Genomic DNA, 72,089 nt, shown 5'->3' with positions numbered 1-72,089 from the left:
GATATTTTATTAAAACTAAAATAATTAGGAACTAAAAGAAAACATAAAAGAAAAATAAGAAAAGGTAAAAGAAGACAAAACAAACAACAAGAGAAAAGAAAAGGAAACCCCCCTCATTGGGCTTCGGCCCAGCAGGTCACCTGGCCGCCTGGCCGGCCCAACTGCCCACCCACTCCCCCCATAACCCCCTCCCCCCGCTAGCCCGAAACCCTAACCGACACCCCACTCCCCCCTCGGTCCACTCCTCCCTCTAACCGACCCCAACACCGCCACCCGTCGCCCCCATCGCTACGCCGTCGGCCGCCGCCATGCTCCGCGCGCCCACCTGCGCTGTCGTCTCACACAGCCACCACCTACACCCCGAGCGCCCGCTGGTGGCCCGCACCCTGCGCTAGACACCGCCGTGTCGTCGTCATTGTCAGTGCATCCACCCGACGCCGCCGACGCCGCTGGACCACGTCGCCATCGCCCGGAACGCCGCCTCGACCTCGTCTCCTCCCCACCGCGTGTCGTCCCCATCCTCCTCCTCGCCGGACTCCATCGTCGACGTCCTCTCTGTCGTCGCCTCGTCCCCGCCGTCCTCCCCACGCCCCACTGCCACGTGCCCTACAACCCCGCTGAGACCCCCGGCCTCTCCTCCTCTCCCCGCACTCATCGTCCACTCCAGCCGCTCGTCCACACGCGCGCACGCGCCGTGCTCGTCTGCACCGCGCCGCAACCCTCCCTAGTTGCCGCTGCTGCTCTTCCTCCTGCTACCGCTCGCTGCTGCTTGCTCCGCCCACTGCCTTCGTGCGCCGCGCTCGGCCACGCCCCGCTCTACCCTGTCGACCGCTCGTCGCCGTCCGCCCGATGTTGCCTCATGGCCGCGGCCTCCTCCCCGCACCGCGCGTGGGCAGTACCCCCCGCTCGCGCCCCCCGTAGCCGCTACCTCGTGCGCTCGACGCGCGCGCCTCGATCTGCGCCCCTCCTGGCCACCCACTGCCGCCGCTCGCTCGTCCTCGCCGGGGTTGCACGCCGCACCGGCGGCGCCGCCCCCTACGCTCGCCCAACCCGCTAAGGCCATAGGGGCCTATGACAGTTGGGCCCCACCCCCTGGGGGCAATGACAAGTAGGGCCCAGCCCCTGGAAAGTTTTTTTATAAAAAGGAATAAAATAATAATAATAATAATAATTAATTAACTTAATTAATCTAGTTTAGTTAAACTTAATTAACCATGCTTAATTAAACCCTAATTAACCTCAATAGTCAATGACATGCGGGACCCACACGTCAGCGACCCAGTCAACATCTCTGTTGACTGCTGACGTCTTGCTGATGCAGTAATGCTATTTTTGAATTAATTTAATAATAATAATCTAGAAATTGATTAAAACTTTGAAAATTAATATAAAATAATCCATAGCTCGGATGGAAGTACTTTGTACATGAAAGTTGCTCAGAACGACGAGACGAATCCGAATACGCAGTCCCTTCGCCCGCCACACGTCCCTAGCATAGCGAACATGCAACATTTCATATCCGGTTCACTGTCCAAAAACGCGAAACACCGGGAATATTTTCCCGGATGTTTCCCCCCTTCGCTGGTATCACCTACTACCGCGTTAGGGCACACCTAGCACTGCGTATTGCCATGTTATGCTTTGTGATGCTTTGATTGCTGTGTTATTTATTATGTTCCCCCTTCGTTGCTTCTTTCTAGTTGACCCCGAGACCGTGGTTGAACCAGTGATGGACTAGTTCACCTTCGAGGGGCCGTTTCTGTCTACAGAGCAACCAGGCAAGCCCCCCCTTGATCAACCTGATATCGCCTATTCCTTCTCTCTACTGCTTGCATTAGAGTAGTGTAGCATGTTACTGCTTTCGGTTAATCCTATTCTGCTGCACAGCCTGTCATTGTTGCTACAGTTGTTACCCTTACCTTCAATCCTAAATGCTTAGTATAGGATGCTAGATTATCATCAGTGGCCCTACATTCTTATCCGTCTTCCATGCTATACTACCGGGCCGTGATCACTCGGGAGCTGATCACGGGTATATACTTACATACATATTATATGATACATGTGGTGACTGAAGTCGGGTCGGCTCGTAGAGTACCCGCAAGTGATTCCGATGTGGGGGCTGAAAGGACAGGTGGTTCCATCCCGGTAGTGGTGGGCCTGGGTTCCCGACGGCCCCCGACTAATACTTTGTGGCGGAGCAACGGGGCAGGTTGAGACCACCTAGGTGAGAGGTGGGCCTGGCCCCTAGTCAGCGTCCCGTCGCGCCGCGAGTGCAGTAGAGATGTCCTCCCGCGTCACGGCAACCTGGGAAAATGTCTCGCGGGCAGGCGAGGACTCTTACAGGCGCATGCATGCGATCGTCCATAGCCAGATGGATCAGATCTCTGGCTAGGCGAGGTTGCAGGACGACATGAAAGCCTCTTTTGAATAGGCTACCGGCGTCATCCGACAACTAAATGAGAGCAATGCCAAGCTCCGGGCCGAGCACGACCTGCTGAGGGCGAAGATCGTCGAAAGTGTGGAGCAGCAGGAGGAGACCACTGCCTTGTTGAAGAGGACCGGCATCATCCTCGAGAAACTTATGGACGAGAATGCCATGCCGCGCATCGAGCGCAGAAGGCTGGTGGAGGAATCCGTGGATGCTCTCAAGCAGCATCTTGAGGACAAGAAAGAGCTCACCGCCATTCGCCGCGGAGACTAGTTCCCGCGGCCTGCAGCAAAGCATTAAGAAAGTAGAGATCAGCGAGCCAGATCGTTGTCTTCCTTCTTCTTTTGCCCTTGTGTATTTTGGGCGTTGCCGCATGTGGCTTTTTTAATTATGTTCCTAAATACGTAAGACAATTATTATCCACTGTCATCATCCTTATATTTATCATGCTTGCTATATGTCGTAGTCGATGCTATATAGGTCCATCGGATCTTACATCAAGATCCTTGCAAAACTTTCTTTTCATATTTTTATTTTTCTCTTAAATCTCACTCCAGTGAGACAAATAGCCATGCCGTAGAACAGGGGCTCGGGTGCCATTAATGGAGATGTTGGGAGGGAGGTAGGCGGGTAGCGGTTAAAGGGCTTTTCTCCCGATGAGCACGCGTAGGGGTCTGATCGCACGCCTCCCGTACTCAAATAGCTCCCCCGCATGTCACCTCCTAGCCAATAAAAAAAGAGGACGCGTGGCGGCACGTAATTGGTAAGTAGAACGCCAACGGTTTCAATAATACTTGTGTTTCCGATTGGTAACGTGAAAGCACTTGTTCCAAAATGACTTTTGTTGATTATTAATGTGTGCGCCTTCGCAAATTGGACAGAAAAATTACCACAGCATGCTGGTGCCTTGTCATGACACCATACCAAGTTTCATGATTTTCAGGCGTGTTTTGGATTTACAGGAATTAAAAAACCAAGTTTCTCGATCTTTTCAGCCGAGCCACAACACCTAGATGTTTGAATTTCATTTCCATTTCTTGCATGGGACCTAGAAATTCACCCAAGGACACACATATGATTTTTCAACCAACTTTAGTGCACTGGAGCATGTGCTTATAGTTCAAATTTGAATTATGCACATTAAGTGGCAAGAAAATCAATTAATGTATAAAAAAGGCCAAATGAACCCAAAATAATTCCAAAATTTAGCACGATACTTCTATTTGGTCTAATCTGCCTGTGTAAAAAAATTAAGGCGGGAGAAGGCAGTGTACGTATGTCGTTTCACACACGGAGGTGTGATGACCCACAAGTATAGGGGATCTATCGTACTCCTTTCGATAAATAAGAGTGTCGAACCCAACAAGGACCAGAAGGAAATGATAAGCGATTTTCAGCAAGGTATTCTCTGCAAGCACTGAAATTATCGGTAACAGATAGTTTTGTGATAAGGTAATTGGTAACGAGTAACAAGTAACAAAAGTAAATAAAGTGCAGCAAGGTGGCCCAATCCTTTTTGTAGCAAAGGACAAGCCTGGACAATTTCTTATATGAAGGAAAACGCTCCCGAGGACACATGGGAATTATCGTCAAGCTAGTTTTCATCACATTCATATGATTCGCGTTCGGTACTTTGATAATTTGATATGTGGATGGACCGGTGCTTGGGTGCTGTCCTTACTTGGACAAGCATCCCACTTATGATTAACCCCTATTGCAAGCATCCGCAACTACAAAAGAAGTATTAAGGTAAACCTAAACCATAGCATGAAACATACGGATCCAAATCAGCCCCTTACGAAGCAACGCATAAACTAGGGTTTAAGCTTCTGTCACTCTAGCAACCGATCATCTACTTATTATTTCCCAATGCCTTCCTCTAGGCCCAAACAATGGTGAAGTGTCATGTAGTCGACATTTACATAACACCACTAGAGGAGAGACAACATACATCTCATGAAAATATCAAACGAATACCAAATTCACATGACTACTAATAGCAAGACTTCTCCCTTGTCCTCAGGAACAAACATAACTACTCACAAAGCATATTAATGTTCATAATCAGACGAGTATTAATATGCATAATGGATCTGAACATATGATCTTCCACCAAGTAAACCAACTAGCATCAACTACAAGGAGTAATCAACACTACTAGCAACCTACATGTACCAATCCCAGACTTAGAGACAAGAATTGGATACAAGAGATGAACTAGGGTTTGAGAGGAGATGGTGCTGGTGAAGATGTTGATGGAGATTGGCCCCCTCCCGATGAGAGGAGCATTGGTGATGACGATGGCGATGATTTCCCCCTCCCGGAGGGAAGTGTCCCGGCAGAACAGCTCCGCCGGAGCCCTAGATTGGTTCCGCCAAGGTTCCGCCTCGTGGCGGCGGAGTCTCATCCCAAAAGCTTCCTTATGATTTTTCTTCAGACGAAAGACTTCATATAGCAGAAGATGGGCACCAGAGGGCCACCAGGGGGCCCACGAGGCAGGGGGCGCGCCCAGGGGGGTAGGGCGCGCCCCCCACCCTCGTGCCTGGTGGGTAGCCCCCCCTCTGGTATTTCTTCCGCTCAATATTTTTATTATTTCCAAAAATAACTTTCATGGAGTTTCAGGACTTTCGGAGTTACGCAGAATAGGCTCTAATATTTGCTCCTTTTCCAGCCCAGAATTCCAGCTGCCGGCATTCTCCCTCTTCATGTAAACCTTGTAAAATAAGAGAGAATAGGCATAAGTATTGTTACATAATGTGTAATAATAGCCCATAATGCAATAAATATCGATATAAAAGCATGATGCAAAATGGACGTATCAACTCCCCCAAGCTTAGACCTCGCTTATCCTCAAGCGGAAGCCGATAACTATAAATATGTCCAGATGTTTAGAGGTAGAGGTGTCAATAACATAAAATACGGACATGAGAGCATCATGATCATTCTCATAACAGCATCATATATGGATATTGTCATATATATGATTTCTTATGCTCAAGTAATAATCTATCCACAATGTCAGGTATGAATCAGAAACTTCATTGAGAACTAACAAACTATAATCTCAGTCATTGAAGCAATTGCAATTTATCATAACATCAGAAAGAGTCTATGTAAGAGCTTTGCAACAAGTCCACATACTCAACTATCATTTTGTCTTTCACAATTGCTAACACTCACGCAATACTTGTGGTTACGGAGTTTTAATCGGACACAGAGAAAGATAGGGGCTTATAGTTTCGCCTCCCAACCTTTTACCTCAAGGGTAATGTCAACAATAATAGTTCATCCTAACTTACATCCAATTAGATATATATATCAGGATCTTTCCAACACACTGTGCTTGCCAAAGGATAAAATGTAAAAAGGAAAGGTGAAGATTACCATGACTCTTGCATAAGGTATAAGATAAAAAATAAAATATAGGCCCTTCGCAAAGGGAAGCAGAGGTTGTCATGCGCTTTCAGGGTTGGATGCACAAAATCTTAATGCGGAAGAACGTCACTTTATATTGCCACTTGTGATATGGACCTTTATTATGCAGTCTGTCGCTTTTATTTCTTCCACATCACAAGATCGTATAAAGCTTATTTTCTCCCACACTAATAAGTCATACATATTTAAAGAGCAATTTTTATTGCTTGCACCGATGACAACTTACTTGAAGGATCTTACTCAATCCATAGGTAGATATGGTGGACTCTTATGGCAAAACTGGTTTCAAGGGTATTTGGAAGCACAAGTAGTATTTCTACTTGGTGCAAAGAATTTGGCTAGCATGAGGGGGAAAGGCAAACTCAACATGTTGGACGATCCATGACAATATACATTTATCTCAGATATAAGAAAACATAACCCATTACTTGTCTTCCTTGTCCAACATCAACTCTTTAGCATGTCATATTTTAATGAGTGCTCACAATCATAAAAGATGTCCAAGATAGTATATTTATATGTGAAACCTCTCTTTCTTTATTACTTCCTATTAATTGCAACGATGACCAAAACTATGTTTGTCAACTCTCAACAACTTTTAATCATCATACTATCTCTATGTGAAGTCATTACTCTCCATAAGATCAATATGATCTATTTTTTTCTTTTTATTCTTTCTCTTTTCTTTTATTCCCCCAATATCATAGCAAGATAATCAAGCCCTTGACTCAACACTAATCTTTATTATATATAGCTCACATACTCGATTACATAGAGGGATCATAAAGCAAAACTCAAAACTAAATCATTCTAAAACTTTATTCTACTAGATCAAGATGTTACTAAAAGGATCGGACTAAGAAAAACGGTAAAGATAGGAGTGTGATGGTGATACGATACCGGGGCACCTCCCCCAAGCTTGGGAGTGCCCATACCAAATACTTAGTTTTCCTTTTTTTGGAGGAGGTGATGATGGAGTTGTTGATGATGACAGTTGTGTCTTTAGCTTCTTCATACTGTAATTGAGAAGAGCAATTTCCTCCTTTAAATCACCGACCTCCGATTCCAGCTTCAAGATCTTGTCACATAAATGTCCTTTGCTTTTCTGCCGAAAACGAGAAGGAATAGATCAGTTGTTAGATATCTTAGCCCTCTTAGGGAGACTAGATTTCTTGAATTTCACGTGCATATCCCCAGGTTGAGATAGAGGGACATCCTCCTCCTCCTCCGAACTTGAATCATTGATCCTCATCAAATGAGCATCCTCCTCCTCATCCGTAGTTCGACCACAAGGAGATAGGTTCCCATAGGTCTTTGGGTCAGCAATGAGGTGTGAGACATAGCTCTCTCCGTCAGAATCCTGAGATGACATCCTGCTCCAAATCTGCGGCAGAAACAGCTCAAAACAAAAACAGAGGATAATTGCGTGATACAGGAGTCAAAACCTTCGGGAGATTATATAATTAATTTTTACCGACCAAAATACGTATCGTGCAATAAAACGGAGTATGGAGAGCGCACGAGGTGCCCATGAGGCAGGGGGCGCGCCCAGGGGTAGGGCGTGCCCTCCACCCTCGTGGAGGCCTCGTGTCCTTCCCGGACTGCTTCTTATTTTTCTATTTTTCTAAATATTCCAAAACGGAGAAAAATTGCCATTAGAAATGTTTTGGAGTCGGTTTACTTACCATACCACATACCTATTCCTTTTCAGAGTCTGAAACGTTCCGGAAAGTGTCCCTTATGTATTCCTCTAGGGTTACGATTTCAATAACATTGGTTTCAACATTTATAGGATTACCTGAGATATAATGTTTGATTCTTTGACCATTCACCACCTTCGGATTTGTGCCTTCGAAGTTGTTGATTTTTATGGCACCGGAACGATAGACCTCCTCGATAACGTAAGGACCTTCCCATTTAGAGAGAAGTTTTCCTGCAAAAAATCTTAAATGAGAGTTGTATAGCAATACATAATCACCTACACTAAACTCACGCTTTTGTATCCTTTCATCATGCCATCTTTTAACTTTTTCTTTAAACAACTTGGCATTCTCATAGGCTTGGGTTCTCCACTCATCAAGTGAGCTAATATCAAATAACCTCTTCTCACTGGCAAGTTTGAAATCATAATGGAGCTCTTTAATAGCCCAATATGCCTTATGTTCTAGTTATAGAGGTAAATGGCATGCTTTTCCATAAACCATTTTATACGGAGACATACCCATAGGATTTTTATATGCGGTTCTATAGGCCCATAATGCATCATCAAGTTTCTTGGACCAATTCTTTCTAGATCTATTAACAGTCTTTTGCAAAATTAATTTAAGTTCCCTATTACTCAATTCTACTTGACCACTAGACTGTGGGTGATATGGAGATGCAATTCTATGATTAACGTCATACTTAGCAAGCATCTTACGAAAAGCACCATGAATGAAATGTGAACCACCATCGGTCATTAAATATGTAGGGACTCCAAACCTTGGAAAAATAACTTCTTTAAGCATCTTAATAGAAGTGTTATGATCAGCACTACTAGTTGGAATAGCTTCTACCCTCTTAGTAACGTAATCAACATCAACTAAGATATGAGTATACCTATTAGAGGCAGGAAACAGTCCCATATAATCAAAGCCCCAAACATCAAATGGTTCAATAACAAGTGAATAATTCATAGGCATTTCCTGACGTCTACTAATATTACCAATTCTTTGACATTCATCACAAGATAAGACAAACTGACGAGCATCTTTGAAGAGAGTAGGCCAATAAAAGCCGGATTGCAATACCTTATGTGCAGTTCTATCTCCAGCGTGGTGCCCTCCATAAGCCTTGGAGTGGCACTTGCATAGGATCTGTTCCTGTTCATGATCAGGTACACAATGCCTAATAACACCATCTACTCCTTCTTTATAAAGATGTGGGTCATACCAAAAGTAATGTCTCAAATCATAGAAAAACTTTTTCTTTTGCTGGTATGTGAAACTAGGTGGTATAAATTTAGCAACAATGTAATTAGCATAATCAGCATACCATGGAGTAGCACGAGAAGCATTTATGACATTTAGTTGTTCATCAGGAAAGCTATCATCAATAGGTAGTGGGTCATCAAGAACATTTTCTAACCTGGACAAGTTGTCTGCAACGGGGTTCTCAGCTCCCTTTGTATCAATAATATGCAAATCAAATTCTTGTAGCAAGAGAACCCATCTAATAAGTCTAGGTATAGCATCTTTGTTTTCCATAAGATATTTAATAGCAGCATGATCAGTGTGAATAGTTACTTTAGAATCAACAATATAAGGTCTGAACTTATCACAAGCAAATACAACTGCTAAAAACTCTTTTTCAGTAGTGGCATAATTTCTCTGGGCATTGTCTAGAGTTTTGCTAGCATATTGAATAACATTTAATTTCTTATCAACTCTTTGCCCTAGAACAGCACCTACAGCATAATTACTAGCATCGCACAAAATTTCAAAGGTAAATTCCAATCAGGTGGCTGAACAATAGGTGCAGAAATCAATGCTTTCTTAAGTATTTCAAATGCTTCTACACAATCATCATCGAAGACAAATGGTATATCTTTTTGTAATAGATTAGTCAGAGACCAAGAAATTTTTGAGAAGTCCTTAATGAACCTCCTATAAAAACCGGCATGACCAAGGAAACCTCTTATACCTTTGATGTCCTTGGGACATGGCATCTTTTCAATAGCATCAACCTTAGCTTTATCAACTTCAATACCTCTTTCAGAAATTTTATGCCCCAAGACAATACCTTCATTAACCATAAAGTGGCACTTCTCCCAATTCAAGACAAGGTTAGTTTCTTCACATCTCTACAAAACTCGATCAAGGTTGCTCAAGCAATCATCAAAAGAGGATCCATAGACGGAGAAATCGTCCATGAAAACCTCACAAATCTTTTCACAAAAATCAGAGAATATAGCCATCATGCATCTTGAAAGGTAGCAGGTGCATTACATAAACCAAAAGGCATACGTCTATAAGCAAAAGTACCGAAAGGGCAAGTAAAAGTGGTCTTTGATTGATCATCAGCTAACACAGGTATTTGAGAGAAACCAGAATAACCATCTAGAAAGCAAAAATGTGTATGTTTGGATAACCTTTCTAGCATTTGATCAATAAAAGGTAAGGGGTAATGATCTTTTTTAGTAGCTTTATTTAATTTGCGGAAATCAATTACCATCCTATAACCTGTAATAATTCTTTGCGGGATCAATTCATCTTTATCATTAGGAACGATAGTAATACCTCCCTTCTTAGGGACACAATGGATAGGGCTTACCCACTGACTATCAGCAACGGGATAGATTATATATACCTGCCTCAAGAAGCTTTAGTATTTCCTTTCTTATCACTTCTTTCATCTTAGGATTCAGCTGTCGTTGATGATCAATAACTGGTTTGGCATCTTTCTCCAAATTTATTTTATGTTGACATAGAGTGGGACTAATGACCTTAAGATCATCAAGAGTATATCCAATAGCAACACGGTGCTTCTTCAGAGTTTTCAATAATTTTTCTTCCTCTTTCTCTGAAAGGTTAGCACTAATAATAACAGGATATATCTTCTTTTTATCAAGATAAGCATATATAAGAGTATCAGGTAACGGTTTAAGCTCAAACATGGGATCACCCTTAGGTGGAGGGGGATCCCCTAGGATTTCAATAGGCAAGTTGTGTTTCAGAATAGGTCCCTGTTTAAAGAACACTTCATCTATTTCCCTTCTTTCATTCATAAACATATCATTTTCATGGTCTAGCAAATATTGTTCTAAAGGATCACTAGGAGGTACGGCAATAGAAGCAAGACCAATAATTTCATCTTTACTAGGCAATTCCTCTTCATGGTGTTGTCTACGGAATTTAGAGAAATTAAAATTCATGAGTCATATCACCTAAACCAATAGTAACAACATCCTTTTCGTAGTCTATCATAGCATTAATAGTGTTCAAGAAGGGTCTACCAAATATAATGGGACAAAAGCTATCTTGTGGGGAACCAAGAACAAGAAAATCAGCAGGATATTTAGTTTTCCCACACAAGACTTCAACATATCTAACAATCCCAATTGGTGAAATAGTATCTCTATTGGCAAGCTTAATGGTGACATCAATTTCTTCTAACTCAGCGGGTGCAATGTCATGCATAATTTATTTGTATAAGTCAATAGGTATTGCACTAGCACTAGCACCCATGTCACATAAGCCATGATAACAACGATCTCCTATTTTAACAGAAATAACAGGCATGCCTACCACAGGTCTATGTTTATCTTTAGCACAAGGTTTAGCAATTCTAGCAGTCTCATTGCAGAAGTAAATAACATGCCCATCAATATTATCAGCCAAGAGATCTTTAATGATAGCAATATTAGGTTCAACTTTAACTTGCTCAGGAGGTGTATAAGTTCTAATATTACTTTTACGAACCACAGTTGAAGCTTTAGCATGATCCTTTATCCTAACAGGGAAAGGTGGTTTCTCAACATAAGCAGTAGGAACAATAGGATCATTATAAGTGATAGTCTTTTCTTCAACTTTAATAGGTGCAACTACTTTTACTTCTATGGGAGGATGGTATTTAAACCACTTCTCCTTAGGGAGATCAATGTGAGCAGCAAAAGATTCAAAAAAGAAGCTACTATCTCAGAGTCAAGTCCATATTTAGTGCTAAATTTACGAAAAACATCGGTATCCATAAAAGATTTAACACAATCAAACTTAGGTGTTATATATGACTCCTTACCTTCATCGAGATCCCAATCTTTAGAGTTGCGTTTAATTCTTTCCAATAAATTCAATTTGAATTCAATAGTCTTCATCATAAAAGAACCGGTACAAGAAGTATCGAGCATGGCGCGATTGTTGTCAGAAAGCCGGGCATAATTTTTTTGAATAATCATTTCTCTTGAGAGCTCATGATTGGGGCATGAATATAACATTGACTTAAGCCTCCCCCAAGCTTGAGCGATGCTTTCTCCTTCGCGAGGCCAAAAATTATATCTATAATTACGATCACGATGAACAAGATGCATAGGATAAAACTTCTGATGAAATTCCAATTTCAATCGCTTGTAGTTCCATGATCCCATATCATCACATAGCCTGTACCAAGTCAATGCATCTCCCTTCAAAGATAAAGGGAAGACCTTCTTCTTGATAACATCATCGGGCATACCTGCAAGCTTAAATAATCCACAAACTTCATCCACATAGATTAGGTGCTCATCAGGATGTAATGTTCCATCTCCTGCAAAAGGATTAGCTAGCAGTTTTTCTATCATACCCGAAGGAATTTCAAAGTAGACATTTTATTTTCAGTAGGTTCAGTAGGTTGAGGAGCAACTCTTTGCTCTACTGGTTGAGGTGAAGATACCCCTAACAAGCCCCTCAGAGGATTACTTTCCATAGTAACAAGTGACAGTAAATTTCAGCACACTATATAAATTTTTCCTTACCAAATTCCACCTACCAAAGGCGCTTCACTCCCCGGCAACGGCGCCAGAAAAGAGTCTTGATGAACCACAAGTATAGGGGCTCTATCGTAGTCCTTTCGATAAGTAAGAGTGTCGAACCCAACGAGGAACAGAAGGAAATGATAAGCGGTTTTCAGCAAGGTATCCTCTGCAAGCACTGAAATTATCGGTAACCGATAGTTTTGTGATAAGGTAATTGGTAACGAGTAACAAGTAACAAAAGTAAATAAAGTGCAGCAAGGTGGCCCAATCCTTTTTGTAGCAAAGGACAAGCCTGGACAATTTCTTATATGAAGGAAAACGCTCCCGAGGACACATGGGAATTATCGTCAAGCTAGTTTTCATCACGTTCATATGATTCGCGTTCGGTACTTTGATAATTTGATATGTGGGTGGACCGGTGCTTGGGTGATGTCCTTACTTTTACAAGCATCCCACTTATGATTAACCCCTATTGCACGCATCCGCAACTACAAAAGAAGTATTAAGGTAAACCTAACCATAGTATGAAACATATGGATCCAAATCAGCCCCTTACGAAGCAACGCATAAACTAGGGTTTAAGCTTCTGTCACTCTAGCAACCGATCATCTACTTATTACTTCCCAATGCCTTCCTCTAGGCCCAAACAATGGTGAAGTGTCATGTAGTCGAGGTTCACATAACACCACTAGAGGAGATACAACATACATCTCATCAAAATATCAAACGAATACCAAATTCACATGACTACTAATAGCAAGACTTCTCCCTTGTCCTCAGGAACAAACGTAACTACTCACAAAGCATATTCATGTTCATAATCAGAGGAGTATTAATATGCATAATGGATCTGAACATATGATCTTCCACCAAGTAAACCAACTAGCATCAACTACAAGGAGTAATCAACACTACAAGCAACCTACAGGTACCAATCCCAGACTTACAGACAAGAATTGGATACAAGAGATAAACTAGGGTTTGAGAGGAGATGGTGCTGGTGAAGATGTTGATGGGGATTGGCCCCCTCCCGATGAGAGGAGTGTTGGTGATGACGATGGCGATGATTTCCCCCTCCCGGAGGGAAGTGTCCCCGGCAGAACAGCTCCGCCGGAGCCCTAGATTGGTTTCGCCAAGGTTCTGCCTCGTGGCGGCAGAGTCTCCTCCCGAAAGCTTGCTTATGATTTTTCTTCAGACGAAAGATTTCATATAGCAGAAGATGGGCACCGGAGGGCCACCAGGGGGCCCACGAGGCAGGGGGTGCGCCCAGGGGGGTAGGGCGCGCCCCCACCCTCATGCCTGGTGGGTGGCCCCCTCTGATATTTCTTCCGCTCAATATTTTTTATTATTTCCAAAAATAACTTCCGTGGAGTTTCAGGACTTTTGGAGTTGCGCAGAATAGGTCTCTAATATTTGCTCCTTTTCCAGCCCAGAATTCCAGCTGCCGGCATTCTCCCTCTTCATGTAAACCTTGTAAAATAAGAGAGAATAGGCATAAGTATTGTTACATAATGTGTAATAACATCCCATAATGCAATAAATATCGATATAAAAGCATGATGCAAAATGGACGTATCAAGGTGACATGTTCCCTCTCGGAACCACGAGCGTTCTTGAGGGAAGCTCCGGTTTGCAAGAAGCTTACACCAAAGCGTGTCCCAATTCGGTCAAAAAAATTACTGCAGCATGTTGGTGCCATGTCATGACACCATGCCAAGTTTCATAATTTTCAGGCATGTTTTGGATTTACAGGAATTAAAAAACCAAATTTCTCAATCTTTTCGGCCGAGCCACGACGCCCACATGTTTTAATTTCATATCATTTCTTGCATGGGACCTATAAATTCAACCAAAGACACGCATGTGATTTTTCAACAAACTTTGGTGCACTGGAACATGTGCTTGTAGTTCAAATTTGAATTATGCACATTAAATGTGTTGAAACTCAATTAATATGTAAAAAGGCCAAACGAACCCGGAATAATTCCAAAATTTAGCACGATACTTCTATTTGGTCTAATCTGCCTGTGTAAAAAAATTAAGGCGGGAGAAGGCAGTGTATGTATGTCGTTACACACATGGAGGTGACATGTTCCCTCTTGGAACCACGAGCCTTCTTGAGGGAACCTCCGGTTTGCAAGAAGCTTACAGCAAAGCTTGTCCCAATTCGGCCAAAAAAATTACCGCAGCATGTTGGTGCCATGTCATGACACCATGCCAAGTTTCATGATTTTCAGGTGTGTTTTGGATTTACAGGAATTAAAAAACCAAGTTTTTCAATATTTCCGGCCAAGCCACACGCCCACATGTTTGAATTTCATTCACATTTCTTGCATGGGACCTATAAATTCACACAAAGACACACATGTGATTTAACAAACTTTGGTGCATTGAAGCATGTGCTTGTAGTTCGAATTTGAATTATGCACATTAAATGCCCAGAAACTCAATTAATGCATAGAAATGCCAAATGAACCCGGAATAATTCCAAATTTAGACACGACACTCATGTACTAGTTGCATGTTCACTATACGTAAATGTTCAATTCAAACACCATCATTTCCCTCCATAACACCATTTTGTCTTTCAAAACATAATGAAAAAATCAGGTATACCACAAACAGTTTACTAGAAAGAATCGTGTGGGATGCGATATAAAATATCTTGGCGCACCGTCTTGCACTAGTAGAAAAAGGGTCAAATGTGAAGAACATTAGTGACGGTTTGTAAAAAAACCGGCACTAATGTGATCAATAGTACCGGTTCGTGGCGGCGATCAATAGTACCGGTTCATAATGAACCTTTAGTACCGGTTCGTGGCACGAACCGGTACTAAAGGGGTGGTGACAGGCTGCCGTCAGGCCAGGGCCCCACGAGCCCCTTTAGTGACAGTTTGTGACACAAATCGATACTATAGGTCTAACCTATAGAACCGGCACTAAAGAGTCTTAACCTATAGTCCTGGTTGAAGACACAAACCGACACTATAGGGCAATTTTCAAACTCTACCCGCCCCCCCCCCCATGTATCGCCATTTCAGTTTCGAAAAAATCAAAAGAAAATGATAAAAACTTCAAAAAATAAAATCCTTCGAGAGGTAGTTATATTACTACATCTACTAGTTAGGAAAATTTGAAATCTTAAATTTGGACATGTTTTGCAAAAAGTGTAGGGAAAATGTAAAACGGCTATAACTTTTGCATACGATGTCGGAAAAAACGTATAATATATCAAAAAATTCAGCACGAAAATCCGCATCCGATGGAAACGGCCTATGGCCTATTTGGAATTTTTTTAGAATCCACAAATTCCAAAAGGAAAAAAAGATATGGTCAAATTTTAGTTTTTTTAAAAAAATTGGTTAAATCTGGTCAAACTACTTATTCAAGAAGTATTGATGTTACTACATAATTATTCAAGAATATTAGTGTCACTAAATAATTATTTCAATTTTTTGAATTTTGGTGAAATCTGGTCAAACTATGGTCAAACTTATTCAAGAAATATTAGTGTTACTAAATAATTACTGTTTTTTAGAGTAATAGTTTCAAACTCAAACGGTGAAACGTGTGACCTAATGCTCAAGCTAAACTGCTGAGGGTTAATAGGATTGACAACTTACATTTGTCAGGAAAACAACAAGTGCAGACTTGGAATGTAGGGGGAATAGAACTCCGAAGTTAAGCGTGCTCAGGCTGGGGGAGTGAGAGGATGGGTGACCGGCCGGGAAGTTAGGCGATTTGGAATGAGTGATCCACACTTGAGCAGTTAAGAGAGGTGATTAGAGACTAAATCATCAAATAATTCAGAAAAATTAAAAGTAAAAAAAATCAAAAAAAATTCCAAAAAATTCAAAAAAAAATCTTTAGTACTAGTTGGTAACACCAACCGGTACTAAAGGTCCGCCATACCAGGGCGCAAGCTCACGCCACGTGGTGGCACTTTAGCGCCGGTTCGTGCCGAACCGGTACTAAAGGGGGGGCCCTTTAGTGCCCACCCTTTAGTGCCGGTTATGGAACTGGCACTAAAGGCACTTACGAACCGGTTTTAAAGCTCCGTTTTCTACTAGTGTTGTATGGCTTACACAGGAAGCTTCGTCGACTACAGTCCACCGCGCCCTCTTGAACCACACTTGCGAGCCAGTTTCTCGCGGCACCAAGCAAAAAAAATTTGCCATCGCGGAAATATCTATCTCCCCTCCCCCTCCCTCCCACCAAAAGCCACATTTCCACTGTTCCTCCTTGCTTTCCAAGTTCAAACCTTCACTGCTGCTTTACTGGCAGCTCAGCCTCCTCACCGACGATCCTTCTTCTTGCAGCGCTGCCTCCTTGCCGGCTACCCTTCTTCTTGCAGCGCCGCCTCCTCGCTGGCGACCCTTCTTATTGTCGCACGGCCTCCTTGCTGCCGACCCTTCTTCTTGCTGCGTGGCCTTGTCGATATGGTCAGGTAATCCACACCCCACCCACACCATCCTCCTCCTTTCCCGTCCCACATGCCCTGACCGACGGCGCGACACCTTTCCACCGAAAACACTGCCCCCTCCTCCAATTAAGCGCCACCCACAGCCATTTTGCAGGCAGTATAACATGGAGCTTAGTAGCATGCGGCCGCACGCGCGCACAACGTCGCTATGGCACTATTTGCCATTTGCATCTCGTTTTCCTCTCCCCGTTTGCTTTTTGTTTGCTTGTGTGCTAGTTTGGTTTCTTGCCGTCATGTCCGAATTTGGGGAGGTTATCATTGAAAAGGATAGGAAAAATCTTGGGGGAAAGTTTGATGATTTTGTTAATAATGATCCTCATGAACAACCCACTATCATGCATACTAAAAACCTCCGTGTGGGTAGCGGTACATTTCAGACCCAGAGAATATGCATACAAGTAGAGGTAGACGACAGTGTCGACGCATCCAGAATGATATGGATGAATCTGAAGTGGGAGGCGCCACTATGCAATGCATTTTATGCAATGAATTTGGTCATAGGGACACTAATTGTCCCACTTTCATCACTGCGTGGTACTAGGCGTGGATGAGGCAACCGGGGATGAGGAGAAAGAGGAGGAAGAGGAGGAAGAGGAGGAAGAGGGAGAGGAAGAAGCTAGGCTGCATGGCATTGTGTTTTAAATTTGTATTAAATGTGGCACTAAGTTCTAAATTTGTATTAAGTGTGGCACTATGTTTGAAATTTGTATTAAGTGTGGCACTAAGTTCTAAAGTTGTATTAAGTGTGGCACCATGTTTGAAATTTGTATTAAGTGTGGCACTAGGTTCTAAATTTGTTTTAAGTGTGGCACTATGTTTGAAATTTGTATTAAGTGTGGCACTATGTTTGAAATTTGCATTAAGTGTGGCACTGTGTTTAAAATTTGTATGTGCAAGAATGGCGGGAATGTGGTTGCTTAGTCCTGACATTGAAAGAAAGCATCATGCTGCGATAGGTTCTGAGCGCAAAGCTTGAGGCGCTGGCCACTCGCACTCAAACGGAAGACTGGAAGATACACGAGGGATGGGTTGAGCGGTACCTATGTATGTATGCAAGACACATTCTACCTATGTATGTGTATGACTTATATCTAGCTATGTATGTATGCGAGAGACATATTCTACCTATGTATGTGTGTGACTTATATCTAGCTATGTATGTATGCGATAGACATATTCTACCTATGTATGCAAGAGATATATTTCTATTCATTCGCATTGTTAATCGAGTTACATTTCCGAAGATACTGCTACAGATAATTAAGATACAAGTACATCAGAATTAAATGGTACGACTGAGCTTAAATAATACAACATACAAACTACATGAAGACATCATCGTCATCCTCCGTCGATGCAACACTCTTGCCCTTCGACGATGAGGCACTCTTGCCCTTCGACGATGCGGGTGTCTTGGCATTGGTGCTCGGCATGAAGATATCGTCTTTGTCTTCGCTGTCGGCAGTCCATAAATAAGTATGTTCTGCTGCAATCCTTAGGAAAGTTGCACTCTTATGTTTTTGCTTCTTCCCCCTTCGATGCAACCTGAGAAGTTCTTTCCATATATCCTCAAAGGTCCTTGCAGGCCACCTGCACCTACTCAATGCATGACCCAACTCATTCAGTATGGTGTCATTACTGATGAGTTCGTCCCATGGAACTATCCTATTGTCTCTCTTGAAATTGCTGGCTAACCTCAGAAGACGTTTCGACATACTCGGGTGGAAACTATGATTGAAAGGATAATCGGACATCTTGACGAGACTACAATGCACTGCTTACCAACCTTTGTGTATGGGGGGGGTTATAGGTTGAGAAGAGAAAGATGGCGGGAAAGAAGAAGGCGGGAACAGAAGGGTTGGCGGGAAAGAAGATGGTGGGAATGGAAGGGTTGGGGGGAAAGAAGATCAGGGAAAGGGTTGGCGGGAAAGAAGTTGGCAGGAAAGGAAGGGTTGGCGGGAAAGAAGATGGTGGGAAAGGGTTGCTGGGAACATATTATGAAAAAGTGTTGCGAAAAATTAGGCCAGGCTCGAGCGAGGGTGGTAGGATATTATGGTCCGAAATATAGTTCCATTAGCTCATAAATTTGGTGACATGTAGCTGCTATCTTAGCCTAAGTCGATTGTAACTAATTGGCCACGGGTAAGACGATTAGTTCCATTCGTCTTACGGGAGGCCGACTAGAGGGTAATCAGCTTACCCGAGGCCGACTAGAGGCAATGCTTAAGCCGACTGGTCAGTCGGCCTAAACCGACTGGACCCTAATCGGCTACGTGTAGATCCAGTCGGCTTACCCCAAGTCGACGCCGTATTATTTGTGTAATATATCAAAACCGTGTATTGTGTTTCAATTTTTTTAAATAGTCTTTTCAGCCAGTTGCATGTCCACCAACAGAGTTGTAACCGCAAGTGTTGCAACCTAAGTGCAACTGCATGCCCCCAACGGGACTACAATCGGGCCCGGTAGTGTTTTTCCTCGCTAATTGCATGTCCACCACTAGAAGTTGTAACCGCAAGCGTTGTATCCAAATGCAACTGCATAGGTCAGCTACGCGACTGCAAGCATTGCCACCCTAACTACAACTTCAATGACCCCCAATCGATTGCAACTAGCGGCTAATCTTCTTCTTCTTCTTTAAAAAATCATGGTCATTTAAATTTGGTGATTCTTTCCAGATGTGCAAACATTCTTTAGTCTGAGCATACTTTTTTCAAATTCATGAACATTTTTTGCACATGCAGTACTACCAACCCAGCAGACAACAACCCAAAACAAAAGCTTTCTTTTGTCTCGCATATGAGGTAGAAGAACAATGCAGTGAAGGAAATGAATTTTTTTGTCATCTAGGGCACCTTTAGTAGCTGCTTTTGTTGGATTCCTCTTTTTTGGCACTATTCTTCTACAACATCAAAGTGGCGGACCGGGGAACAAGCCAGTGTAAGCATTGTAACTAGTAATCTGCACCTTCCATCCAGCGACTCGTCTGATTAATCGCTAAGTGTTGGCTAGTGTTCTTGTACAACATCAAAGACGTGATTCATGCACACGATGTAAAAAGGGGGAAAGGGAACTATGCCCAAATTACAAACTACGAGCCAACAAATAAAAAGCTCAAAATTGGCAACCACAACAGACAATAACCCAGTCAACCATGGGGAATCGGGATGGTGATTGTCCACACAATAATGGGTTGGGAAAGAAAATGAGGTGATTTCAGCTAAATAAGACCAAAGTATATCTCATCTAGATGTGTTTATAGAGTAAAAAAATCTAGATGAGTTCTAGGCACTTTTTTTACATTTTTTAGACAAAGTAGTCTTTTTTACTTCCCTCCTATTTTCAAGTTTTTCTAGAGTGGCCATGAGCCCGTGAAGCCAAGGCAGTCGTCAGGTGCGTCTATACATCGTTTGATGTAACGGGGGCCCATATGTCTCACTTATAATGAGACGTATGGAAGCCTCACGTCAGAGGAGAGACCGATAGACCGGCCCAGGCACGCGGGAGGCCACGGCCTCGTTTCTTTCTATTCATGTTTTTGATTGATTTATATCGTTTATACTTCCCAATATTGTAAATAAATATATTACAAAAACAATTTACATAAACACTTAAAAATATGTTAACCAAGCACTTGAAAAATATTAAATGTATATTGAATTTTTTTTTCTCATGGATACAAAAAATGTATACAAAAATGTACAATCTGTGTGAAATTTTCTTATCATGTATGTAAAAAATGTTAGGTAAGCATTATAAAAAATGTTAAATAATTAATTAAAAATATTATTCAAGCATTTGAAAATTTTAAAATGTGTACAGGAGAAAGCTTACCATGTATTAGAAAAGGTTAATCTTGTATTTATTCAGAAAACATTAAAATTTTATATGAAAATGATAATCAAGAATTTCAAAATTGTTAAATGTACAAAAAAAAGGTTGAACATGTATTAAAAAATATTGGTACTGCATTTGCGAAAATGTTAATCGAGCATTTGAAAAATGTTACATGTGTATAGAAAAATTGTTGGCCATGTATGAAATACATGTTAATCTTGTATTTCAAATATGTTCATCAAGAATTTTAAAATATTAAAATTATGTATGGAAAATGTGTTGACCATATATTAAAATAATGTTAAACTTGTATGTTATGAATGTTAATCGTGTATTGGAAAAATGTTCATGACATATATAAAACACGTAGAATGATAACCAAAAGAAACAAAGAAAAACAAAAAATGATGAAAACCAAGAAAGAAACAAAGTAAACTAAGAAAGAACAAAAAGAAAAAAACAATGAAAACCGAGAAGGAAACAAAATAAAATGGAGAAAAACCCATAAAAACAGTGAAAACGAGGAAAGAATTGAATAAAACCCGAGAAAAACATACAGAAAAGGAAAAGCAGAAAACAGTCAAAACTGAGAAACAAACAAAGAAAAGCGGTGAGAAAACAACGGAAAACATAAGGTGAAAACCAACGGAAACCAATGAAAACCAAGGAAGAAATGAATAAAAACGGTGAAAAACAAAGAAAAAAGGAAAACAAGGAAAATAAGTGAAGAAATGGAAGAAAAAAAACTAGCGAAGGAAACTAAAGAGAGAAAAGAAGACGAAGATAGGCCAGTTTAGTAACTATAGGTAACTTTCAATACGACGTATGTTAGTCGCACTATAAGCGAGAGATAAATCTGTCTCAGGCCGTCGAGGAGGAGCCGGCCCATGTGGGTATGAGGCAAGTTCGTTTTTCCTCCTGTTCTTCCTTTGTTGTTTTTTTAATTGTATTATGTATGTATGTATGTATGTATATATAAATGTTAACATAATGTAAAACAATTGTTAGCTTAATTCAGAAAATGTTGATAACATAGTAAAGAAGTACTGGGTAATTTTTAAAATGTTCACATGTTTTAAAAATGTATGTGACATAGAAAAAGTTAATAATATATTTAGAAAAAGGTTAAACATATACAAAACAAAAGTTTCAGATGTATATGAAAAATGTTGATAGCATATTAAAAAATATGGTCACATTATAAAAATGTTAAGGTTTTTCAAAAATATACATTTGACATTAGGAAAAATGACTTAGTGTTTGGCCAATGAGTTTGTATCCTGTGTGGAGATGTTGTGGTACACTACAGGCCCGTCGATGGGGCAGGCCAAATTGGCCGACCGCACAGGGCCCCAAATCAGTAGGTGTTGGGTAGACTGCATTATAATCTGAAAAAGAAAATGCACGGTAGCCTTTCTCAAAAAAATGCACGGTAGCCAAACCAGGAGCCCAGTGAAACAAGCAGGTTGCCCGATCACCTGTCGCCTGAATCATCGTCTCCCAGTATCGCACTCGTAGTCGCCTCTCCCCATCACCCGTTTCGCCCAGAACCTGATACTGTCTGTCGATCTGACCGCTCGTCCTGCTCGCCCTCCCGTTGTCGCCCTCGTCCAGTTCTCCCGCGATCCACAGATGGATTGTGCATGGTAGTTGGCTGGTTCCCCAACCTAAACTATCCCCACGTGAGTGCTCTAGGCCTATTTGTTGCAGGTTGGATTCGATTTGCTTCAGATAATAGACTTCTGAATTTTGAATTTTGGTATAGAAAACAGAAACATATCTGCTTCTACGGATCCTGAAAATAAAGGTGCACCTCCTTCAGTCCTGCTAACAATACCATACATACGCAGATATGCTCTCCATTTTCTAAATTTTGGTACATAAACTAATCACATTGATAATTAATAAGACAGCATTAGCCATTGTAGCCATTGTAGTTTGGCCCGGTTGATAAATAATAAATTGTTTTATACGCTTTACAGTCAAAAGTTTAAATTCCACATAGATTTCTACAACTGTTTTTGGAGATAGTTTTTTTTGCACAATGCAAGGCAGATGTGAAGGAAATATGCCCTAGAGGCAATAATAAAGTTATTATTTATTTCCTTATATCATGATAAATTTTTATTATTCATGCTAGAATTGTATTAACCTGAAACATAATACTTGTGTGAATACATAGACAAACAGAGTGTCACTAGTACGCCTCTACTTGACTAGCTCGTTGATCAAAGATGGTTATGTTTCCTAACCATAGACATGAGTTGTCATTTGATTAACGGGATCACATCATTAGGATAATGATGTGATTGACTTACCCATTCCGTTAGCTTAGCACTTGATCGTTTAGTATATTAATATTGCTTTCTTCATGACTTATACATGTTCCTATGACTATGAGATTATGCAACTCCCGTTTACCGGAGGAACACTTCGTGTGCTACCAAACCTCACAACGTAACTGGGTGATTATAAAGGAGCTCTATAGGTGTCTCCGAAGGTACATGTTGAGTTGGCGTATTTCGAGATTAGGATTTGTCACTCCGATTGTTGGAGAGGTATCTCTGGGCCCTCTCGGTAATGCACATCACTTAAGCCTTGCAAGCAATGCAACTAATGAGTTAGTTGCGAGATGATGTATTACGTAACGAGTAAAGAGACTTGCCGGTAACGAGATTGAACTAGGTATTGAGATACCGACGATCGAATCTCGGGCAAGTAACATACCGATGACAAAGGGAACAACGTATGTTGTTATGCGGTCTGACCGATAAAGATCTTCGTAGAATATGTGGGGGCCAATATGAGCATCCAGGTTCCGCTATTGATTATTGACTGGAGATGTGTCTCGGTCATGTCTACATTGTTCTCGAACCCGTAGGGTCCGCACGCTTAACGTTACGATGACAGTTTCATTATGAGTTTATATATTTTGATGTACCGAAGGTTGTTCGGAGTCCCTGATGTGATCACGGACATGACGAGGAGTCTCGAAATGGTCGAGACATAAAGATTGATATATTGGAAGCCTATATTTGGATATCGGAATCGTTCCGGGTGAAATTGGGATTTTACCGGAGTACCGAGGGGTTACCGGAACCCCCCCCGGGGGTTAACGGGCCTAAATGGGCCCTAAGGGAGAAGAGGAGGGCCGGCCAGGGCAGGCCGCGCACCCCCTCCCCCCCTAGTCCGAATAGGACAAGGAAGGGGGGCGGTACCCCCCTTTCATCTTTCCCCCTTTCCCTTTCCTTCTCCAATAAGGCAAGAGGGGGGAGTCCTACTCCCGGGGGGAGTAGGACTCCTCCAGGCGCACCCCTAGGGGCCGGCCGCACCTCCCCCCTCCCTCCTTTATATATGGGGGCAAGGGGGCACCCCATGATACACAAGTTGATCTTCGTGATCGTTCCTTAGTCGTGTGCGGTGCCCCCTTCCACCATATTCCACCTCGGTCATATCGTAGCGGTGCTTAGGCGAAGCCCTGCGACGGTAGAACATCAAGATCGTCACCACGCCGTCGTGATGACAGAACTCTTCCCCGACACTTTGGATCAGAGTCCGGGGATCATCATCGAGCTGAACGTGTGCTAGAACTCGGAGGTGTCGTAGTTTCGGTGCTTGATCGGTCGGGCCGTGAAGATGTACGACTACATCAACCGTGTTGTCATAACGCTTCCGCTTTCGGCCTACGAGGGTACGTGGACAACACTCTCCCCTCTCGTTGCTATGCATCACCATGATCTTGCGTGTGCGTTGGAATTTTTTTGAAATTAGTACGTTCCCCAAACAGTGGCATCCGAGCCAGGTTTTATGCGTAGATGTCATATGCACGAGTAGAACACAAGTGAGTTGTGGGCGATATAAGTCATACTGCTTACCAGCATGTCATACTTTGGTTCGGCGGTATTGTTGGATGAAGCGGCCCGGATTGACATTACGCGTACGCTTACGCGAGACTGGTTCTACCGACCTGCTTTGCACACAGGTGGCTGGCGGGTGTGAAAGTGCAACTATCCCTAGGTGGTTTTGGTAATTCATAACAACATATAGCTCATTGAGCTAATGCTATTCCAAGATGATTATTTCAGGAAAGCTCAATGATTGGCATGGCATGGATGTGAAAGTGGAACCCTCAAAATGCTAAGGACAAAGGATTGGCTCAAGCTCAAAAGCTCAAGACTCTTCATTTTATATTTTAGTGATCCAAGATCACATTGAGTCTTTAGGAAAAGCGAATACTATCAAGGAGGGATGAGGTGTTGCTTAATGAGCCTCTTGCTTCATGTGCTTAGTGATATGCTCCAAAACCCTCAACTACTTTCCCATATCCACATATGACCTAAACCCTAAGCCAAACTCGGTCCTACCGATTCTTCCTATCCTGCGCCATCGAGTTTCACTTGTCATTAGCCACTGCCAAACCCTAGCAATTCGGTCCTACCGATAGGGATCTCGGTCTCACCGAGATGGGGTTGCAAACTCTCTGTTTCCCTTCCGTAACTTTTCGGTCTCACCGAAAGAGCGAATCGGTCCCACCGAGATTGCAATGTAAACTCAGTGTTCCCCCTTTGTAACTTTTCGGTCTCACCGAGTTCCACTCGGTCTCACCGAAAGAGCAAATCGGTCCCACCGAGTTTGCCTAACCAACTCTCTGGTTAGCTAATTACCAAATTCGGTCTCACCGAGTTTGTGTAATCGGTCTCACCGAGATTATGTTATGCCCAAACCCTAACCATATCGGTCCTACCGAGTTGCATATCAGTCCCACCGAAAATCTCTAACGGTCACTAGGTTTACATTTTCGGTCCGACCGAGTTTATTGATTCGGTCCCACCGAGATTGGAAAACTGTGTAACGGTTGGATTTTGTGTGGAGGCTATATATACCCCTCCACCTTCTTCTCATTCGAGGAGAGAGCCATCAGAACACACACACCATTCCAACTCATATGTTCTGAGAGAGAACCACCTACTCATGTGTTGAGACCAAGACATTCCATTCCTACCATATGAATCTTTATCTCTAGCCTTCCCAAGTTGCTTTCCACTCAAATCTTCTTTCCACCAAATCCAAATCCTATAAGAGAGAGTTGAGTGTTGGGGAGACTATCATTTGAAGCACAAGAGCAAGGAGTTCATTACCTACACACCATTTGTTACTTCTTGGAGAGTGGTGTCTCCTAGATTGGCTAGGTGTCACTTGGGAGCCTCCGACAAGATTGTGGAGTTGAACCAAGGAGTTTGTAAGGGCAAGGAGATCGCCTACTTCGTGAAGATCTACCACTAGTGAGGCAAGTCCTGTGTGGGCGATGGCCATGGTGGGATAGACAAGGTTGCTTCTTCGTGGACCCTTTGTGGGTGGTTGCTTCTTCGTGGACCCTTCGTGGGTGGAGCCCTGTGTGGACTCGCGCAACCGTTACCCTTGGGTGGAGCCCTGTGTGGACTCGCGCAACCGTTACCCTTCGTGGGTTGAAGTCTCCATCAACATGGATGTAGGATAGCACCACCTATCCGAACCACGGGAAAAACATCCGTATCTCCAAATGCGTTTGAATTCTCCAAACCCTTCCCTTTACATTCTTGCAAGTTGCATGCTTTACTTTCCGCTGCCTATATACTCTTTGCATGCTTGCTTGAATTGTGTGATGATTGCTTGACTTGTCCAAAATTAGCTAAAATTTGCCAAGAACTAAAATTGGGAAAAGGTTAAGTTTTTATTTGGTCAAGTAGTCTAATCACCCCCCTCTAGACATACTTTCGATCCTTCAGGGTGTCAGTTTCTCCAACTTTAGTTGAACCGAGTGTGGCTACGCCCGGTCCTTGCGAAGGTTAAAACAGCACCAACTTGACAAACTATCGTTGTGGTTTTGATGCGTAGGTAAGAACGGTTCTTGCTAAGCCTGTAGCAGCTACGTAAAACTTGCAACAACAAAGTAGAGAACGTCTAACTTGTTTTTGCAGGGCATGTTGTGATGTGATATGGTCAAGACGTGATGCTATATTTATTGTATGAGATGATCATGTTTTGTAACCGAGTTATCAGCAACTGGCAGGAGCCATATGGTTGTCGCTTTATTGTATGCAATGCAATCGCCCTGTAATGCTTTACTTTATCACTAAGCGGTAGCGATAGTCATAGAAGCATAAGATTGGCGAGACGACAATGATGCTACGATGGAGATCAAGGTGTCGCGCCGGTGACAATGGTGATCATGACGGTGCTTCGGAGATGGAGAGCACAAGCACAAGATGATGATGGCCATATCATATCACTTATATTGATTGCATGTGATGTTTATCTTTTATGCATCTTATCTTGCTTTGATTGACGGTAGCATTATAAGATGATCCCTCACTAAATTATCATAGTAAAAGTGTTCTCCCTGAGTATGCACCGTTGCGAAAGTTATTCATGCTGAGAAACCATGTGATGATCGGGTGTGATAGGCTCTACGTTCAAATACAATGGGTGCAAAACAGTTGCACACGCGGAATACTCAGGTTAAACTTGACGAGCCTAGCATATAACAGATATGGCCTCGGAACACGAAGACCGAAAGGTCAAGCGTGAATCATATAGTAGATATGATCAACATATTGATGTTCACCGTTGAAACTACTCCATCTCACGTGATGATCGGACATGGTGTAGTTGATATGGATCACGTAATCACTTAGAGGATTAGAGGGATGTCTATCTAAGTGGGAGTTCTTTAGTAATATGATTAATTGAAGTTAAATTTATCATGAACTTAGTACCTGATAGTATCTTGCTTGTTTATGTTTGATTGTAGATAGATGGCCCGTGTTATTGTTCCGTTGAATTTTAATGCGTTCCTTGAGAAAGCAAAGTTGAAAGATGATGGTAGCAATTACACGGACTGGGTCCGTAACTTGAGGATTATCCTCATTGATGCACAGAAGAATTACGTCCTAGAAGCACCGCTGGGTGCCAGGCCTGCTGCTGGAGCAACACCAGATGTTATGAACGTCTGGCAGAGCAAAGCTAATGACTACTCGATAGTTCAGTGTGCCATGCTTTACGGCTTAGAATCGGGACTTCAACGACGTTTTGAACGTCATGGAGCATATGAGATGTTCCAGGAGTTGAAGTTAATATTTCAAGCAAATGCCCGGATTGAGAGATATGAAGTCTCCAATAAGTTCTATAGCTGCAAGATGGAGGAGAACAGTTCTGTCAGTGAGCATATACTCAAAATGTCTGGGTATAATAATCACTTGATTCAGATGGGAGTTAATCTTCCAGATGATTGCGTCATTGACAGAATTCTCCAATCACTGCCACCAAGCTACAAGAGCTTCGTGATGAACTATAATATGCAAGGGATGAACAAGACTATTTCCGAGCTCTTCGCAATGCTGAAAGCTGCGGAGGTAGAAATAAAAAAGGAGCATCAAGTGTTGATGGTCAACAAGACCACTAGTTTCAAGAAAAAGGGCAAAGGGAAGAAGAAGGGGAACTTCAAGAAGAACGGCAAGCAAGTTGTTGCTCAAGAGAAGAAACCCAAGTCTGGACCTAAGCCTGAAACTGAGTGCTTCTACTGCAAGCAGACTGGTCACTGGAAGCGGAACTGCCCCAAGTATTTGGCGGATAAGAAGGATGGCAAGGTGAACAAAGGTATATGTGATATACATGTTATTGATGTGTACCTTACTAATGCTCGCAGTAGCACCTGGGTATTTGATACTGGTTCTATTGCTAATATTTGCAACTCGAAACAGGGACTACGGATTAAGCGAAGATTGGCTAAGGACGAGGTGACGATGCGCGTGGGAAATGGTTCCAAAGTCGATGTGCGCAGTCGGCACGCTACCTCTAAATCTACCTTCGGGATTAGTTTTAGACCTAAATAATTGTTATTTGGTGCCAGCGTTAAGCATGAACATTATATCTGGATCTTGTTTGATGCGAGACGGTTATTCATTTAAATCAGAGAATAATGGTTGTTCTATTTATATGAGTAATATCTTTTATGGTCATGCACCCTTGAAGAGTGGTCTATTCTTATTGAATCTCGATAGTAGTGACACACATATTCATAATGTTGAAGCCAAAAGATGCAAAGTTGATAATGATAGTGCAACTTATTTGTGGCACTGCCGTTTAGGTCATATCGGTGTAAAACGCATGAAGAAACTCCATACCGATGGACTTTTGGAACCACTTGATTATGAATCACTTGGTACTTGCGAATCGTGCCTTATGGGCAAGATGACCAAAACGCCGTTCTCCGGAACTATGGAGAGAGCAACAGATTTGTTGGAAATCATACATACAGATGTATGTGGTCCGATGAATGTTGAGGCTCGTGGCGGATATCGTTATTTTCTCACCTTCACAGATGACTTAAGCAGATATGGGTATATCTACTTAATGAAACATAAGTCTGAAATATTTGAAAAGTTCAAAGAATTTCAGAGTGAAGTTGAAAATCATCGTAACAAGAAAATAAAGTTTCTATGATCTGATCGTGGAGGAGAATATTTGAGTTACGAGTTTGGTGTACATTTGAAACAATGCGGAATAGTTTCGCAACTCACACCACCCGGAACACCACAACGTAATGGTGTGTCCGAACGTCGTAATTGTACTTTACTAGATATGGTGCGATCTATGATGTCTCTTACTGATTTACCGCTATCATTTTGGGGTTATGCTTTAGAGACGGCTGCATTCACCTTAAATAGGGCACCATCGAAATCCGTTGAGACGACGCCTTATGAACTATGGTTTGGCAAGAAACCAAAGTTGTCGTTTCTTAAAGTTTGGGGCTGCGATGCTTATGTGAAAAAGCTTCAACCTGATAAGCTCGAACCCAAATCGGAGAAATGTGTGTTCATAGGATATCCAAAGGAGACTATTGGATACACCTTCTATCACAGATCCGAAGGCAAAACTTTTGTTGCTAAATTCAGAAACTTTCTAGAGGAGTTTCTCTCGAAAGAAGTGAGTGGGAGGAAAGTAGAACTTGATGAGGTAACTGTACCTGCTCCCTTATTGGAAAGTAGTACATCATAGAAACCGGTTTCTGTAACACCTACACCAATTAGTGAGGAAGTTAATGATGATGATCATGAAACTTAAGATCAAGTTGTTACTGAACTTCGTAGATCAACCAGAGTAAGATCCACACCAGAGTGGTACAATAATCCTGTTCTGGAAGTCATGCTACTAGATCATGATGAACCTACGAACTATGAAGAAGCGATGGTGAGCCCAGATTCCGCAAAATGGCTTGAAGCCATGAAATCTGAGATGGGATCCATGTATGAGAACAAAGTGTGGACTTTGGTTGACTTGCCCGATGATCGGCAAGCAATTGAGAATAAATGGATCTTCAAGAAGAAGGCTGACGTTGATGGTAATGTTACTGTCTACAAAGCTTGACTTGTCGCAAAAGGTTTTCGACAAGTTCAAGGGATTGACTACGATGAGACCTTCTCATCCGTAGCGATGCTTAAGTCTGTCCGAATCATGTTAGCAATTGCCCCATTTTATGATTATGAAATTTGGCAGATGGATGTCAAAACTGCATTCCTGAATGGATTTCTGGAAGAAGAGTTGTATATGATGCAACCGGAAGGTTTTGTCGATCCAAAGGGAGCTAACAAAGTGTGCAAGCTCCAGCGATCCATTTATGGACTGGTGCAAGCCTCTCGGAGTTGGAATAAACGCTTTGATAGTGTGATCAAAGCATTTGGTTTTATACAGACTTTTGGAGAAGCATGTATTTACAAGAAAGTGAGTGGGAGCTCTGTAGCATTTATGGTATTATATGTGGATGACATATTGTTGATCGGAAATGATATAGAATTTCTGGATAGCATAAAGGGATACTTGAATAAGAGTTTTTCAATGAAAGACCTTGGTGAAGCTGCTTACATATTGGGCATTAAGATCTATAGAGATAGATCAAGACGCTTAATTGGACTTTCACAAAGCACATACCTTGACAAAGTTTTGAAGAAGTTCAAAATGGATCAAGCAAAGAAAGGGTTCTTGCCTATGTTACAAGGTGTGAAGTTGAGTAAGACTCAATGCCCGACACTGCAGAAGATAGAGAGAAAATGAAAGATGTTCCCTATGCTTCAGCCATAGGCTCTATCATGTATGCAATGCTGTGTACTAGACCTGATGTGTGCCTTGCTATAAGTCTAGCAGGGAGGTATCAAAGTAATCCAGGAGTGGATCACTGGACAGCGGTCAAGAACATCCTGAAGTACTTGAAAATGACTAAGGATATGTTTCTCGTATATGGAGGTGACAAAGAGCTCATCATAAATGGTTACGTTGATGCAAGCTTTGACACTGATCTGGACGATTCTAAATCGCAAACCGGATACGTGTTTACATTAAACGGTAGAGCTGTCAATTGGTGCAGTTCTAAACAAAGCATCGTGGCGGGATCTACATGTGAAGCGGAGTACATAGCTGCTTCGGAAGCAGCAAACGAAGGAGTCTGGATGAAGGAGTTCATATCAGATCTAGGTGTCATACCTAGTGCATCGGGTCCAATGAAAATCTTTTGTGACAATACTGGTGCAATTGCCTTGGCAAAGCAATCCAGATTTCACAAGAGAACCAAGCACATCAAGAGACGTTTCAATTCCATCCGGGATCTAGTCCAGGTGGGAGACATAGAGATTTGCAAGATACATATGGATCTGAATGTTGCAGACCCGTTGACTAAGCCTCTTCCACGAGCAAAACATGATCAGCACCAAGGCTCCATGGGTGTTAGAATCATTACTGTGTAATCTAGATTACTTGACTCTAGTGCAAGTGGGAGACTGAAGGAAATATACCCTAGAGGCAATAATAAAGTTATTATTTATTTCCTTATATCATGGTAAATGTTTATTATTCATGCTAGAATTGTATTAACCGGAAACATAATACTTGTGTGAATACATAGACAAACAGAGAGTCACTAGTATGCCTCTACTTGACTAGCTCGTTGATCAAAGATGGTTATGTTTCCTAACCATAGACATGAGTTGTCATTTGATTAACGGGATCACATCATTAGGAGAATGATGTGATTGACTTGACCCATTCCGTTAGCTTAGCACTTGATCATTTAGTATATTGCTATTACTTTCTTCATGACTTATACATGTTCCTACGACTATGAGATTATGCAACTCCCGTTTACCGGAGGAACACTTTGTGTGCTACCAAATGTCACAACGTAACTGGGTGATTATAAAGGAGCTCTACAGGTGTCTCCGAAGGTACATGTTGGGTTGGCGTATTTCGAGATTAGGATTTGTCACTCCGATTGTCGGAGAGGTATCTCTGGGCCCTCTCAGTAATGCACATCACTTAAGCCTTGCAAGCAATGCAACTAATGAGTTAGTTGCGAGATGATGTATTACGAAACGAGTAAAGAGACTTGCCGGTAAAGAGATTGAACTAGGTATTGAGATACCGACGATCGAATCTCGCGCAAGTAACATACCGATGACAAAGGGAACAACGTATGTTGTTATGCGGTCTGACCGACTAAGATCTTCGTAGAATATGTGGGAGCCAATATGAGCATCCAGGTTCCGCTATTGGTTATTGACCAGAGATGTGTCTCGGTCATGTCTACATTGTTCTCGAACCCGTAGGGTCCGCACGCTTAACGTTACGATGACAGTTTCATTATGAGTTTATATGTTTTGATGTACCGAAGGTTGTTCAGAGTCCCGGATGTGATCACGGACATGACGAGGAGTCTCGAAATTGTCAAGACATAAAGATTGATATATTGGAAGCCTATATTTGGATATCGGAATCGTTCCGGGTGAAATCAGGATTTTACCGGAGTACCGGGGGGTTACCGGAACCCCCCCGGGGGTTAATGGGCCTAAATGGGCCCTAAGGGAGAAGAGGAGGGCCGTCCAGGGCAGGCCGCGTGCCCCCTCCCCCCTAGTCCGAATAGGACAAGGAAGGGGGCCGGCGCCCCCCTTTCCTCTTTCCCCCTTCCCCTTTCCTTCTCCAACAAGGCAAGAGGGGGGAGTCCTACTCCCGGTGGGAGTAGGACTCCTCCAGGCGCACCCCTAGGGGCCGGCTGCATCTCCCCCCTCCCTCCTTTATATACGGGGGCAAGGGGGCACCCCATGACACACAAGTTGTTCTTCGTGATCGTTCCTTAGCCGTGTGCGGTGCCCCCTTCCACCATATTCCACCTCGGTCATATTGTAGTGGTGCTTAGGCAAAGCCTTGTGACGGTAGAACATCAAGATCCTCACCACGCCGTCGTGCTGAAGGAACTCTTCCCCGACACTTTGCTGGATCGGAGTCTGGGGATCGTCATCGAGCTGAACGTGTGCTAGAACTCGGAGGTGTCGTAGTTTCGGTGCTTGATCGGTCGGGCCGTGAAGACGTACGACTACATCAACCGCGTTGTCATAATGCTTCCGCTTTCGGTCTACGAGGGTACGTGGACAACACTCTCCCCTCTCGTTGCTATGCATCACCATGATCTTCCGTGTGTGTAGGAATTTTTTTGAAATTGCTACGTTCCCCAACAAGATGTTCTACGGATTTCATTGCAATTGTTTTTTCGGAGATAGTTACTCAGTCATAAACTATTTTCTACTTGTGATACTATATCCACAAAAATCAATGCTCAGGAAGCATTCAAAACATGCCAAAATCTTTGGAGGTGCAACTTGAGTTAATTCACAAAAATCAACGCTCAACATGATAAGAGATCACCAACTCGACATGATAAAAAAAGTCATGTCTGATGATAAGAGCTCACTAGCTCAACATTAGTAAGGATGCCTGAAAATTCAGTTGTCAATATATCGACTTGTGTCTACGCAGTTGAGTTGTGAATTTGTAACATAACTTCTCTTTTGTGGGATACTAAGTTGGGGATTATCATGAATGCGCTATTGAATTTCAGCACCTTGCATAAAAATAGCATCGCTAGATACCAGCTCAACTCATGCATACCGATTGTTCTTAGTTTTTTTTGGATTGGCGTTCACTGTTCAACAATATCATATCGCTTACCGTCGTGTCAGTATACTTAGGCATATAAACAAAATACAATGCATCATATTATTTCCTTGGACATACCTAGCTTGGTGGAATAGATATTTCATAGTTCTGTTTGAGTCATTTTAGTATATCCATTTTCTTCTGCTATTTCTTCTGATAAATTATCAAATGAGCTTATCGCATCATCCTGGACATTAACATCAGAACCATCATCTTCAATAAGTTTCCGAAGTTGCGATAAACTCTACTTTTTAGAAGCTGCTGGGTGAGAAGAAACCTACACAAACAAAAAATAGTAAAATAACAGAACTCTTTCAGGTCTATCATGTGCATTTAGGAACAAAGGAGAAAGTACTGCTTAGTATATAAAAGTGACCTGGACACATATGCCTTGGATTCTTCTAAGCCTCAGCAGAGGCATGTTTGCTTGCCTTTTACATATGAGAAAGAAAGAAGACCACTCAAAAAGGACACTGCCTACTTCGAGTTAATGAAATGTTAGAACTATGTCTCCAGCCCATTCAACTTTATTTGGAAGGGTGATCTGAATTATATCAACAATGCGATTGTTCAGTCTTAGATCCTGGATAATAATAAGTTCATTGTGAAGGACTAAAGTTTAACCTAGAAACCATAGTTCTGTTTGAGTCATTTTTAGGAATTTACAGAGGCGGGGTTAGGTCAAACGGAGCCACATGGGCCCCACCACCCATCAGGGTGCGCCCTGGTGGGTGGTGGGTCCATGCACCCACGCCTGGTATTCTCTCAAATATTCTTGTGTCTCTTATGTCCAGAAAAAAATCTACAAAAAGTTTCATGGCATTTGGACTTAGTTTGGTACTAATATTCTACGAAACCAAAAACAAGCAAAAAACAACAACTGTCATTGGGCACTAAGCTAATAGGTTAGTCCCCAAAAATGATATAAAGTTGCTTGTAAATGTATATAAAACATCCCAGATTCATAATATAATAGCATGAAACAATAAAAAATTTATAGATATGTTGGAGACGTATCAAGCATCCCCAAACTTAATTCATGATCATCCTCGAGTAGGTAAATGATAAAAACAGAATTTTTTATGTGCAATGCTACCTAACATGTTCATCATATATTCTTTTCTTTTGTAGCATGGATATTTGGACTTCAAATGAATCAAAGTAAGAGTCTATAATTTGACATGAAGACATTAGTACTCAAGCATATCAACAAGCAACCATTTCTTTCAAAATATCAACGCTAAAGAAAGCTATCCCTAGCCCATTATGCTCAATCATTGATCCTTTCATGAAACACACTCAAATATTAGCTACATACAATGCACAAGTATGATAATAGTGTTCCCTAGTTGGTGCTTTATAAGAGAAGATAGAGACTCAAAACTAAAATTAAAATTGCATAAAAGTAAATAGATAGGCCCTTCGCAGAGGAAATCAGAGATTTGTAGAGGTGCTAGAGCTCATAGCTTAAATTGAGAATAAAATTATTTTGAGAGGCATGCTTTTCCTAACAACGAAAACGACCGAGAATTCCCAATATCTTCCATGCTAGATAAATCATAGGCGGTTCCTAAACATAAAAGAAAGTTTATTTCCTTTCCACCATTCTTACACAATCCTTGGCTAGCCATATCCACGGGTGCCTTCCATACCAACACTTTCCAAGGAATTTATTATTAACAACATATTAAAAAATCATTTCGGGACTATGCATTCCTATTACCTGCCACACTCTCGTGCAATGACAAGTGAATAAACACTCATCTTAAGAATAACATACCTAGCATGGAAAATATTGGCCACCCCCTGCCGCTTCATGAGCGGTATGGGCACACAAAATGGAAATTCATTTTGAATATTAGAGTTGGCACATACAAGTTTACTTGGAATGGCATGGAAATGCCGCATATAAGTAGGTATAGTGGACTCATTTTGCACAACTTTGGTTTAAGGAGTTGGATGCACAAGCAGCATTCCCACTTAGTACAAATGAATGATAGCAAATAGATTGAGAAGGGACCAACCAAAAAATGAAAACGATCATTAACATGCATTGAACATAACTAACACTGAATAATGTGCCACAAATATGATGTAATTTCGTTGCATAACTATTGACTTTCGTGATTGCACAGGGAATCACAAATCTTAACACCAATATTCTTACTAGAGCATAATTACTCACCAACATGACTCACATATATAGTTGAATTTATTTTGAAAATAATTGAATCTCGAAAAATAATCATGAATTTGCAGAAAATTCATGAATTTTAAAAGTTCAAGTATTCAAAAATCAAGAGTTTGACAAAACTACACAACTTTGAAAACAAATCCTGGGCTTCAAATGTTCATGAATTTGAGAAGAGCTCACGAGCTTGAAAGAAGTTCATAAATTCAAAAAATGGTCATGTAATTTGGAAAACTTTCGTGAATTTGAGAAAATTTCAAGACACGGGAAACTTCATAATTTAAAAAGTTTCACAAAAATAAAAACAAAGTTCACAAAAACTTGATTTTTTCGAAGAATTGAAAACTTCTTGAATTTTGGAAATGATTCACAATTTTTTTTAAAAAATCAAATTTGGAAAAAGTTGAAAAAGAAGTTTGGTAAAGTTCACACAATTGAAAAAAAAGAAATAGAAAGAAAAATTAAAAATAAAACAAGAAAAACCAACCAAGACAAATGTCTGAAAGATCGATCAAATCCTAGCCTAGTAAAACTAGTGGGAACCATGTAGAAGGTTACCAAAACCAATGCAGGAAATGAAATGGGCTGGCAGCGTCTAGCAAGCAGGTGGGTGTGCGCCCCGTACCAATTACACACTATTTAACATTGAAGGTGCCAAATAGGATTCGGGGCTGGTGGAGGCCGGTGTAGTAACCGTGGTAACTTGCGGTTTCCTCTTCTCTGATGATTGAGGTTGTTGACCTCCTTACATAAGGGTGTGATATGTATGTTGTGGCATGTCAAGCTGGGCGTGCCCACGACTGGCTTACTATTGTCATCTCGTAGATTTGGCAATCCCATTCAAGCAAGAAAAAATATTTTGATTGGGTAAAAATTTCATTGACCCTCAAAATTGTTGAAATTTTCTAAAATTTCGGTGACCCTTAAATTGCAGAATATTTGGTAAATTCAAAAATAATTTCAAACAAATTCATAATTTTTTGTCGAAGTTTGGAAAATTTTGAGAACACATTCATAAAGGGAATCCTTAGCGCCTTTAGTATGTAAGACTTGTTCTGGTCTACCAGTGAGTTTGGTATGCAAATATCCGTTGTCCCAGTTTCGAAGCTTGGCAAGCTTACTATTTTTGGTAGAATTTTATTTGACGCAAATTTAAATAGAAATATGAGTCTTCTGGTACTCAAACTCTAGACATGCAGAGTATGTTGATTACTATGATTTGAGGACCATTTTATCATGAATACTCAAGCCTACCACAAAAGTTGAACAATATGCAAAAATTTAGCTCACCCTCGAAACAAATGAGATTTCATGAACTTCTGAAAATTTCATCAAAGTTATGAACCATGAATTCAACAAAATGGTCCTGGGAAAGTCCCATTGTGATAGCTTCACCATCACTAACTGGTCAAAGTTGACCCATCAATAATCAGTTTCAGCTCTGACGGGCTGGCTAGGGTTGCTAGAGGTCGTTCAATGTTGAGGGGTTAGTTTTGGATCAAATTCTAATAGTGAGAGAACTTAATATTCCGTAATGCCAAAAATCAACTAAGAAAAGAAAAGTTGGTACCCTCCTTTGTGGATGGAGTCCTCCCTGGACTCGTGTAGTCGTTACCCTCCGTGGGTTGAAGTCTCATTCAACGTAGATGTACGATAGCACCACCTAATAGAACCACGCCAAAAATCATCGTCTCGTCATTGTATTTGATTTCTACGATCCCTCCTTTACATTCAAATGCAAAGTTGTTAGTTTCCGCTACCTATTATCTAGACTTGCATGTGTAGGGTGTTGCTTGATGTGTGTGAATTGCTAAAATTTGCCAAGAACTAAAATGGGAAAAGGCTAGGTTTTATTTGGTTAATTAGTCTAATCACCCCTAGACCTACTTACGATCCCACAGAGGCATAGTTGTGCCTCACTGAAAGGGAAAAACATATTTCTTTTTTTACTTCCACGAGAAGCACACTCGGAAAGGAAAAAAGTTGGGGAAACAATCTTCCAGCTCGGTATTTTCCTTTTGTTTTTTTGTGGAAAAAAATTCGTCGAATCCTATTAACATGGGATTCATTTTCAAATATCTCAATTCAACAGTAGATACGGTTCACGATTTGGACGCACGGTTTAAGAGAAAATCATTTTCAATCAACAAATTTACGAAAAAGGAAATATTCCTAGTTGCAACCTGATGCAATGATAGTAATCTTTAGAAAGGGTACTCCTTAATTAATGATTTCAGGACCTCGCTGACGACAGACGTAAATGGAGAACACTGAAAAAAAGCAGAGAATGCCGGATGTGCGTTTGTCTCGACAGTGGTATGCCTCGCCTTACGAGCACGCTAAGTGGCCGGCCCGGTCACCTTATTTCACCAGCTTCATTCTTTTTTCTTTATAAATGTTTGTTCATATTTCGAGATATTCAATGTACATACATTTCAAAAAATAATTTATTAAATTTGCTAAATTTATTTAAAGAAGTTACTTCGAATATGCAAAATATTAACGTAGTTTAAAAACTATTTCACGCAATTTTAAAAATGTGAAATCATTCAATAAAAATGTTTGTGACATTTGAAAAATGTACACTTGTTTCAAAAAAAATCTAGTATGTAAAACAATATTCATGTAATTCATAAAACATAATTTGTATTCCCTCTGTAAACAAATATAAGAGCGTTTAGGTAACTAAAGTAGTGATCTAAATGCTCTTACATTTTTTCTTACGGAGGGATAACTATTAAAAAAGTATGTTACATTCCCAAAAGCATTCATGATTTTCAAGAATATGTTGGTGATATTAACAAAAAATATATACAATGTAAAAAATGCATAGTTTTAAAAATTGCACCATTCCAAAAAATGTTTCATTGTGTACTTGAACTTTTTAACAAATATTTGAAAAGCAACATGTGTATGAAAAAGGGCTAATCATGTATTTGTATTATAACATGCGTAATTTTTAAATATGTATATAAAAATGTAAAATGTGTATGAAGAAATAGATATCAGAACATATATTTTAAACTATGTTCAATATGTATAAAGAAATGTTCTCGATGTATACAAAAAATGTACAATGTGTACTAAAATGTAAACATGTGCTGAATATATATATATATATATATATATATATATATTAGGAATTCACAAAAAGAATTAATTATGAAACATATTTGGGCTGATGAATTTTTTTGAATTCTCAAATGGTCTTAATTGATAATTTTTTGAATTTGTGATCATTTTTTCAAAATCATGAAATTTTACGTATTGATTAATTTTTTATTGCAAAAACTTCATGAATTATTTTTTTGAGTTTGATTTTTTTAAAGTCATAATTTTTATTAGTTGAAAATGAAAAGAAGTAAAAAAAAACTCAGCTACGCTCACTCGCTGGGAGATGCTCGCTCTTGCTCTCGTACGCTGGAGGAGACTCGCGTGCGCGACCCGAGCACATGTAGCAGTTGTCGACTTGAGCCACACGAGTGACGTGTCGCTTCTCGCCGAAATCACTACATAAGGGTATCCCTTACAAAGGTCACTCTGACTTCATCTTGTGGTGCATTGCATGTGCGACACTTGTAGCAACCGGGGAGTTTGTCCTCAAGACCTGTAGAGTAGGTTGACAATGATCTACTACAGTGTATCTGAGCGACATGCTGATTACTATGATCAAAGACCATTTTTTCATGAATATTTAAGCCTAACCAATAACATTGAACAAAATGCAAAAAATTCGCTCACCCTAAAAAAACGAGGTTTCATGAAATTCTGAAAAACATTCGTCGAAGTTTTAAACCATCTATTCAACAAAATTGTCCCGGGAAAAGTCCCATTGTGATAGTGCCATTAGGCCCTGACAACTTCATCATCACTGACTGGTCAAGTTTGGTCCGTCAATAATCAAATTCACCGCCGAACGGGTGGCTAGAGGCCGGTAAATGTTGAGGGTTTAGTTTTGGATCAAATTCTAATAGCGAGAGAACTCAATATTGCATAATCCCAAAACTCAACTAAGAAAAGAAAAGTTGGGTGTATACAACTTTCATCTTTATTGAAATCTCTGATCCATGTAGAGTAGGTTGATCGCGATCTAGTACAGTGCTTCTATGAAGATCTACCCCGAGTGAGGCTAGTCCTTCATGGACGGAAGCCATGATGGCATAGATAAGATTACTTCTTCGTGGATCCTTTGTGCATGAAGCCCTCTCTGGACTCGTGCAACTATTATCCTCCATGGTTTGAAGTCTACATCAACGTAGATATACGATAGCACCACCTATCAGAACCACGCCGAAAATCATCGTCTCATCATTGTGTTTGATTTCTCTGATCCCTCCTTTACGTTTCATATGCAAAGTTGTTAGTTTGCGCTGGCTACTATCTAGACTTGTATCTGTAGGGTGTTGCTTGATTTGTGTGAATTGCTAAATTTTGCCAAGAACTAAAATTGGGAAACGGCTCGATTTTATTTGGTTAATTAGTCTAATCACCCCTAGACCTACTTACGATCCTACAGAGTCATAGTTGTGCCTCACCAAGAGGGAAAAAACATATATTTTTTCCACTTCCGCAAGAGGCACAAATTTGCTTCCATGAGAGGCGCACTCGGAAAGGAAAAAATTGAGGCAAAAAATCAGGCTTCCGGCTCGGTTTTTTCCTTCCGTTTTTTTCACGGAAAAACGTTCGTCGAAACCTATTAACATGAGATCTATTTTGGAAGATCTCAATTCAACGGTAGAAACGGTTCACGATTTGGACGCATAATTTAAGAGATAAAACATTTTGAATTAACAAATCTACGAAAAAGGAATATTCCTAGTTGCAACCTAAGGAGATGATAATTATCTTTAGACAGAGTACTCCTCAGTTAATGATTTCAACACCTCGCTAACGACAGACGGAAACAGAGAAACCCGAAAAAAACAACAGAGAATGTTGGATGCGTGTTTGTCTCGACAGTGGTACGCCTCGCCTTACGAGCGCTAAGTGGCCGGCCCAGTGACCTTATTTCACCAGCTTCGTTCTTTTCTTTATATAATTATTTGTTTATATTTTGAGACATTCTAAGTACATATATTTTAAAAAATATTTTTGAAATTTGCTATATTTATTTAAAGAAGTTACTTCGAATATGAAAAATATTAACATAGTTTAAAAACTAGTTAGCACAATTTTAAAAATATGAAATCATTCAATAAAAAATTTCTGTGACATTTAAAAAATGTACATTTGTTTCAAAATTCTTTCTACTATGTAAAACAATATTCCTGTAATTAATAAAAAACAATCTGTACTCCCTTTGTAAAGAAATATAAGAGCATTTAGATCACTAGGGATTACTATTAAAAAAGTATGTTACGTTTCAAAAATATTCATGGTTTTCAAGAATATGTTCGTGATATTAACAAAACAAAAATTATACAGTGTAAAAATGCATAGTTTTAGAAAATTATACCATCCTAAAAAATGTTTCATTGTGTACTTGAACTTTTGTTTACAAATATTTGAAAAGAAACATGAGTATGTAAAAGGGCTAATCATGTATTTGGAAAATCTAACATTTGTAAATTTTTAATATGTATATAAAAATGTCAAATGTGTAATAAAATGTAGAAATGTGCGGATAAAAAGAAAAAGAAAAATATAGAACTCAAAAACCAGAAGAAAACTAAAGAAAGAAACGAAAAAACCAAGGAAAAACATATTAGGAGTGTCTCAAAAAAAACACATTAGGAATTCACACAAAAATAAAGAAACATATTTGGACTGATGAATTTTTTTGAATTCTCAAATGGTTTTAATTGATAATTTTAAAATTTGCGATCATTTTTTGAATTAGTGATCATTTTTTCGAAATCATGAAATTTTACGTATTGATTAACTTTTTATTGCAAAAACTTCGCGAATTGTTTTTTAGAATTTGAATTTTTTTCGAAAGTCAAAATTTTTATTAGTTGAAAGTAAAAAGAAGTAAAAAAAACTCAATTTCGCTCGCTCGCTGGGAGGTGCTCGTTCTCGCTCTCGTTCGCTGAAGGTGACTCGCGTGCGCGGCACTGACCCATGTAGCAGTTGTCGGCCTGAGCCACGCGAGTGACGTGTCGTTTTTCGCCGAAATCACTACATAAGGGTACCCTTTACAAAGGTCACTTTGACTTCACCTTGTGGTGACAAGTGGAGCATTGCATGTGCGACACTTGTCGCAACCGGGGAGTTTGTCCTCAAGACCTATAGAGTAGGTTGATAGTGATCTACTACAGTGTTTCTGGGCGACATGTGAGGACCATTTTATCATGTCTATTTAAGCCTACCAAAAAACATGGAACGAAATGCAAAAAATCCGCTCACCCTAAAAAAGGAGGTTTCACGGAATTTTGAAAAACAATCGTCGAAGTTTTAAACTATGCATTCAACAAAAAATGTCTTGGGAAAGTCCCATTGTGATAGCGCCATTAGGCCCTGACAACTTCAACATCACTGACTGGTCAAGGTTGGCCTGTCAATAATCAGATTCACCACCGAACGAGCGGCTAGAGGCCGGTCAATGTTGAGTGTTAGTTTTGGAGCAATTTCTAATAGCCAGAGGACTCAATATTCTGTAATCCCAAAAATCAACCAAGAAAAGAAAAGTTACTAGTGTCTATTCAACCTTGACCCCCTCCCCTCGTTGAAATCTCCGATCCTTCACCTTTGTTGCCTCGATGACGGTGGCCGCAACCTCATGAGCATCATAAATACCTTTCACGACGACATCAAATTATGTTACTATTTTCTGCGGCTCCTATTAGACCTTAAGAATGCAAGTGCATTCATCATCAACACTCGGGTCGTTGTCATCACGTCTAAGAACGTCGATTTCTCTGGCTTCAACACCAGGGGCCGTTGTTAGCACGTCATAAGTGACATGGCATGGCTCTGGGGCGGTTTGCCATTGGCTCACCGCCTATAGTCTGCTATCGAGGTGCCGACAGGGCCATGGTGATGGCGGCCACAACCTCATGGGCATCTTGCATATCCTGGACGACATCAACAAGCTTCGGGCAAGGCTTCACTCACCGTTGTGTGTGTGCTTCCTGTCTCTATCGAATAGCGTGGCCCTTAGTGGTTGTCCCCTTCTTCTGATCGCCGGCGATATAGTTCTCCACCACGGCTGGCGGCATATTTACAGGTTTGCTTTTAACCAAGATTCCGGGTTAACTAGAGTCACTTTTTTTCTCTGTAAATTTTCATTGCCATTTTCTAGTAACCGAAATTAGCAAAGGGAAGAATTATCTGTGTTTTTTTTCTAGACTTTTTTTTGACAATTCCGCAAAGCTTTATTAGTTCGTCACAATGTTTACAGGGACGGACGACAAATTTCCCGGATGGACTAATCAGACATGGCGGCCACCTCCCAGGGTGAGTGCATGCTTCGCTAAATTGTGAGCTTCAAAATTGGAGCTCCTACTTTCATAGACTATATTACAAGAAAAGAAAGAACTAGACATATCTCTAATTTCCTGAACTATCGCACCATAGCAGGCCAAGTTACGCTTCTGGATATCGTCCACCACCACCTTGCAGTCGGACGCCACCTGAATATGTTGGACGTATAAATCATTCGCCAAAGCCAAAGCCTCCCGTATAGCCAAAGCTTCCAGAGTGGGTGGGTCGGATATGTATCTGAAGACAAGTGCTGAAGCACCCAGGAAAGTACCTCCCTGATCCCTAGCAATAACGCCGATGGAACCAAAACCATGCCTAGAGATTGCAGCATCAACATTGAACTTCGAGTATCCTGGTTCCGGCAGGATCCAGGATGGCCTTGATTGTGGCGTGGTGTTGGCAGCAGCAGGTGAAGCTTTAATATTTATCTCTCGCAGCTCCATGATGTAAGAATTGATGAAACCATGAACTGTCGCTGGTGCTTGGAAAAAAATTTCATGAGTGGCCTTTCTTCTCGCTCCCCAAATTGCCCAAAGGGTCACCCTGTGCGTTCGGTTTATTCGGTTTACATGGTTCAATTTATACGATTTTTCGGTTTGTACGGTATTAATACTTTGGTAAATACGATATGAAATTAAAATACGGTTCGGTTTCGGTATATACCAAATTATTTCGGTATGGTTTCGGTATATACCATAAAAACCAAAGTTGACGCGAATTTGAAAATGACGTAATAATAATTTGCAAATTTATGACTCAAAACACATACTATTTTACACAAATAGTATATGACTATATATATAAGTATATATGCATGCATTAATTCATTTATTGATGGTTATGGACGTGCTTAGCATTTTAAAAAGAGAAAAATGACTATGTTACAAGAAAATTTTACATGCTTATTAGTGAATTGGACTCATGTACAAGAAAAATGACAACTTGTATGGTTGTTCATCTCAAGAAATATAAATTTATTTTTACTTCGGTTTATTCTGTTAACCGTTCTGTTTTTCGGTATATACCATAAAAACCAAAGTTCAAATCAGTATGAAAAGTTCATACCATACCGAAACCAGAAACCATAAAAACCATAAAATCGGTTCGGTTCGGTTTATTTTCGGTATGGTTTTTCGATTCGGTTTTGAAATGCACAGAGTGACCAAAGGGTGACCACCACTCACACAAAATCATCTTGCGACATGATCTTATGTAAGGCAAAAATCCAATCCTTTGCATTATCCTCCGTGTGACCACTCATTATCTCCAGTATATGATCCGGCGCTAGCACCCAGACACTGCCTGCCATAGGGCAGGACAGGAGCGCATGTCGCCAAGTGTCCCGAGCCCCACACAGAGCACATGTATCAGTTGTAGCCATGTTACGGTGTTCCAGCAAAACGTTGCAAGGGATGGATTGTCTTGCTAATCTCCAGATAAATACCCGAAGTTTTGATGGGACCTTGATATGCCAAATAGAAGACCACTGGTTACTCTCGGCCTGGTTCCCTGACGTACCCGCTTCCTCCTCAATCCAGCTCTCCCTGCTCAGCTTCGTGCGCAGGATCATACGGTACGCAGATCGGACCGTGAAAATTCCCTTGGGTTCTTCATGCCACGCCCAGAAATCCGAAACTGTTCGTGTACACAACGGTATTTTGAGGATTTCTTCCGCATCAAAGTGTGTAAATACCTCCCTGACCCGAGGCTCATTCCAGGAGGCATTCGTGTTATCTATGAGATGTGAAACCAACAAAGGAGGGTTAGGAACAAGAGAGGTTATTGGTCGTTTATAGCTGTCCCGTGGGATCCAATTGTGTATCCAAATGCTCGTACTCGTCCCATCACCAATCCTCCGAATGAGTCCTTGAGCCATAATATCACGGCCATCCAGAATCGACCTCCAAATCTGAGAAGGATGTGATCCCACCTCTGCCTCAAGCAAGCTGCAGCTCGGAAAGTAAATTGCCTTTAACATCCTAGCGCTCAGCAATGTATCATTTGTCTGTATACGCCATGCTTGTCTCGCCAGTAGAGCTAAGTTAAAAATTTCCAAGTCACGGAAACCCAAACCACCAAGATGTTTTGGGCGTGCCATTATATCCCAAGCCACCCAACTGGGCTTCCTTTTTCCTTGCTTGGATCCCCACCAAAATTGCCTGATGATCGAAGTAATGCTCTCACACAAGCCTCTTGGGAGCCTGAAGCATGACATGGAAAAGACAGGTATAGCTTGTGCGACTGATTTGATCAATATTTCCTTGGGTTAATTAGATAAATGCCACTCCAATTATGGCAATTCATAAAAATGCTACTGCAATTTCTAAACTTTGAAAATGTCACTGCAATTTTTGCAAACTTTGAAAACCGCCACTCCATACTTTGAAAAATCCCACTGGAAATTGCATGAAATAGCATTTTTCAAAGTTTGAAAATTGCAATGGCATTTCTCAGAATCGCCAGATTTGGAGTGGCATTTATCAAATTAACCCTATTTCCTTCCCTGCTGCTGACAGAAGCTTCTCCATCCACCCTTTAATCTTCTCCCAAACCCGGTCACGTAGGTATTTGAAGGTCCCATTCTTGGAGTGGCCAACATCAGTGGGCATCCCCAAATAGCGTTCACTGAGCGTTTCATTATGAACTTGTAAAGAATTCTTCACCGCTTGTCTCACCTGAATGGGGCAACCCTTGCTAAAGAAGATTGAGGATTTGTCGTGATTAATTCTCTGTCCCGAAGCACTGCAATATATGTCCAACAGGTTTGACACTACAACTGCCCCCTCCACACTGGCCTTAAAGAGCAACAGGCTATCATCTGCAAATAGAAGGTGATTAATAGTGGGCGCCGAAGGAGCCACTTTAATACCTGATAAGGTCGATGACTGAGAACTGGTTTTCAGGAGGCACGAAAGGCCCTCTGCTGCAATCAAGAACAGGTAAGGGGATATTGGGTCTCCCTGTCGGATTCCTCTCGAAGGTTGAAAGGATTCAAGTTTCTCACCATTAAACATCACCGAGAAAGAAACTGAAGTAATCATGCCCATGACTATATCGATCCACTGTCGAGAAAATCCAAGCTTTGACATTATAGCACGAAGATAGGACCACTCTAGCCTATCGTAGGCTTTCATCATATCTAGTTTCAGAGCACATGAGCTATTACCTTTTGATCTGGATCGTTTCATGAAATGCAAACATTCATAAGAGGCAATAATATTATCCGTGATTAGTCTGCCTGGTACAAAAGCAGATTGTTCCTCCGAAATGATATCAGGCAATATTACTTTCAGCCTATTTGCAACTACTTTAGAGGCAATCTTGTATAACACGTTGCACAAACTGATCGGCCTATACTGGGATAAATTTGTGGGATTCGTTACCTTTGGAATGAGAACAAGAATGGTGTCATTGATGCATTCGGCATTCTCCTCCCCTTTTACAATCCTCAGTACTATCTCTGTAACTTCCTCACCACAAATATCCCAATGACGCTGATAAAAATGAGCCGGGAAACCGTCCGGACCCGGTGACTTGGTTGGAAACATCTGGAACAATGCAGTTTTTACCTCCTCTCTGGTATATGGCGCACACAGGGAAGCATTCATTTCCTCTGTAACCTTCCTTGGTACATGAACAAGGACCTCCTCCATATTCTGGGTTCCCTCAGACTCATATAAATTCTGGTAGAAAGCATTCACCATAGCCTTTAGCTCTCCCGGATCTGTTATCTCAGCGCCCATAGAATTATGGAGAGCTTTTATCATGTTCTTTTTTCTCCTGAGACTAGCGCGCAGGTGAAAAAATCTCGTGTTTTTGTCTCCCGCCGAGAGCCATTCCAACCTAGACCTTTGCCGCCACATGATCTCCTCTCGATGATACATCTCTATTAATTTCTCATTGATTTTCAGCTCAACATGGGATGGAGCAGTTCGCATTGGGTCACTTCGGAGTTCCTCAAGCAATTGTTTCAAGTTCTTTATCTCTTTCCGAACACTTCCAAAAGTGTCATTACCCCATCTGCGTAGCTCTTGTGACAGATTTTGAAGCTTTGAACTCATCTCCTCCACCGTAGCACAGGGCGCCCCCGGATCCCAGCCCTGTCTGATCATCTCTTTGAGCTCCACATGTGTTTCCCACATCAGCTCGTACTTAAAAGTACGTTGTGTTCTTGGCTCTTGATGGAAATCAAGCTCCAGAAGTAACGGAGCATGGTCAGAGGACGCCGCAGTAAGATGTGTTAATGAGGCTGATGGAAATCTTGCTAGCCAATCTGCATTAACAAGTGCTCTATCAAGTCTGCACCTTGTGTAGGTTCCACCGGTCACCTTTTTCTCAAAAGTCCAGAACGTGCCTTTGTAGCCAATGTCTAGCAACATGCAAACATCAGTGGTTTCTCGAAACGCTTGGATTTGGGCATTGCTTCGTTCCCCAACCCCCTCGTGTTCTTCCGGACGTAACACTTCATTAAAATCGACAATGCATAACCATGGCAAACTGCTCAAAGTACTTATGTTCTTCAAAACCGTCCAGGTCTGATGGCGCAAGTGTGTCTGGGCTTCTCCGTACACGCAGGTCAGCCTTCACTTATCTTGCCCCTGTTCCTCGACAGAAACATCTAAATGATAAACCGAGAAACCAAGAATTTCAATCTTTATTGAGTTGTTCCAAAAAAGGCCTATTCCACCACTTCTACCATTACTGTCAACTGCATAAGACTTATCATACCCAATAGAACTAGCCATAGCTTCTACCCTAGCACCATCAATTTGTGTCTCAACAATACATAGCAGGGTAGGGGTAAACTTCCTCGCGAAATCGCGAAGTTCACGAACTGCAGCGGCTTTACCCGCACCGCGGCAGTTCCAACAGAGGATACTCTTTGGGCTCGGCGGCGCCCCTCTCCGGAGCCCGCCAAATTTGTGTCAATCCTTCCCTGAGGTCCAATCTTCCCCGAGTTCTTTTCAACTTCGGTTCCCACTTTAGCTCTCTTGGTCTCCTGCTTGGCACTCGGACTTACTGGCGTTGCAGTTGAAGGAAGGGCTAGCAGATTGCTCGTTCCATGTGCCGATGGAGCAGGTGAAAGTGCGTGCGTGCTGTTCTAAAGCGTAACTTGCTCCGACGCTCTTTTCCTGTTATCTGCATCCGCCATCACATCATCACCATCTTCGGGCAGGTCATCTGCATGCTTTGGTTCTGATCCCGTGCCACGGTTGTCAGCTCGACCACCACCGCGCCCTCCTTTTCTGCCCCGTCCTCCTCGTCCTCCTCCCGGCCCCTGTCTAGTACGCATAGCCCACGAAGCCCTTAGGTTTTTGAAAACCAAGGCTGACGGAGGATGGATTCCATTGCCATGCTCTTTAAAAAGGTGTCCCATCATGCCACAAACAGCGCACCATCCGGAAGCTTCTCGTATCTAACTTTGTGGATCTGGCGTTTACCATCACGGATCAAAAATACTGCATTTTTTAGGGGCTTAGTGACGTTAATCCTTACCCAAACCCGATGGAAATTTCCAGCAAAATCCTAAGATTGCGGTTCGGTGAATAGGACCTCTCCCACCTTCGCAGCCAAAGAAGGTACTAGGTGAGCGTATAGGGGTGGTACATCATGAATTTGGGCCCAAATCTCAATAGTATCGAGTTGAACAGTCGACGGTTTCGCCAAACCATCATATGGCTTCATAATGACGGCATCTCCCCTGAAGTGCCAAGGTCCCTCTTGGGTAACCCTCTCCCAATCTCCTAAGCAGGAGAATTGCACCATATAAAGGTTATCCTCAAGTGGCTTGAAAGTCACCTCTTGGGCAAGATCCCAGGCTGATCTCATATTCCGAAAGAACCAGTATTAGGAGTAGGTTTTGACGGAGTTTACTTTTTCAAGAGCTATCCACCGTGCCGCCTCCTCTGGTGCCTCCTTTTCATCAAAAACCACATCATCTAGGTCCTCCTCACGCAGACCTAGTTCCTTCATCATCAATTGCACCTCGTCAATCTCAGCTGCTCCGGCCTTGGTCGATCCCGAAGCCTCGTTCGACGCCATCTTCAAACCCTAACCCGATTGAAACTTGATCGGGCTTTGAAGGAACCCTACCCCTCTGCCCCGTCCCGCCACATCCAAGAGAACCAGAGGCGCTGCAGAACGCGCCCCCGTCCTTGAGGTCGGGCTGTGGGATGGGAAGCAGCGGTTGGGGACGATGGTCTCAACGGCGGCGAACAAATCGCCCCGGGAGGAGAAAACCCTAACGCGAGGGAACTTTTTGCTATCGTGAAATTTGTATTTTTCTAGATACTAGAGAGAAAGCAGAGCATGGGCCAAATCCCTCCCTCGTGGGCCGGAACGCAACCGAACAGAGAACACCAGCGCTTCATATATATACATGGCCGTCCCTTCTTCCCTCTGAAAAACTCTCTGAAAAAATACCCCGCCTGACCGGCTCACCTCCGCCGCGTCCACCCCCACCCGGCTGACCGTCGGCGGCGCACCAGCCCTCTTCGCCCCGTACCCCCGCCCGACGGCCCCGCCGCCAAGAACTCGAGCTTTCTTGGCACAAGAAGCCGTTTCTTGGCCCGAGACAGCGTTTCTTGGCACAGGCCAAGAAACCCGGCGCCGGCGAGATGCCCAGAAGGCCCCGCCGGGTCCAGGCGCACCCCGTGGCGGCGCAGATCGGAGAGGAGGGGCGTCCCCTGCGCGAGCGCCTCCGGTTCGCCGTTCTGCGCGGGATGGCGCGCGGAGGCCCCGCCGTCCGCGCTCTGCTTTGGCCGCTCTGTCGCGCGGTGGCGCTCGGCGGCCGGCATCTCCTCCGCGTCGTTCGGCGCGGAATGGCGCGCGGAGGCCGCCATCTTCTGCGGCCTTTTCGTCTCCTGTGGCGCGGCCTGGAGCTCGGCGGCCACGCCCTGCAGCGCGCCGCGCTCGCCCTCGGCCGCCCTCTTCGTCTTCTGTGGCGCGCCCTGGAGCTCGGCGGCCACGCCCTGCAGCGCCGCGCGCTCGCCCTCGGCCGCCGACTCCTCGTCTCCCGCGTCCGACAGCAGGAGGCTGTGTACGGAGACGGCGATGGCGAGCCCAGGACGCCGCCGAGGCCGACAGCGCATGGCACAGCTATCTTCTACGATCCCCGTGGGAGTCGACCTCGTCCTCCCTCGCTGCAGCTGCCTCCGCCGCCGCTACCTCCGCCGCCCCAGCCTTCTCCTCCTCCTCCGGTGGTAATCTACAAAACAGAGTAAAAACTTGATTCAGAGAAAACTTTGTAGGTCCTGAATATTGTAGCAGAGAAAACTTGTGTCAGGTTCAGAGAAAACTTTGTAGATCCTGAATGGTACATCGTAGGAAGGGTTCTTGTGTCAGGTTCAGAGAAAACTTTGTAGCTGTCTCAGGGTTCAGAAAGGTTTAAAATCAGAGGAACATCCTAACCATTCAAACTGCTCGATTTCCATCCTGTTTAGCTTGTCGATGGGGAGGTGGTGCCCAAGGTTGTACACGCTCTCTATGTCAAGTATTGCTCAGCTAGGCTAAAGTGCTCGCAGAAGACGACGCTATGCCATTTTTGCATGTTCGAAATACAGAGGTCACCAAACTTCACGGTCCCCATCTCTGATGTACGTCGTCAGTTCATATCTCTTACATTACCGAAATCTTCACTTGAGTTTTGAGCTCACCTTATTTTTCCTTTCCTAGATGTTTGTACATTGTATGCAGTTCCACAGCGAGGAAGGGGCGAGTGTGCGGTGCAATGAGCCTGGCTGCAGCGTTCGGGTACGCCCAGGCCAAGATTTCAGACGCCATGTTTACTTCTGCCACCAGCTGCCACCTGATTGGTGGAGAGCTTTTGTTTGACTCCTGCTCAACCTATCAGAATGTATGTTCTCAAAACTCTTAATGATAAATTCTTGCCATGTTTGCATCTAAGTAAGTTAGTTAGTGTATCTGAAAAAGATTCATGTAAATTGATTGACATGCATTGCTGGGCTGATTCTAGTGCCAAATAATCCAAATTTGGTGCAAATTGCAATTGTCTCTTCTCTGCTAAATATTGTGGTCTTTTTTTTTGGGAAATGCTAAGTATTGTGGTCTGATATGCAGGCTTGCAACTGATGTTAGATATCCAGCAGCTTTGATGATATAGAGGAGAAAGCTCCTGTACAAGTGATACGGCCAAGAAAGATCTTACGATTGGTGGAAATGTAAAGTAGCTGTGACGATGAGAGGACAAAACTGATCTTGGGGGCTGCTTGATAATGTGTACTGCAATTATGACTCATGTTCTGCAATTTAAATCTCTCTGAAACAGCAGCTTTAACGAATTTCGAAGTTGAAATTTGAAATCCGTATGTATGTTGAGATGCGGATTTATCTCTTAACATTTTAGTGCTGATGAATGGTTGATTTCCTGTCTACAATCTATAAGTGTTTTAATACTGCTGCCCCAATTGGTAGGAAATAGTACCATTTTAATGCTGGCTTACAACTTTCTCATATTCGAAGGAAATATCATTTCAATTCCTTCTTATAATTCCAAACCATCAGGGTTACACTAGAGTAACATGTCAATCTGGACATTATAGTAGAAAATATACTGATTACAAACTCATCTGATCATTCGGAAATGATGAAAAATTAATAAATATACCAACACACCACCACAAGATGTCGACACGAGCATCACAGAAGAAATTAGAAAAAAAATGCCAAGAACATAGAACAAAGAAGTATCCATATCACTAAACTTTTCTGTTGACAGATTAAACTCTAAACTATTTATTCAGCGTGAACTAGTTTCAATCTAGCCTGTAAGGACCAGGGCCAAGCGATGAGTACACCCTGACACAGTCCAGGTGGTCCCTCGAATATTTTGTTGATGACATCCTCTAGTAACCCCAGCAAGTCACCCCTTTGTTGGCTTATTGACCGTCGATCAGTTTTCTTCAATCCATCCTGAAGCCAAGTTCATCTTCCTAAGATCAGGTGTAATCCACATTGGAGCAGGAAAATTTGACCAAAGCTGCGGAGACTCAAGGTCCTCCCTGCTATTATCATCCAAGTTTAGAATTCCCATATCACGGTGATTATTCTTAAATCCCAATGTCCATAAATAATTATCATCAGTGAAGTAGGCATGATTTGCCGAGAGAGATGGATATTCTTCAGCACTGAGACAAAGAGATTGATTATGCCCAAGAAACAACACATGGTCACTCAAGCGATTTATTTCCTTCAGTTTACTTCCCAAAGGGTCAAATTCATATATTTTATATTCCGTACTGTTCCAAAACACAGATGACCCTGGTTCAGGTTCTAAATCATAATCCTGAAAGATTCTCCAAACAAGCAGCAGATCGCCCAATGGAGCTTGAGCAATGTACATGTACCCACAGTGATGCATTTCGCGCATACTTATAATCATCTCCATTGTGATAACAGGCCCACTGAAATCAAAAGCATGGAGTTCTCCGGTTCCAGTCACTGCATACAACAGGCCATCTTTGTAAGTGCAGTCACTATAGTCTTCATGAGGTGGCAGCCAGGTCCACTTATCATCCCCAACCCTTGCAAAAGAGAGCTGACGCACTGGATTATGGATGAGCACGACAATGTAGCTTCCAGTGGATGTATCAGGGAAAACAAACGCTTTATAGTGGAGCTCGTGCCGCAGCTTGTCAAGAGCAAAGATTGATGGCGACCTATAAGCACCACGGGTTCCAGTGTGCCTTGAGAACTCATACTTGTGGAGAGCACCATACTCATCAACTATGGGGTTCACCTGCTCGATGGTGATCACTGATGGGAGAGCAATCTGTTCACATGTGATGGGATTGACAAGGTGCATCTCAGATCTGTCGTCAACAGTTACCAGCCAGCCATGTGAGGACCCGATTAAACACCTAGTGCGTATAGGCGGCTCCGGGAGAGTTAACTTGTACGACCTCTTCTCCGCGAGGCTGTAGAGGCATGCAACACTCTCACCAGCGGATTCGGAAGTGTAGAGGAGGCATGGCGTCTGCTGGAGTTTGTACTGCCCAAGGCTCCGTAGGCTTGTGTATGCGGAGCGCCAGGAGGAGCAGACAGAGCCGGCACGCACAAGGTCAGGGATCTCAAGGGTGGCAAAGATACCCATCAAGATGTCCGGAGGCAGCTCCGGCAGTGTGCCTAGTGTAGTCTTCTTGGTCAGTTGTAGCTCAACATGTTCAGCTTTGCAGAATTTCTTCAGTAACCTGGGAGTGAAGCCTAGCAGCTTTGGCAAATTTCTGAAGATTAGGGTGCACAAATACGTCCTGTGTATAGCAAGCTTCCCTAAGCTCATTATCCTGGCAACACTACATGACTCCATTGGAGAAGAGTCTCTGCAGATATCTTCTGCTTCGGCCAAACTGACAAATCTCTCTGCAGATATCTTCAGCTTGGGCCAAACTGACAAAAAATTTCAGTAAGTTGAACGCAAATTTCTGCAGAGGAAAGGCTGGCTCCTGGCGATACTTATATACAGATAGATCACCAGCCGATTCAAATTCCAGTAGGAGAAGCAAATCCGAGGCCAAGAACAATACGGATATGGACTGAATCCGATTCCCAGGGCGCTTCTAGTGCTACAACACGGACTGGCACTCGACAAAGATTCCGACTTGTGCTGAATTTCGGGCGAGCCTGTTCCTGCAGGAATTCTGAGTCACGCTCCATGTTCTTCCCCGGCAAGCAAAGGGCAAAGGAAGAGCACTAACCGTCGGCGGGCGACCAGAGGGGATTAATCGGCCGGGGGAGGAGCAAGCTGGCTTCGAACTGTGGCCAGCCGCCGACGGCAACGGGTATCTTGTTGGTCCGAACTTGGACAGCGAGACGGCGATTCGAGCCGCGGGGAGGAGCAAGCTGGATTCGCGCTGCCGGCCGCGGCGGTGGTGGCGACAGGCGGCTGCGCTGGGATTGGGAGGGGTGGAGCGGTGTGAGGTGAAGTAGCTTCTGGGTCCAGGGAACAAGGCGATTCGTGCCGCGGTGGTGAACTTCTGCTTCGCGCCGTCGTCAGCGGCGGTGGTGGCGACAGGACGGCGGCGCTCGGAGTGGGAACGGTGGAGGCGCGGGGCGGCGTGAGGTGGAGTGGTTTTTTCTTTTCTGTGCTCGCATTTTTCCCTTTTTTTAGAGCGGAGGCGTCAACGGCGTCAGGCCCACGAAGCCATGGCAGTGCATAGCCCCCTCCCCCTCCCATCTCACAAAAATCATTTTGCAAATTCTCAAAAAAATAATCATTTTGCATTTGCTAAAAAAATGTGCATGTCTCAAAAAAATCATTTTGCTCTAACAAAAATCATTTATTTGTTTTCTCTAAAAACATTTGTGTACTCAGTAGCAGGTTTGGCCATGTTGACTCTGTCTATTATCCGTTGGCCTGAACCTGGCTCCCACAATTATTAACACTAGTCGTCAACCCGTGCATTTGCACGGGCTAGACACAAAAACATTGATTATAGTTTAATTTCACATAATAACCATTTTAACTTAGTCCGGTCGTCAAACTTACATACAATTAACTTGTAGGTAGAAATCAATTTCACTTCACTTTGGAACCTACTTCAAAGTTTCTTGATTATTATATTAATTGTTGTTAGATATGTGAAGGAAATGATTTATTTGTCTCTAGAACATAGTAATTAATTCCTTGACATTTTTCTATAGAACTACTACTACGCTCTTCCATCTACAAATGTGTATACAGAAATATAATCTGATGCTAGAAATAAAATTCATGAATAAATTAGCACTAAAAGTGCAAGATCCCTTGCTAGTGTACAGTAATGTTAAACTTTATGAAAGTTCCAACCCTCAGACTATGATATTACCAAAGTCATCTCTCATGATGACAGTAACCCACAAAGACACAACAAAATAGTTTCTTCCCATAAATTTCTATATTGTTGTGTTGATTACTAATATTCTGCAAGTTGCCGCTCATCATTATTTACCTCTAGTCTATATGTACATAAGTACATATTTGAGAAGATTTCCAAGGGTGGTGGTATATTCTAATATTAGTATAACCAAAATTGTTTTCCAGTATCTTTAATTGTGGAAAACGCTTACAATTGCAGAATATCTTTTAGGACATACCCAGTTCACAGTATCAAATCTTTAGAATTCCATGACCTGCATGTGATTCTTTTTTTTGTCCAACATATCTCTACTCCTAAAGGAGGAGTCTGCGGTTGTGATGGTACGTTCGTACGTCGTTCGCTCGTTCGCCTCCCCTTCGTTCGTTCACCACTCCTTCATCACACCCTCCCACGTGAAAGTCATACATGGAAACAATTCAAAAGAATCCAAACAATAATATGGAAACAAACCCAAAAAATCAGCACCATCGTAGCCTTCCTCCCACCCTCCTAGCCTGAGTACGTGCTAACAACAATTAGCCTTCCTCACCCTCGTAGTGCAAAAGTAATATATGTGGGAAAAACCCACAGAGAATCCTAACAATAATTAGCCTAATTATTACATACTAAACATCAGGCACGAGATAAGGAAAGCCCGACAAGATTGATTATGCCTTCAAACATCTCCACCATATTTGGTAGGAGTATGTATTTAAGTAGTACGTTTCTCCATCAAGCAAGGCGATATATCGCTGCAAGATCACACCAGGTCACCAAGACGATACATCACCGGGAGATCACACCAGGTCACCATGGAGGTCACATGAGTTTATTATCACCCTCTCAGCGTCGCTTTCATCACCCGAAGGTGAGTTCACCTTTTGACAGAGCCATCTGTTTCTCCGACGTGGTGCCGTCTTTCTTGTGGATCTTCATGGCGAACTACTACAAAAGAACTTATAATATGTTCTTATAAGGGAAAAAGCTACCTGTATTCTCTAACAAATTGTGGAGACATAATGTCTTAATTGATGATTTGAAGCTGACCATCTTGTAATCTTAATTGTTGTTGTGGAACAGTCATACAGAATGTTCATATGTGAAGCGTCCACCCAATCAGCTACAATGCTTCCCACAGCCGGTACCATGACAGCATTGAAGCCACAGGAGCATGTGGGAACATCAAATGGTATTACCCTTTCACACGGCGTTTCTACCATTGAAGTATGGTCATCTATACATCTAGATTTATTAAGTCTAACCATGTACTAGGTATATTGCTTCAATGTGAGTCTTGGATTTAACAAATTACACACTGGCCATGCAGAAAACCCTACAGCACCTCAAGGAGCACCGAGTGGTGCTGAACATATTGCTTCCCTTGCAAGCGTTAAAGAAGACAAAAATCAACAAAGACGGAACCGTGATAAAGCAAGGAGAGATAGCCTAACACCCGAGCAAAGGGAAGAAGTGAATGCACGTCGAAGAGCATCTAGAAAAAATAAAACTATTGAAGATAGGAATGCAAGCCAAAGGGCTGTCAGACAAAATCTGACAACCAAGGAGAGGCAAGAGATGAATGCCCGTAGAAGGGCAGCGAGTAAAAATATACCAGTTGAGCAGAGGCAAGAGATGAACGCCCGTCGAAGAGCACGCAGGCAGAGCATACCACCGGATGAGAGGAAGGCATTGCGGGCTCAGCGAAACGCGGACCTTGCAGCTACGCGGAAGACCCCGTGCGCTGAATGCATCGCAATGCCTTGCCCATATGCATATCTCTAATGCGTCACCATGTGCTGTTACTGAAGTTCTCATGTGTCCAGTCTATATTTGCCAGTTACTTGTTAATCATGCTTTCCAGAATTTAGCGTGCGATTGCTATTCTATCAGTCCTCTATGGAGGCAATTATCAAATGAAAGTTATACATATGTACTTGCAGATAAAGTTATGTCTAGCATAGTCTGTCTGAAAGTTCATGAGCTACGACTTAAATGGGTTCCTGAGCTATGACTTAAATGGGTTGCAAATTATTATCCTATACCTAAATCAGAGGCCCGTAGTTCTGAACTAACTCTCCTATACCTAAGTCAATGGCCCATAGTTCTAAGCTAATTGTTCTGCACCAATTTCCAACTGTACAACTCAGATCTGCAGCAACTGATCATTGGGAGCTCTACCTCTACTATGATGACCGAGAAAATCAAGTCTTCTTCCATGAACCGAAGCCAACTTAATCAAATTGTTATGAACAATTTAAATTTATAGCTCAGTCCACTTTTCCTACCCATCATCACCGCACGTGCTTGCAGCAGATTGAGCGACAAGAGGACTGGTCGCCCCAGAACAAGATTCCTCACATTCGCTCGTTAAGATACTCGATTTGTTATATAAAAAGTTCTATCCATTGTAGTGAAGCCAATTTAATAAATTTATAGTTGACACTGATTTTCTTGTTATTGGCCATGGCTTGAATCGTGATCAAATTATCCCTATGCACTAAAGTCAATTTAATCAATTTCATAGTTGATAGACACTAATTTTTAATTTTTACTATAACTTGTTATTGGCCATGGATTGAATAGAATAACTATCATATTATCTCTACGCCCACAAGCATAGTTCATGCTCCTAGGAAACAAGCAAAAACTGAAGCTCACGAGAGGAACAAAGAAAAATGAGAATTTACCTGTGTGGTTCTATCATGTCTCATGTGGAGGTACATCTGAATGTCCTTGCGAGTGAAAGAAGCCACCGCGGGAGCACTCCATCGGGAGCCTGCAGAGTCCGGGTCTGCCGCCTCCGACTATGTGCAGATGTACCAGGACGTACACTAATATGAAAATGCTTGTGTCTAACTAGACAATAAATAATCCAGCAACAATCATTATTAGCAAAATTCAAGCTAGGAAGGAACATGACAGAGAGGCAAAAGTAACTTTTCAAAAGAAAAAAAAAGGGATATTGTGAGGTTAAATAGATTTCACATTGAAAGCCACATTAAGAAGATCTACCTTATGAGGATTTCACATATGTGCATTTCAATGATATAATAAAGAAATTTCACATATGTGCATTTCACATTGATAGGCCCATCTATCTTATGAGGATGGATTTCAAAAATTGCATAGGTTGGTCTGGAGAGAGAAATGGCGAGGAAAACGTGAAGTAACCAAAGTATCAAGAAGTATTGTGAGTACCCCTAGGTATGAACATCTCCAGGCCTTTCTCTTCTATCTAAAGCTGTAAGAATTATTAGATTCTGCTTATGCTTCACAAACTTATTACTCTTCTGACCTTGGGCTTTTCATTTCCGCGACAACCTATCCTGGATTATTTTCATATTTAACTAACATCCATTAACTGTACAAAATCTGAAATCTAAAGAGTCCATTGCAGTAGTTGAACTGTTAAATCTAAGATTAGCTGATTAGGGACTAACTGATTTAATTTTGATGTTGATTTCAGGCATTAAAGTTTAGCTTCTACCAATGATGAAAAAAATGTCTAGCAAATACAAACCCAATTTACATTGACGACACTAATCCCGGTTTAGTTCCTGGAACACTTGAGCATTTTGTTCTTATCAATTTTATAAGCTACCTTGACCTTTACATTCCCCAATAGTTTTTAGTTAAGTGCATCTGTTCTTCCCCAATAGAAAAAAAAGGAGACACGGAACAGACAAAACAAAAACAAATGGATGCAGAAAAAAACACTTAAAAAAGACTAACCGTCATTCAGTACGAGCAAAAGTCAAACACCTTTGGTATCCTGCCCGTTACTCTGCCAGAAATCACATACTTGATGATGCCAGTAAGTATACAATCATACACAAGCGCATAGAAATCAAAACCACTTGTGTGCTTTGAATCAACAAGCAAGGTCAAAAACTCAGTGTGAATTTGATCCCTGGAAGATGGAAAAAGGAAGCACGACATTGCGATCACCATGAAGCATATGAAAGTGTCTTCCTCACTGAGGAAATCAGAAGATATGAGCATGTCTCCAAAGAAAGTATTGTTTGGCATCTTCATCAAGCTGAACCGAGGCAAAATGAAGTTCCTCACACTATCCTTGTCTTGTGTCGCTAAATCACCACAGTTTGGCAGGCCCAGCACACAATGAACTGAATCCTTTGAGATAGAAATGATCTTCTTATTAGCAACAATGATTTGAGATGACATTGTGTCTACACATTCGACAATCCAGCGGACAAATCTTTACGGGATATCAGTTTTCTTAAATTTCAGAAGAGGCTCGAACCCGTATTCTGAGATCATATCCTTCCAACCACTGGACATACGCCTCAAGATATCTGCAAAGTATTTTGTGGAAAACACACTGAACACATGCCTCCCTGCCCCCATAACCTTTTGCCTCTTATCCTGCTGAAAGGCAATAATCATGAGTGGAATGTCAGGTGTAACTAACGTAAAAAGAATGAAAGCGAAGAGGAAAAAAGGACCAAAGAAGAGGACAAAAAAGTGTAATACCTCAGTTTCGAGGTCGACATTCTTGCAGAATTTTGAAAAATCTTGAGTGATTTGATTGCCTGTTAGATGACATATGAAAAAGATGTTTATATCAGATAATTTCGCAATGGAAAGAAAAAAAGAGATTAAAAAATATGTGCATACCATAGGTCTAGAAAAAATAGAAAAGAAGAGAAAGCACATGAGAGAAAGAGATGGATACCTCCTTTCCAAAAAAACCAAATAAAGCATCTTCTAATAACTTATTCGTCGTCGAAACAGATTCTTCATCACTAGATGCAATGCTCTCATCGCAACTCTCAGTGTTTCGCAAAACGTCATCAGGGTCGTAGTTGGGTTCATGGCATCCACTCATTGATCTCTGCCCCCCAAGAATCCCCAACCCTGTTGTTGAAAAAGTAAAAAAAAATGGAAGCAAACTGAAAAACTCCACATAGCTGACAAGAGAAAAGGCTACAAGCTGTAAAGTATGTTGAAAAAACACGGATGGGTATTTCCCCCATTTTGCAAACATAGCTTCAGCAGCCGCCGCCTCGGTGCAAAAAATAAATTTGTTAGATGGACAGTGCCGTTTTCATCGAGTATGTATGAGGAACTTTCCCCTTGGACATTGCTTTACAAAATCAGAAAATAAATGCCGGCATGGTGCGCGCTGATCATTGTTACTCGGGAATTAATGACTTGGTAAAACTAGCTAACTATCCTACCCTAAACGTTAACTGAAGAAAGCGACACCTACTGGAACCTGAAAAAGACACTTACTGAAGATGTTCCCTACATGCTGGATTCTCTCTCTTCCCATCCCCACCCCCACCCCCACCTCCATCACTAAAATGTTGCGTGTTACACAATCTGCACCTTAATTTCGAAACCTCAGTCTGAGAGAAACACTGAATAAACTTACACCTTTCACGAAAACTACAACCATAACTGAATAAAATGACACCTAACACTGAAACGGCTGAAAGAGAGAGAGATGCCTGGCTGTTCAGAAATCACGGAAACGCTAAGAACAAAATACAACACTACGAACTACTACCAAAATCCTGAACAACTACGTACAAAGTACTAACAAAATTGAATGGCACATCTGCCCAGCACATACATGCACACAAAACCGCCCATACGCTAGGCCCAACCCACTTTGTGTGTGGATCCTTAGTACATATAAGTATACTCATATCAATTTTCATCACCAAAACGTCCATAATCTGAAGAAAAAAAAGGGGAAACATGCTGAGGGCAAATCCCCCAAATTTTTGTATCCGCGAAATCGAGCGGCATAAAAGTATCTGCTGAACTAATAACCCGGACATTACTATGATTTTCATCAAATTAGTCTGAAACACGATGAAAAAACAACCCCCGCACATCAAGGGATCTGCGCGCATGGCGCGCGGGGATAAACACAGAGCTGCACGACTGGCATAACTAGAAATCAGAGTTGTAGAGAGGGGAAAGGGATAAGGATAACTAGCCATACCTCCCGCGCGAACGGCGCCGACGAACGGTTGCGACATCACCGGCGAAACCCTGCTGGTGGCGGGACTAGCAAAAAATCTTCGCCGCCCTCCTCTCAGTACCTCCCTCTCTCCTTCCCCCTGCTCCTCCATGACAGCGGCTCCCCTTCACAGGGTTGTGCTGCGGCAGCTTCACGCACTCCATGACCTCCAGCTAACCCCTTGCTGCTACTCCCGGACGGCGGTGACCCCCCTCCACCGCCACCGCCTCCGCCTCTCCTCCCCTTCCCTTCTCTCTCTGATACAAAATGATTTCTGGGCCGCCGACCACCACCCAAAAAATAATTAAAAATCGTGTGGGTGAAAACAGATTGTAAGATTGTTTTTAAAAAACGAATCTGGGTGTGGGTGCGGAGCAATATAGCCTGACCACCCGAAGAGAGAAACAACTGAGAACCGACACGCGCCACACAGGGATAGAAGGCAACGAGCGAATAAACCAAAGAGAAAAGTCTGAAAAAAAACCCTTCATGAACTCTTAATTCTAAATTAGGACCCTGTATTTATCAATCCTGATCAATCCCGTCTTTAGACCTGTTTGTCACACCAGGAAAAGGGTCAATCCCGAACGGGATGCTCACGTGTCATCTACATCTTCTTCTTCACTCTTACTCTCTCTCTCTCTCACTCGCATGCCCGTGCAAGTCTAAGAATATGCGGACAACATTACTAACTTGTCGCAGACTCGCAGATAATAACTATGTTACTTAGTAGTGGTTGTCTCTCCATGGCATGGGGAAAAAGAGATTAGCATGCTTGACTTTGTAAATATTCATGGCTTACATGTTTGGGCCCTTCAAGTGGGGAGAAGATGTGTGTGACAAGTGGCCCCGCTTAGTCGGTGAGAGAAGTTATGATCCATTAGGGATTATCTGTTTCTCAGCGCCCCAAACTGGTCTACGTCAGTAGAAACTCGGGATTGACTGGGATCGATAAGTACGGAGTGCTAATTTCAGGGATTGAAATTTCATGGTTTAATTCAAACGGGCTCTACGAGTTTAAGGTCTTTTTATTAGATTTTTCTCTAAACGAAACAGCGCTACGATTTGTGCAGATCCGACAATCACAAAAAAGGCCTGAAAAATTGAAAATAAATGATTGAAAATTAGAAAAAATATTTTTTTATACATGTGAAATTTGACATGCATTATGTTTATAGATGCAACCACACAAAACTAAAAAGGCCCGTGGCAACGCACGGGCATTCTACTAGTAGATGGCTAATACACCAATACAATCTCAAATATTTACAATTGCTTGACTTGCCTATTTCTTTGTCTTTTCGTGCATAAATAGCTAAAGTTGCCATGTGCACATGGTGAGAAGAATGAAGATTCTTGAAAATTTTGTCCGAGGAACAGATTTAGGATGCTTTGACCTGCAACCGATGTGAAGTTAGTTGCATAGAAAATCGTAATATTTGTACCCATGTCTACCATCATTGTTGGACCTCTGCCTAAACTTCTCAACATTGTGCTGGTTAGAAAATACATACGATGGTGTCCTGCAAAAAAAAATGAGAAGTGGAGAATATATATGCCGTCTATATATTATTAAAATTTATAACCTCCAATAGGCCAGTTGCGAGGAGTTTTGTTATTGACAAAAAATAAAAAAAGGGAAATCGTGTTAACAATTACCACGTGATTTCTGCCATGCTGCCTTTTACAAAAGCACACACCTTCGTATCCTGCAACAATATTCATGAAGTAATAATGTATATTTCTAACTACCAAGCTGTTAGTAGTCGGCTTATCATGAGAAATGGTTATTCTGATAGCTTAGTAGCAATATATTGCATGCAATCGCTTCACAGCTTGCTAAGGCAATCCAATTCTGCGAGTCAACTGATAGAACGTGACAATGATCGACGCAGTCCCACGGGTACGCTCGTGCATGTGCGGTTTGTGCACATAGCAACTCCCTGGAAATTCAAAAAAAAAACTTAACCTTTGTATGTAGGGACACACAAAGGATTAGTAACAGAAATATTAACCATTTAGAATTGTAATATATTGGTGGGAAAAGCTAAAGAAGATATGAGTTGGAAGGAGGCATTCATGGGACGTATGTGACTTGAGAGAAGGGATACCAGACACCAAGCAGGCTGGTACTTAGTTCTTAGCAGACTAATATGTAAAACTTTGTTGGCATAAGATGCTAACGTGTATAGATGTTGCAGAAAAGTTAATTTGAAAATTTATGCTCAGTTTTTCGTTCCATAGCCGCATCCTATTCACATGTATCATAGGTTCAGAGCAAACATCCAACCATCCATATTTGCATCCACTAATTCCATCCATTCATCATCATCTAACACGCACTATTTTTATAAACTAAACCTGATGATCCGTTTGGGTATAGGTATATGGCTGATCGACATGGAGAAGGGCATGGCTATGTTACACGTATGAGTAGTTTGATAGGGGCGCACAGGTAGAATTCAAGCGGCAGGAGAAGAGTAGGGAGGAGCTAGCGGCTCCACTACCACGCAAGATGCCTGGGCATGAAAAAACTTTCAATAGCCTGCTGCTAAGGTTACCGGCGACAAAATCAAATGTTGTTAAGCAAGTAAACAGCACAACAACCAATCCTCCATAGATCTTTTGCTCGGCAGCCTCGTGGACGGCAATGACCATATAATCTGCTTCCAACAGTCTTTGGTACACAGTTCTTTTGCTCGGCAGCCTCGTCCACAGCGACGACCATCTAATCTGCTTCCAACAGTCTTTAGCACACAGTTCTTTTGCTCGGCAGCCTCGTCGACGGCGATGTCCATCTAATCTGCTTCCAACAGTCATTGCTGCACCCGCACCTCCTTGGTTGTATCAAGCCATGGACCATCTTTAGGCAATCGATGAGCAGTCCTGAAATAGATGATGGATTACTGTGTCGCCAGAACTTCAAAGCTGATTAGTTTCAAGATTTCTAATGCAGGAGAAGAAAACAATCACATGCAGCAGTAGAGAATGGATTGGATCATGCACACTTTCTTTCAGATTGATTCTGGCATGGACGGAAGACTGAACTTAAGGACCTACCAATGGATAGACGCGTCGATGTGGATCCATGGAGGGTGAGGAAGAGCGGCAATGTGCTCAACAACTATAGCGTTGTCCTCTCTACCTCATCCTAATCACCAAATTTGATCGCGTTGATGGAGAAATCGTCGGGGTCCGATCTGGCTGTTCTGGCCGTCCGCTGCAGCCATGGACTGCTCCAAAACCTTCAAATAGGCCCCTTCATGTTTGGTAGAGAGAGAGAGAGAGAGAGAGAGAGAGAGAGAGAGAGAGAGAGAGAGAGAGAGCGGAGAAGAGGAAGAGGCTGGATTTGTTGTCCATAGGAGAGAGATCGATTATGTAGAATAGAAAGAGTCCGTGAAGGGGAGAGGAAGATGGCATGCAGAAGGAAGAGATCGTGGAGTACAAATTACATACAGATTATATTTTTCTGGTTTTTTTTTCTATCAAAGAGATAGAGATTATTTTTTTTTCCTGTCAAAGAGATTGAGGAAGCTTTAAATAGGGGAGTACATGGTTTGATCTACACCGTAATGAGATAGAGATTGTTTTTTCTTTTCTGTCAAAGAAATAGAGGTTGCTTTAATAATGGGAGGACATAGCTAGATCTACACCGTAATAACTTCCCACCAGATGAACGGTTCTTAATTTCTGATTAACGTGGTAATTTCTTGGAAGTCCATAATTAGTATAGGTATAGATAGATAGATAGATATAGATAGATAGATAGATAGATAGATAGATAGATAGATATAGAGGTATAGATAGATAGATAGATAGCGATCTCATCGTTGGCAGACTTAACATATAAGTGCCATATGATGAAACTATCGAAGACTTTGCATGGACACGACACCGAGGAGAATTTCATGATCTCGGAAGGTCACGCCGGTGTGCACAGTGGTCTTGTATTGTTGGGTCATCGATGCTAGTTTGTGCGATCGTAGTTCAACATCTTCGGTCAAGGCAGTGGCCACAGTGGTGAGCAGGGGCGGAGCTATGACTGGGCCAAACCAGGCCATGGCCCGCCCAGCCCAGCAGAAACTCGGTGAAGACTGGTATTGAATCTGGGATTTGCAAACGAAATTTCAATGGTATTTCCTAACCAGGCCTGTTTTGGCCCGCTCAGAGAAGTGGCTGAAGCTCCGCCACTGGTACTGGCGAGCTTCCTTCCCTTTTACCGATGAGTTTTTGCTATAATAGTATGGTATGAGAGTAGCATAGGAGTATGTTACGGTATTTTGATAATTAGTATGTTATGATCCATGTTGTAGCCACATTTACAAACACACAGAGAGTTGTACTCTATTATGATTAGAAAGTAGGACAATGCTAGCTAATATGCAATGTAAATAGTAATGCATGGACTATAATTCTTTTTTACATTTCAATTGTATGCATATTATTTCTCATTTGCTATTAACTTAGTAATGCCTATATATGCATGATATTATGTATAGAAAATTAATATGTTGTTTATTTTATATGAACAGGGGACGGACAAACATCTTTGATCATGTATATCTTCGAGATCTTCCCACGGTGCCCAGTCTTCAGATAACCCTTTCCATTTGACCAGTATTCAAGCAGTAGTACCCTCGGAATGGTTGATCACATGGCGGTCCAGGACAGCTTCCGGTTGCATCACCTGGGTGAGTTAGCACAAGCAACAGGTAAATCCGAAATACCTCTGACGCAGGAGGAACCACTTTTTCAGTAATGCGACATGGACGACAGGATGAATCTTCCTAGTTTCAGGAAGCTGAAACTTGTAAGCCACCAGACCCACTTTCTATAGAATTGGGAATGGTCCGAGCAGTTGTCATCTGAACTTACGCTGCAGCTTTATAGGTTCACTGAATCAACTACAGAGAATTGTGGTTCCACTTTATCTGCTTGAGCTTTCATGTGCTTTTGAGCTTGGTGCACTTGATGTTGAGTGACAACATTCATGTCTGCTAGAGCTTTGATCCATTCATCCAACTCTGTCAAAGGCGTGGGACTCCATGAAGTGATGCCAAGTTGTCGAGACCGTCTACCATACATCGCCACAAATAGGGATGTGCTGAGTGTTGAATTGTAAGATGTGTTGTACAAAAATTCAACTAAAGGCAGTCAAGGAAGCCATTTGTGAGGGCAAGCATGAACAGAATACCATAGATAATTTTCAAGGCACTGATTCAGCCTTTTAGCCCGGCCATCAGTTTCTGGATACTCTCATGTTTAGTTGAGTATCTGTCAGTTTGTATAGCTGCTGCCAAAAATGACTAGTGATCAGTGGATCGCTGATCTCTGTCAAAAATGATTTCTTTAGGCAACCAATGCAGTTTGTAAATGTTGTCAACAAGAATTTGTGCTATCTGAGGAGTAGTAAAGGGATGTTTAAGGGGAATAAAATGGCCATATTTACTGAACTTGTCAATGACCACCAAGATAGAGTCATAAGTATTTCACTTGGGAAACTCCTCCACAAAATCCATATTGATCATAGTCCAGGCTTCCTTAGGCACTTTCAAAGGCTACAGTAGCCCTGGTAACTTAGTGTGTTCCATCTTAGCTTGCTAGCATTATGTACATTGTATAATGTAATCTTCAACATGATTCTTTAAGTTGGGCCAGGCAAATATTGTTTTGATTTTGTGGTAAGTGGCTGTAGTGCCAGAATGGCCGCCCACTCGACTAAAATGCAGAGCTTGTAAAATGTGTTACTGAGCAGTAGTATTAGCTCTCACATATATCCTGCCTTTGTGTTGGGGAACGCAGTAATTTCAAAAAAATTCCTACGCACACGCAAGATCATGGTGATGCATAGCAACGAGAGGGGAGAGTGTTGTCTACGTACCCTCGTAGACTGCAACGGAAGCGTTGACGCAACGTAGAGGAAGTAGTCGTACATCTTCCCGATCCGACCGATCCAAGCACCGTTACTCCGGCACCTCCGAGTTCTTAGCACACGTACAGCTCGATGACGCTCCCCGAGCTCCGATCCAGCAAAGCTTCGGGGATGAGTTCGGTCAGCACAACGGCGTGGTGACGATGATGATGTTCTACCGATGCAGGGCTTCGCCTAAGCACTACAACGATATGATCGAGGTGGAATATGGTGGCAAGGGGCACCGCACACGGCTAAGGAACGATCACGTGGATCAACTTGTGTGTCTAGGGGTGCCCCCTGCCCCCGTATATAAAGGATCCAAGGGGGGGTGCGGCCGGCCCTATGGAGGCGCGCAGGAGGAGTCCTACTCCTACCGGGAGTAGGACTCCCCTCCCGTTCCTTGTCCAACTAGGAGAAGTGGAGGGAGAATAGGAAGGGGGGGGGGGGCGCCGCCCCTCCCTCCTTGTCCAATTCGGACTAGGGGGAGAGGGGGCACGCGGCCTGCCCTGGCAGCCCCTTCCTCTTCTCCACATTAGGCCCATGAGGCCCATTAACCCCTCGGGGGGTTCCGGTAACCCCCCGGTGCTCCGGTTTTATCCGATACTTCTCCGGAATGCTTCCGGTGTCCGAATATAGTCATCCAATATATCAATCTTTATGTCTTGACCATTTCGAGACTCCTCGTCATGTCCGTGATCACATCTGGGACTCCGAACTAACTTCAGTACATCAAAATGCATAAACTCATAATAATTGTCATCGTAACGTTAAGCGTGCGGACCCTACGGTTCGAGAATAATGTAGACATGACTGAGACAAATCTCCGGTCAATAACCAATAGCGGGACCTGGATGCCCATATTGGCTCCTACATATTCTACGAAGATCTTTATCGGTCAGACCGCATAACAACATACGTTGTTCCCTTTGTCATCGGTATGTTACTTGCCCGAGATTCGATCGTCGGTATCCAATACCTAGTTCAATCTCGTTACCGGCAAGTCTCTTTACTCGTTCCGTAATACATCATCTCGCAACTAACTTATTAGTTGCAATGCTTGCAAGGCTTATGTGATGTGCATTACCGAGAGGGCCCAGAGATACCTCTCCGACAATCGGAGTGACAAATCCTATTCTCGAAATACGCCAACCCAACATCTACCTTTGGAGACACCTGTAGAGCTCCTTTATAATCACCCAGTTACGTTGTGACGTTTGGTAGCACACAAAGTGTTCCTCCGGCAAACGGGAGTTGCATAATCTCATAGTCATAGGAACATGTATAAGTCATGAAGAAAGCAATAGCAACATGCTAAACGATCGGGTCCTAAGCTAATGGAATGGGTCATGTCAATCAGATCATTCACCTAATGATGTGATTCTGCTAATCAAATAACAACTCTTTGTTCATGGTTAGGAAACATAACTATCTTTGATTAACGAGCTAGTCAAGTAGAGGCATACTAGTGACACTAAGTTTGTCTATGTATTCACACATGTATTATGTTTCCGGTTAATACAATTCTAGCATGACTAATAAACATTTATCATGATATAAGAAAATAAATAATAATTTTATTATTGCCTCTAGGGCATATTTCCTTCAGTCTCCCACTTGCACTAGAGTCAATAATCTAGATTACATAGTAATGATTCTAACACCCATGGAGTCTTGGTGCTGATCATGTTTTGCTCGTGGAAGAGGCTTAGTCAATGGGTCTGCAACATTCAGATCCGTATGTATCTTGCAAATCTCTATGTCTCCCACCTGGACTAGATCCCGGATGGAATTGAAGCGTCTCTTGATGTGCTTGGTTCTCTTGTGAAATCTGGATTCCTTTGCCAAGACAATTGCACCAGTATTGTCACAAAAGATTTTCATTGGACCCGATGCACTAGGTATGACACCTAGATCGGATATGAACTCCTTCATCCAGACTCTTTCATTTGCTGCTTCCGAAGCAGCTATGTACTCTGCTTCACATGTAGATCCCGCTACGACGCTTTGTTTAGAACTGCACCAACTGACAGCTCCACCGTTTAATGTAAATACGTATCCGGTCTGCGATTTAGAATCGTCCGGATCAGTGTCAAAGCTTGCATCAACGTAACCTTTTACGATGAGCTCTTTGTCACCTCCATATACGAGAAACATATCCTTAGTCCTTTTCAGGTATTTCAGGATGTTCTTGACCGCTGTCCAGTGATCCACTCCTGGATTACTTTGGTACCTCCCTGCTAAGCTTATAGCAAGGCACACATCAGGTCTGGTACACAGCATTGCATACATGATAGAGCCTATAACTGAAGCATAGGGAACATCTTTCATTTTCTCTCTATCTTCTGCAGTGGCCGGGCATTGAGTCTGACTCAACTTCACACCTTGTAACACAGGCAAGAACCCTTTCTTTGCTTGATCCATTTTGAACTTTTTCAAAATTTTGTCAAGGTATGTGCTTTGTGAAAGTCCAATTAGGCGTCTTGATCTATCTCTATAGATCTTTATGCCTAATATGTAAGCAGCTTCACCGAGGTCTTTCATTGAAAAACTCTTATTCAAGTATCCCTTTATGTCATCCAGAAATTTTATATTATTTCCACTCAGTAATATGTCATCCACATATAATATCAGAAATGCTACAGAGCTCCCACTCACTTTCTTGTAAATACAGACTTCTCCGAAAGTCTGTAAAAAACCAAATGCTTTGATCACACTATCAAAACGTTTATTCCAACTCCGAGAGGCTTGCAACAGTCCATAAATGGATCGCTGGAGCTTGCACACTTTGTTAGCTCCCTTTGGATCGACAAAACCTTCCGGTTGCATCATATACAACTCTTCTTCCAGAAATCCATTTAGGAATGCAGTTTTGACATCCATCTGCCAAATTTCATAATCATAAAATGCGGCAATTACTAACATGATTCGGACAGACTTAAGCATCGCTACGGGTGAGAAGGTCTCATCGTAGTCAACCCCTTAAACTTGTCGAAAACCTTTTGCGACAAGTAGAGCTTTGTAGACAGTAATATTACCGTCAGCGTCAGTCTTCTTCTTGAAGATCCATTTATTCTCAATTGCTTGCCGATCATCGGGCAAGTCAACCAAAGTCCATACTTTGTTCTCATACATGGATCCCATCTCAGATTTCATGGCTTCAAGCCATTTTGCGGAATCTGGGCTCACCATCGCTTCTTCATAGTTCGTAGGTTCATCATGATCCAGTAGCATGACTTCCAGAACTGGATTACCGTACCACTCTGGCGCGGATCTCACTCTGGTTGATCTACGAGGTTCAGTAGTATCTTGTTCTGAAGTTTCATGATCATTATCATTAACTTCCTCACTTATTGGTGTAGGTGTCGCAGAAACAGTTTTCTGTGATGTACTACTTTCCAATAAGGGAGCAGGTACAGTTACCTCGTCAAGTTCTACTTTCCTCTCACTCACTTCTTTCGAGAGAAACTCCTTCTCCAGAAAGTTTCCGAATTTAGCAACAAAAGTCTTGCCTTCGGGTCTGTGATAGAAGGTGTATCCAATAGTTTCCTTTGGATATCCTATGAAGACACATTTCTCCGATTTGGGTTTGAACTTGAAGCTTTTTCACATAAGCATCACAGTCCTAAACTTTCAGAAACGACAACTTTGGTTTCTTGCCAAACCACAGTTCATAAGGCGTCGTCTCAACGGATTTTGATGGTGCCCTATTTAACGTGAATGCGGCTATCTCTAGAGCGTATCCCCAAAACGATAGCGGTAAATCAGTAAGAGACATCATAGATCGCACCATATCTAGTAAAGTACGATTACGACGTTCGGACACACCATTATGTTGTGGTGTTCCGGGTGGCGTGAGTTGCGAAACTATTCCACAATTTTTCAAATGTACACCAAACTCGTAACTCAAATATTCTCCTCCACGATCAGATCGTAGAAACTTTATTTTCTTGTTACGATGATTTTCAACTTCACTCTGAAATTCTTTGAACTTTTCAAGCGTTTCAGACTTATGTTTCATTAAGTAGATATACCCATATCTGCTTAAGTCGTCTGTGAAGGTGAGAAAATAACGATATCCGCCACAAGCCTCAATATTCATCGGACCACATACATCTGTATGTATGATTTCCAACAAATCCGTTGCTCTCTTCATAGTACCGGAGAACGGTGTTTTAGTCATCTTGCCCATGAGGCACGGTTCGCAAGTACCAAGTGATTCATAATCAAGTGGTTCCAAAAGTCCATCAGTATGGAGTTTCTTCATGCGCTTTACACCGATATGACCTAAACGGCAGTGCCACAAATAAGTTGCACTATCATTATCAACTCTGCATTTTTTGGCTTCTACATTATGAATATGTGTATCACTACTATCTAGATTCAACAAGAATAGACCACTCTTCAAGGGTGCATGACCATAAAAGATATTACTCATATAAATAGAACAACCATTATTCTCTGATTTAAATGAATAACCGTCTCGCATTAAACAAGATCCAGATATAATGTTCATGCTCAACGCTGGCACCAAATAACAATTATTTAGGTCTAATACTAATCCCGAAGGTAGATGTAGAGGTAGCGTGCCAACCGCGATCACATCGACTTTGGAACCGTTTCCCACGCGCATCGTCACCTCGTCCTTAGCCAATCTTCGCTTAATCCGTAGTCCCTGTTTCGAGTTGCAAATATTAGTAACAGAACCAGTATCAAATACCCAGGTGCTACAGCGAGCATTAGTAAGGTACACATCAATAACATGTATATCACATATACCTTTGTTCACCTTGCCATCCTTCTTATCCGCCAAATACTTGGGGCAGTTCCGCTTCCAGTGACCAGTCTGCTTGCAGTAGAAGCACTCAGTTTCAGGCTTAGGTCCAGACTTGGGTTTCTTCTCTTGAGCAGCAACTTGCTTGCCGTTCTTCTTGAAGTTCCCCTTCTTATTCCCTTTGCCCTTTTTCTTGAAACTAGTGGTCTTGTTGACCATCAACACTTGATGCTCCTTTTTGATTTCTACCTCCGTA

General features: G+C 42.2%; 1 protein-coding gene across 7 annotated transcripts; it reads right to left on the bottom strand.

Annotated features, from left to right (window-relative positions):
• Nucleotides 1–50,360: 50,360 nt before the first annotated feature.
• LOC119352914 (F-box only protein 7-like) lies at nucleotides 50,361–61,558 on the bottom strand. Of its 7 annotated transcripts, none has more exons than XM_037619504.1 (7): nucleotides 61,131–61,558; nucleotides 59,850–60,031; nucleotides 59,648–59,706; nucleotides 58,886–59,542; nucleotides 57,841–58,009; nucleotides 54,014–56,098; nucleotides 51,905–53,945 (listed from the first exon to the last, which is right to left on the bottom strand). In XM_037619504.1, exon 7 carries the CDS (start codon nucleotides 53,623–53,625, stop codon nucleotides 52,213–52,215), a length of 1,413 nt encoding a protein of 470 aa, XP_037475401.1. In that variant the 5' UTR covers nucleotides 53,626–53,945; nucleotides 54,014–56,098; nucleotides 57,841–58,009; nucleotides 58,886–59,542; nucleotides 59,648–59,706; nucleotides 59,850–60,031; nucleotides 61,131–61,558; the 3' UTR covers nucleotides 51,905–52,212. The 7 variants fall into 7 exon arrangements, 6 of the variants coding, with proteins under 6 accessions (XP_037475401.1, XP_037475400.1, XP_037475402.1 ...); XM_037619503.1 differs by having other exon boundaries at nucleotides 57,841–58,005; XM_037619505.1 differs by having other exon boundaries at nucleotides 57,841–57,957.
• Nucleotides 61,559–72,089: the final 10,531 nt, after the last annotated feature.

This window comes from Triticum dicoccoides, chromosome 2A, assembly GCF_002162155.2.
Source record: "Triticum dicoccoides isolate Atlit2015 ecotype Zavitan chromosome 2A, WEW_v2.0, whole genome shotgun sequence".
In the NCBI taxonomy this organism is placed as follows: Eukaryota; Viridiplantae; Streptophyta; class Magnoliopsida; order Poales; family Poaceae; genus Triticum; species Triticum dicoccoides.
The sequence above is the reverse complement of the archived record's forward strand: the minus strand, read 5'-3'. Positions and strand labels throughout refer to the sequence as shown.

Coding starts and splice junctions, on each gene's coding strand:
- LOC119352914 (XM_037619501.1), bottom strand. CDS start 53,625: ATGGAGTCATGTAGTGTTGCCAGGATAATGAGCTTAGGGAAGCTTGCT.